A 72,089-nucleotide genomic window follows, 5' to 3' on the forward strand; every position below is an offset into this window, starting at 1 on the left:
ATAATAACTTAATACCACTAGAACACTATTTTTAATAATTTTGATCATTCCACCCCCTGAAAACTGGAAACTATTAGCCCTGTAGAAAAGAATGAATGGAAACTTTTTTGTAGGAAATTTAATGTAGTTTAATTTTGTACTGAGAAAAGTTTCATCTAGAAACTGCGGATTTTGTGTTGTTCACGAAGAACATGAAGTTATCTCTCAACGCCTTCCCATCCCCATACTCACAGCTCACCAGTAGGGGTTTTGGAATGTTGTTCACGCCACTCCCTCGTACTACACAAAAATTAGTGACTATATTAGTTTTTTACTTTAACTTCCCTTCGCTAAAGGGACTAAATGAAGAAAATAATAGTGAATGGAATACCGGACAAGCTAGCTGCGCGATTGGACTGAGGAGTTTCTAGCAAACAGAACACAGTATGGAACTCTTCTTGGAGAGAAATCTTCAGAAGTAGAAACGGCTTTGGGCGTACCCTGAAGGACTATTACAGGATGATTATTTTTTTCATTTTTTGGAAATAACCTAGTGGATATCCTTGGACGTTCCACGAAGCATTTCACCTACTGCCTAGTTGTCTGTGGGACATTAAACACTATCTTCCTTCTTTTCTGCGGATGAAATATGCAGAGAAGAGGCAACACTAGAAAATTGTAGAAAAATGTAGAGAGCTCTGCAGAGGATGGACTTTTGGAGAAGAGATTGGCAGTTCTCCCTCAACATTATTGCTCGTCAGCAGTACAGTCATTGCCAGCGGTGCATCCGTGAAATAACTGGGAGTGTGTGTGTGTGGCGTGATTTAAAGCGAAAGAACCACATAAAACTAATCGCAGGTAAGATAGATGGCGAGTGAAATTCCTTGGAAGAATCGGCAGGTATCCTCCAACCACAAAGGAGATAACTTACAAAACATCATTTGACTGATCCTTGAATACCGGTCGTCAAGTTAGGATCTGTACTATATAGAATTGGTAGAGGAAATTGAGATGATGCCAATAACAGCAGCGAATTTCTTTGTAGCATCATTTAGTAAATATGAAAGTTAACAAATGTCACAAGAAGGACGCTGTGCATCACGGTATGGTTGTTTTAAGAATTATGAAACGTACATTACTGAGTCAACCAGTACATTGCAGCCTTCCTCGCATATCTTGCTCATGGAGATTCACCAACAACCTTTCTTCCTGCTATCTATTCACTAACTGAACAGGAAAGTAGGGAAGTGATGGTCATAAACACAGTACCCTCCGCTACATGCCATGAGGTGGCTTGTAGTGTATAAATGTAGAAACGATTATGTGTGACGTAAATGCGAGTAGTATCTGCCTTACACGGTCATAATGCGCACAGGGTGCAGTGCTGGTTAAACAGTGCTCTAACGATAATATTTTCAAATGTGTATGAAATCTTATGGGACTTAACTGCTAAGGTCATCAGTCCCTAAGCTTACACACTACTTAACCTAAATTATCTTAAGGAGAAACACACACGCCCGTGCCCGAAGGAGGACTCGAACCTCCGCCGGGATCAGCCGCACAGTCCATGACTGCAGCGCCCAAGACCGCTCGGCTAATCCCGCGCGGCTCTAACGATAATCGAAATTCAGTACTTATAAAGCCATGCTGTAACTAGATCTCAAGTCGTAAGAGAAAAGAGACCAGTTGGTATAGGGTTTTTCAAGGATCGTTCCAGACTTCATTCTTAATAAGAGTCTACTTCTGTGTTAAAGGTTCCCAAGTAGAACAACGGGAAACTTCTATATTCTCCCTACAAGGCATGCCTTGTAGAGAGGATATAGAAGTAACATGGCATCTGCATCCCTTGTGTGGAAGTATTAGAGAAAGTTCACAACAACGTACCTTTTTGTTATGAAATATGCACTGGAATTTTTTCAGAGTTCCTACAGCGCACTTGTCCTTAGCAAACAAACTAGCGAAGAATCGAGAATCGAACTTTATTTAAATCACAAGCTGTCAAACGTTAATTAATAATCTCATCTTCTAAGCCTATGAAAATGATAAATGAATAACAATGCCTTCAAGTTATCACCTACATGTTTTTGTCCAAAAACAGCGCTCATTTTAATGTCTACGACCACTGTACGCTGATGAATTAGCTGTAGAACGTAAAAGATCAGATCAGAGTTTATTCCTGTCGCTATATGGGATGACCAATAGGAGAAGCAGCGAGCCAACCATTCCGTAATCGTAGCACAGTAGATCAGCAGCAGAGTACGAATTATCCAAGAAAACTAGTTCAAAATCGAAGCACACTATGAGGTTGCCCACAGTGCACTGGTATGAGTTCTTTCAGACAGATTCATATAGCATAATAATCTGCTGTGGCATACAATGCAGTTGCTTGATGCTAGGGGTTTGCCCAGCACGTCTGCCGTCTGTCGCAGCCTATAGTGTAGCATATGACCTCTGACTGGCTCTGTCTCTCAGTGACACGCCCTATGCCGACCACACTGATATCCTCGCCTTGCGGCACATCGAATGTCTCTGCACTTTTTTCACTGACGAATGAGGGTATAAAAGCTTCGTCACAACCAGATTAATGCTGAGGTTTCACTTTGAAATGTTCTGTTTTATACCTCACTTTTGTGATTGATTCTAATGATAGGCACGTTCTTTGCTCCAAATTACGTGCATTCCATTATTTTGTGGTACACTGATGTCAGATTACTGTCTCTAAAACAAATAATATACAATTTACTTGTCTTCCCTAATTTCGAAACAATTTTGAAACAGTGCCACATCCACTCAGCTACAGTGTTCACGAACAACCTCAGATAACTACCAAATGTACCTATCAATTTGTTTGTGTTCATCATGAACAGTTACAGTTCTGTCGCTGTTGTCTACATTTCACGAGCTACTTTGTCCACTAACTGTATCTCCTGATCTCAAGACCATCAAGTAATCATGCATAGGAAGGTTTAAATGTCAGTGCAATATGCCGATCTGTACAAAATAGTTTTGCCACTGAAAGTCTCGTCTGCAGAAAATGGTGGATAGTGCTCCAACACCAGCAGCAGTAGTTTGGCGAGTTTCACATCGAAAACTTCAAGCTGTGCTCAGCAATGGCAATAATAAAATGTAGAGTTTGGGAAACGTTTGGTTAGTCATGGTGGCTCTGTGTCACGCCCAATTTTGTGATCATTTGTGACATCTATACACTTCTTTTTTCGGGTTCACTCGTAGGAAGTATTTTAGTGTCTCCAGTCGGTATCATGAAGGACTTGACAAGTGCTGAATTGGTCCACCAGTGTCTTGGGATGTTAGAGCGTCTGAGACTGTTCAATATACATGCTGTTAGGATGTTGGGCGGGTACTGCAATGGATAATTTTCTGATTTATTTGTAATGTCACTATCCAGTGACAATATATAAACGAAGATTAAAATAGGTTGTAAAGCAGTCATCAAGTCGAATTATGGTTTGAACGCCACGATGCTTTACTAGACTTTGTATTATGGAGTGACAGACCGTTGCTTTCCCCTGACATTTGTAGGAAGACCTATAGGTTGAAATGAAGACCAAACCACATGCAGAGCGTCATTTTCCACATTAAGAAACACTGTCGGCAGTGAAAGGAGTTTTAAGTGATAAATGTAAATACTAATACTGACCAGTGCTGGAACACGATATTTCTGAATCCGTAGCCTGACGCTTTTACACTGAGATGGATCCACAACAGCACAGAAGATAGATCCTATGTTGCAAAGTTTCTGATATTTTGGTAGACTATTGAAAGAACTACAAAGTTTAATGTCTTCTACGCCTACTCTGGTCAAAATGTTAACGATTACAGGATCGAATATAAGGAGCTTAAGAGCATTCAATAGGGAATTACCGCGAAAAATCTGTAGGGCATTGAGAGAAGATGGGTGTTGAAGAGGAAGATAAACTCATGAAATACCAAATATTTTGTGAGGAAAGATGCAAATTCATCTAATGGCGAAAGATAACTGGTTATGACTATTGGAGAAAGTTTCGGATGACGAGATGAACAAATGAATAATGAAACAGAACCTGAATTCCATCAGAATAAAGGGCCGACGAAACGCGAGATAGAAGGAAAATGTGTTGAATGGCCTTGCCAAGATATTAGCGAAGTTGCAGGAAAAAGCGAGGAACAGGGGTGTTTGGAGGCACAGTATTATCTATGTTCATAGTGATTTTAAATATTCCAGGCCCATGTGTTTGGCAAACGGACAAGGTAATCCGTAAATTTTTTCAGCATATTGTCGCCTATTTCCTTTTATTGCTTTTTGCAAATTAATCCCTTGTGGTAGCTTGTCCTAGTATTCACGCAAGAACCAGTCGGCTGCGACAGAAGGTACCGAAAATATATGGAGGATTACTGTAATGTGCTGGCACATGATATTTAAGAATCACAGTTGTAGTAACAATTGTCACAAATAAATATTGAAACCGGCATGAAATGTACAGAAAAGAGAAAAGTGCAGTCAGATTAAAAACCACTGCCGGAAAAAAGTTAGTACACCTGAAATGACGACTTCGATTTTTATCCGATGGCGGTGTATGCCACCTGGGGAAAGTAGATGTACTGATAAAGGTTTCAGTGGGTCCGCCGACAGATAGCGTAGTGTCATAGTTACCAGAGCGTCATCTGTGTCTACCCTTTAATAGGGGGTGGTCACAGCCAGAAGGCTCAATGTGGTGTAGACGTGTGAAGCAAGCAAGCAACCGTGCGACGGAGCCGCACTCATGCTTTCTACAGCCAACCGAGCGAGTTTGAAAAGGGTCAAATTATGGCCTTCCGAATGGCGTGGTGGTCCTTTTGGAAAACTGCCATACAATTTGGATGTGCTGAGTGTCAGGTGGGCGACAACGCTGCTATCGGTGGTCACGTGAACATTCTCACACCTGTAGACGAGGTTCTGGACGTTAACGCAGCACAGATGCCTGCCAGGTTCATCGCATTGTAGCGGCAGCAGTGGCACATCGTACAGCTAGCACAGCACAGAGGGCTTGTGAGCTCAGACGTGTCAACAGGAACTGCTGCGAATCGATTATTAGCAGTGGAATACGGGCACACACACCTCTGGCCCGTCTTCCACTCACGTCACAGCATCGACAAGCACAGCTCGACTGGTGCCGCAAGAGGATCACTCAGAGCATGGAAGCCATGGTCTACAGCGACGAAAGCAGATTCTGCCTACTGCCTACTCTCAAGTGATGGTCGACTGAGCGTACGACGTAGACCTGCGCCTACGACGTAGACCTGGTGAGCGTAGGAAGGTGATCTGTTGCTCCATTAAGATAATATTCGTCCACACCCTGCCCGTAAAAGTCAACGTACTGTGCAAGACGTACAGCAACTTCTCGAGCCAGCACGGCCTCCGGACTTCTCTCCAATCACTAACATGTGGTATATGAAGGGACGCGAAGTGATTCAGGCGACTCGTGGGCCAACAGCTCTGACAGAACTACGTCAATATGTAGAGCAGGCTCGGCACAACGTATTCCAGGACAGTATTCACTGTCTGTACGTTCGACTGGATGCAAGAGTCAGCGCCTGAATTGGCGCCCGTGGAGGTTACACCAGTTACTTACCTGGGTGAGTTAGCACGTGTTGATATCTGGTACCTCAGAACTTCTTACGCTATTAATATGCAAATCTAATAGTATGGTATGTTACAACAATAAATCTTGAGTGGATCGGAAACGTCTAAAGGAGTGTTCTAATTTTTTTCCGGCATTGTATTAGTAAAAGATATTTGAATTACGATGTGTAACGAGAAACATCTACCTAGGCGTCATACAGTGGATTGCAGAGAATGTATCCTGCATAGCGCAGGATATCTTGCGCAATAATTAGTCATTCACTTTTCTGTTCCACTTGCAAATGGTGCGAGAGGAAAATGACTATGTATATGTTTACGTACGAGCCCTTGTCTCTTGTCTTCCCGATCCTTACGCGAAATATATGTTGGCGGCAGCAGAGTCGTACTGCTGTCAGCAGCTAACACTGATTCCTTACACTGTATTAGTAGTGTTGAGCGAAAAGATGTCCGTCATATCTCCAGGGATCCCATTCGAGTTTTCGAAGCGTTTAAGTAACACTCTCTTGTTGATCGAACAAGCTGGTAACAAATCTAGCAGCACGCCTCTGAATTGATTTGATATCTTCTTTTAAGAGATAAAACCACTGCAGAATTTCCAAAAAATCATCTTTTTGACTTAATTCTTCGAAACTTCTAAATTGTGTGACAAAAAATCTAATCTCTGAAAAAAATGTATTCAGTGGAATTCGAGCTCCTCCTATAGCGTTTCGGAGAACTCGAAACAGACTGCCTGCGCCAACTCGACACCCCCCTGTAATGTGTGCGTGTAGTTAGAAGCATTCCAAAACAATAACACATTAGCTTGGCGTTAGCAAGGGTCAGTACTTGCACGCGTACGAAAACGACTGTTCTTTCGCCTCGAATATTGATTTTATTGTATAGTATTAACTTTTGGTAGTTTATTTGTGACCTTGTAGCATACATTTTTGTATGTCAAGTACGAGTGAGTGGTAAGAGAGTATATTCTGACAGGAAAGTTACGAAAACGCCGTATCCAACGCGGCGTCGAAGCTCACAAAGAATAGATATGGGGTCGAGATCAGCTCGGAAACAGTTAGTGCCTCTGCTAAGAAATTGAAAGCCTGTACAGGACTTTGATGAGAAATACAAATCGAGCTATAAGATTATAAATTTTCTCGACGTTTTCTCTGTATTTTCTCAACACGTGAAATGTAAAACGTTCGTACAATGCAGACATCACGTTGCAAGAACGATGTTCTCGAGGCTTAAGCTTCACAAAGATTACTACTTGCCCATACTGCCCATTAGTTGTCATACCACGTAGTAGGCTTATGCGGAAAGCATACGAAATCCAACGTCAAATCGTCCAAGCATACGCCTGCTTCGAGCAGGGCAAAATGGAATTTTAAAGTTCAGTACATTCATGGAATTGCCACAACCGATATTACAATCGTTATATAATAAATTAATGGATATGATTTCGATCACAACAGTACGACAGGCCAGCCCTGGGATAGCATATTAACGGTACGAGTTTTTTAAGAGCAGGATTTTTTCATTTGTTCATGTCTATAACACATTGCAAAACTTTAAACGGGTTTTGTTCATAGTATGGTGTTTCAAAACTGTACGCAACGTAGATCCAGCTTTCAAACTTTTTATTTGAATATTTAAGTACAACTTTGAAATAACTTTTCAAAGTAAACGAAAAAAGGAATTTTCGATCAGCTGATTCAAGCGATACTTATTAACGACGACTATCCTTTTTGGTGAAACGTGAATGACTTTATTAAAACACTCAATAACTACGCAAAAATCAGAATTTATAAAATCCCCTACGTGATTCACTACCTACACTTATGTAAATTACAAAGATTGTTTTTTGCAGATTCAGACTGGGATTAGTTTTATTGCGTGTCACAGATCGCCCCAAGTTCAACATGCCTGGAAGAACTTCTGCAGTGTTGCCATTTTGTAATATTTTCCGACAAACGATTTTTGTATACGTAAATATATTCTCAATCAGTACCTCAGTACTATTTATCGCTCATCTTTCCTTCTAGCAAAAAGAAATATACATATCTGTGTGTGTGTGTCATGAAAATACTTTTTTTTTGCCCTTTACAGTACAGTAGCATTACCCCATACCCCTGTGGAACTCCCAAACACTAGAATATTACTGAAGTATGTATCTGACTAGTGCTCCATACGCGATCTCCTTTACAGATGAATTATATTTTCCTAAGATTCTCCCGCCAGAGTGAAGTCCATAATTTTTCCTAAAACCATAATAATGAAACACAACGCTATACTTAGCGTATTTACTTCCATCCTGTTAAGTAATAACGGTATTCTGAGTGATTACGTCAGGAAAATCTCCAACGTATGAATTATATCAAAGACTTACGCACGCGGTATCAGAAAGTGCCGTGAATAAGAGAGCAATATTTGATAAGCAAAATATTATACAAACGAATGAGTGAAAGTGGAGTAGAAAGACGACAAGGCGTAACGTAAATACGAGATATGATAAATTATTCGAAGTACAGAGCATGAAACAGTTCTCACTTTATTATAAATTAGTGAGAAATATACTTCATTGAGATTAGAAGGAAATATTCTCTCTCTCTATTAATCTGCATTGCGTTGTCAATCCGTTGTTAGTAATGATATTTATCTTTTATCCCCAGTCTGCAAATTTCTAATCTCGGATACTTTCAACAGACATTTGCGGACTCATCTTGTTGTTTCCGTAGGAGATTTGTGCTCATATTTACTTCACAGTTGTGTCGTCACTGTAAAACAAATTGCCACTAACGTGACACGTCTCTATACTTGTTAGCTGTGTATTTAAATAACGTCACCATTAATATTACGGTAATAAGTACAGCTGCTTTTGGATTGTCACTATTAAATCAGTAGTTCCACATCAAACACCAGTTGTAGCAAATTGAGCATTAATAATAAAGAGGAGAAGGAGGAGCTACAAAATTTAGGTTTACACAAGTGATACATAGAAAACTAATTTGTATTCTGTTTGCGTGTGGGGTCCTTGAAAGTACACATTAGCTAGTAAAAGATAGAAGGTTCTCGTCTGACTGCGTTTTCTGCCGAAGTTTGTTGTGCGTGTTTGATTTTCGGGATCATTAATGGTAATAATGATGACACAATGTAGTTTTACTCTCTTGATTAAATATAGGGGCACACCATATTCAAAGAGAAGGGTGCTGCTTGTGATAATTAACAAGCGGAACGTACGTTCCTATGCATAAGTAACGGAATGGGATGCAAAGACAGCACCCATTATAGATGCTTTGCCTGTGCCAGCGAGTTGGATTGCCTTAGTACCATACCCAATCTCGTAGAGACGTAAGAGTACATCCAACAAGTAAGTTCCGGATTGCAGTTATTTCTTCGATACTTAATATTTTCCAACAAAAACAAAAGAGAAACACTCATGTGGACAAGCAGACATCAGTAATTAATATGATAGTTCGAATATTGATTGTACATCGTGCTGTTCAAACATTTTGGCTGAAAAAGCGTGCTGATACATTCCAGTGACTTTTACAATCTTTTGTAAATGCAGTAAAGATTATAAGATACATTCGGTCCTAGAAATAACAATGAATTGGCCTGTTATAGTTGGTCGTCAAGTCGATAATGCAGTTAGGGGCGCAGCACGAGCTATTGACCAAGGATGGGGAAAGAAAATATGGTTCAAATGGCTCTGAGCACCATGGGACTTTAACATCTGAGGTCATCAGTGCCCTAGAACTTAGAACTACTGAAACCTAACTAAGGACATCACACACATCCATGCCCGAGGCAGGATTCGAACCTGCTACCGTAGCGGTCGCGCGGTTCCAGACTGAAGCGCCTAGAACCGCTCGGCCACTCGGCCGGCTAGGGAAATAAATCTCGTTTTCAAAACAATAGAAAACCTACGCCTCGATAACTGGATCGTGTTTTGAATCGCCACGATGCCTCAGTTACCACCTATAACGTCCTACTGTCAATACGTAGTTGGCTGTCAAACACAGAAGAGAACAAGATAAAAATTGCAGCTGTTCTCCCTCATTGACGTTAACCAGGATCATTTTCCCCAGTGTTATTTCATAGAAACTGATTTTATTTCATACCGAAACTGACCTTCCCATCATTTGGTCCTTCCTTCACCTGTGAAAAGGTCTTCCGTTATTCATCCTTACCTCTCATGCAATATTTCGGTTTACTACTTGCTTTTCCTCAGTTTGATAAACAGTTGTTTCTAAACGTTTGTTTTGGTTTATTATTTGCCAGCTTCACAGCTTCGTTGAAGAAAGGCGTCTACAAATTAAACCATTATATGTCAATATATTATGTTGTTTTGTAATGCACCATTGTGTTTTTAATTTCATAATTATAGCTACATTCAAGAAACTAGTTCCGAACAAGTCTATGATTTTCACAGTTCTATCTTTGTTTGTTGCAAGTTCTGCTCTGTACTTAAACGTGTATTGCTTGTTGGCTTTCGTACCGCAACCTTCGACCAAAAACGTTACTGAAAATGATATAATAGACAAATGAGAAACTAATGCAGCATGTTTTAGAAATACTGTATTATATTTGTGAAAATTTTTAACAAACGTTCTCTGCTGCTGACAGTTCTCAAGTCTTCCTTTTCACTATGGCACTATGGTTTGTAGACTTATTGGACAGAGGTAGGTGCAAATAATGAAAACGGTGCAGGCAAGTAATTCATTCTTAAAACCGAGTAATAACATCGTTATTTAAAGCTACATGGGAGGATCGTAACGTATTTGTTGAAGCAGTTGTAAATATACACAGAACAAAAACAAATAAATAGCAACTCAAGTTATAACACTTGCTAGTGCCTTTAACGTGAGGACGGTTTTCTTTCATCTATTTTTTTACATGCCGGCTAGCTTTTACTCAAAACAGAGGTTCTTTTCCGGTAAACAACGGAAAGAAACTGATAATTTTCTAAAAAAAACATTTACTATTTTTTCTGACTTTATTTCATTACAAACAATTGAGTGCTTCTTAATAATACAACCTTTAATTACGTGGTGTTTGTCTAACGTATGAGAAAATATTGAATAATGAGGCTATATTAAATAAATAATTAATTTTCTCGATAGCGGAACTTTTAGATATAATACAAACACTAGGAAGTTACAGCAATTAGCGCTGCGGCATCGAATACAAATACAGCCAGCTTTAAAATACAACTTTTTCCTCTCCAATATTCATCTCGCTGGCAGGTCTAATCTAAGAGTTCTGTAACGGTTTTAAATATATGTGGAGTTCATCGCAAGGCTATTGACATTTTCATGTTTCATAATAATACTATTCTAATTTTCTTCTTGTCGTTCCCAATAACTTAGGTTTTTTTATTATTATCACCTCACTCTCAACAGATTTATTTCATCTCTCTGCAAGTAAACTCCTTATTCAAACACTCGACATAGATACACACACTGTGTTTTCACACGAACCTGCTGTGACTATATATTGACACTTCAAATAAATCAATATCTATAACCAGTCCCTAATATGCTAGAGATATATTAACCAAGACACGAGTCGAACGCTACACTCAATTGTCAGGTGAAAACTTCAGTGCCTAATTTAGTAACACTTTTCACAGGAAAACACTGGCGAGAAAAACTGTAAAAAAGAATATAGGTGTATCTCTGTGATCACAATAGCATTGCGTGAGTTAAGATAACAACACATATTTTAAAGTGGTATCACATACCTGTAGGTTAATTGTACTTTAATTGCTTATTTCCCCTGAGATATCTGAATTTGAGCGCTTCGCTCCACATACTGTTTACAAACTGCTCGAAAAAATGGTTCAAATGGCTCCGAGCACTATGGGACTTAACTGCTGTGGTCATCAGTCCCCTAGAACTTAGAACTACTTAAACCTAACTAACCTAAGGATATCTCACACATCCATGTCCGAGGCAGGATTCGAACCTGCGACCGTAGCGGTCGTGCGGTTCCAGACTGTAGCGCCTAGAACCGCGCGGCCACTCCGGCCGGCACAAACTGCTCGAAATGTGTAATACTTTGCTCTTCATATTCTGTCTTACTAAGGTCTTAAAACCTATTGAAATCACCAAAAGTTGTTTTCTACTATACTAACTCATTTGGATGCGGAAAACTATCTATATAACTATTTAATTCCTAGCGTTGTATGTAGAATGAAAGGATATACTTTATTTCTATTTTTGGACGAAGACAAATCTTAGCAGATCGTAACACTGATATTATAAAAACGTTGCCTATCTTTCATTTAGCATGGGCTCTGGCTGCAGTTTTCGCGATCGTTAGATTTATTTGTGTTGACATAGAGGATATGTGAGATGGGTGGATTACATTGTGATTAGTACATACGGTGTAAAAATGGTGTATTTATTAAGAAAACAAGCAACACAGATGCGAAGAAACTAGACGTGCAACATCATGTATGGAAATTTTGTTGATGCATCCGGAAATATGGGAGGTAAATTAAGATTTAACGTCCCGTTGACGACGAATTCATCAGAAAACGCGGGACAGCCTCCAATAGAGCAAGGATGGGAAAAGAAGTCGGCCAAGTGAACACGTCCTCTCCAAAGAAACCATTTCTGCATTAGGTGTGGTCAATTTAGGAAGACAATGGAGAATCTGAATGTGGGTGACCGTAGATGGGGGGGTTTCTATCGCGCACCTCAGAAACGGGGTTCTGCGTGCTAACCACTGCATCATAACGCTCCGTAGGTATTCGTCGAATACTTCTGCACTGTTTTTAGAAATTTCTGCAGTTTTACTGTCCTGGGATGACTCTGCAACAGCAGTAATCAATGTTTGTCAACTTAGTACCGAGCAAAGTCTTAGAAAAATTTACGCCCGATATATTAAAAAGCCCCCCGCCCCCACATGAACCATGGACCTTGGCGTTGGTGGGGAGGCTTGCGTGACTCGAGAGGCCAGACAAACGTGTGGTTCCTGAAGAGGGCCAGCAGACTTTTCGGTAGTTGCAGGGGCAACAGTCTGGATGATTGACTGATCTGGCCCTGTAACACTAACCAAAACGGCCTTGCTGTTCTGGTACTGCTAACGGCTGAAAGCAAGGGAAAAATACAGCCGTAATTTTTCCCGAGGGCATGCAGCTTTACTGTGTGATCAAATGATGATGGCGTCCTATTGGGTAAAATATTGCGGAGGTAAAATAGTCCCCCATTCGGATCTCCGGGCGGGGACTACTCAAGAGGACGTCGTTATCAAGAGAAAGAAAACTGGCGTTCTATGGATCGGAGCGACGAATGTCAGATCCCTTTATCGGGCAGGTACGTTAGAAAATTTAAAAAGGGAAATGGATAGGTTAAAGTTAGATATAGTGGGAATTAGTGAAGTTCGGTGGCAGGAGGAACAGGACTTTTGGTCAGGTGAATACAGGGTTATAAATACAAAATCAAATAGGGGTAATGCAGGAGTTGGTTTAATAATGAATAAAAAGATTTTAGTGCGGGTAAGCTACTACAAACAGCATAGTGAGCGCATTATTGTGGCCACTATAGACACGAAACCCACACCTACTACAGTAGTACAAGTTTATACGCCAACTAGCTCTGCAGATGATGAAGAAATTGATGAAATGTATGATGAGATAAAAGAAATTATTCAGGTAGTGAAGGGAGACGAAAATTTAATAGTCATGGGTGACTGGAATTCGACATTAGGAAAAAAAAGAGAAGGAAACGTAGTAGGTGAATTTGGATTGGGGCTAAGAAATGAAAGAGGAAGCCGCCTGGTAGAATTTTGCACAGAGCATAACTTAATCATAGCTAACACTTGGTTCAAGAATCATGAAAGAAGGTTGTATACATGGAAGAACTCTGAAGATACTTAAAGGTTTCAGATAGATTATATAATGGTAAGACAGAGATTTAGGAACCAGATTTTAAATTGTAAGAAATTTCCAGGTGCAGATGTGGACTCTGACCACAATCTATTGGTTAGGAACTGTAGATCAAAACTGAAGAAACTGCAAAAAGGTGGAAATTTAAAGAGATGAGACCTGGATAAACTGAAAGAACCAGAAGTTGTACAGCGTTTCAGGGAGAGCATAAGGGAAGAATTGACAGGAATGGGGGAAAGAAATACAGTAGAAGAAGAATTGGTTGCTTTGAGGAATGAAATAGTGAAGGCAGCAGAGGATCAGAGTAGGGCTAGTAGAAATCCTTGGGTAACAGAAGTGATACTGAATTTAATTGATGAAAGGAGAAACACGAAAATGCAGTAAGTGAAGCAGACAAAAAGGAATACAAACGTCTCAAAAATGAGATCGACAGGAAGTGCAAAATGGTTAAGCAGGGCTGGCTAGAGGACAAATGTAAGGTCGTAGAAGCTTATCTCACTAGTGGTATCATAGATAGTGCCTACAGGAAAATTAAAGAGACCTTTGGAGAAAAGAGAACCACTTGTATGAAAATCAAGAGCTCAGATGGAAACCCAGTTCTAAGCAAAGAAGGGAGAGCAGAAAGGTGGAAGGAGTATATAGGGGTCTATACAGGGGCAATATTATGGAAATGGAAGAGGAGGTATATGAAGATTAAATGGGAGATATGATACTGCGTGAAGAGTTTGACAGAGCACTGAAAGACCTAAGAGGAAACAAGGCCCCGGGAGTAGACAACATTCCATTAGAACCACTGACAGCTTTGGGAGAGCCAGGCCTAACAAAACTCTATCATCTGGTGAACAAGATGTATGAGACAGGCGAAATTCCCTCCGACTTCAAGAAGAATATAATAATCCCAATTCCAAAGAAAGCAGATGTTAACAGATGTGAAAATTTCCGAACTATCAGTTTAATAAGTCACAGCTGCAAAATACTAAAGCGAATTCCTTACAGATGAATGGAAAAACTGGTAGAAGATGACCTCGGGGAAGATCAGTTTGAATTCCGTGGAAATGTTGGAACACATGAGACAATACTGACCCTCCGACTGATCTTAGAAGAAAGATTACGGAAAGGCAAACCTACGTTTCTAGCATTTGTAGACTTAAAGAAAGCTTTCGACAATGTTGACTGGAATACTCTTTTTCAAATTCTGAAGGCGGCAGGGGTAAAATACAGGGAGCGAAAGGCTATTTACAATTTGTACAGAAACCAGATGGCAGTTATAAGAGTCGAGGGACATGAAAGGGAAGCAGTGGTTGGGAAGGAAGTGAGACAGGTTTGTAGCCTCTCCCCGATGCTATTCAATCTGCATATTGAGCAAGCAGTAAAGTAAACAAAAGAAAAATTCGGAGTAGGTATTAAAATCCATGGAGAAGAAATAAAAACTTTGAGGTTCGCCGATGACATTGTAATTCTGTCAGAGACACCAAAGGACTTGGAAGAGCAGTTGGTTGGAATGGACAGTGTCTTGAAAGGAGGGTATAAGATGAACATCAACGAAAGCAAAACGAGGATAATGGAATGTAGTCGAATTAAATCGGGTGATGCTGATGGAATTAGATTAGGAAATGAGACGCTTAAAGTAGTAAAGGAGTTTTGCTATTTGGGGAGCAAAATAACTGATGATGGTCGAAGTAGAGAGGATATAAAATGTAGACTGGCAATGGCAAGGAAAGCATTTCTGAAGAAGAGAAATGTGTTAACATCGAGTATAGATTTAAGTGTCAGGAAGTCGTTTCTGAAAGTATTTGTATGGAGTGCAGCCATGTATGGAAGTGAAACATGGACGATAACTAGTTTGGGCAAGAAGAGAATAGAAGCTTTCGAAATGTGGTGCTACAGAAGAATGCTGAGATTAGATGGGTAGATCACATAACTAATGAGGAGGTATTGAATAGAATTGGGGAGAAGAGGAGTTTGTGGCACAACTTGACTGGGAGAAGGGATCGGTTGGTAGGACATGTTCTGAGGCATCAAGGGATCACAAGTTTGGTAGTGGAGGGCAGCGTGGAGGGTAAAAATGGTAGAGGGAGACCAAGAGATGAATACACTAAGCAGATTCAGAAGTATGTAGGCTGCAGTAGGTACTGGGAGAGGAAGAAGATTGTACAGGATAGAGTAGAATGGAGAGCTGCATCAAACCAGTATCAGGACTGAAGACCACCACAACAACAACATATTAAAATGATTCTTATTTGCTTAAGAAAAAGTTTTTGTCGTTCAATGAATAGGGTGCTAATAACAAAATTGAAAAGCTCTGTCTTGTTTTGTTTACGATGAACTATAATCTATTCAATTCAGCAGTAGCAGCACAATTACAGAGACTAACCGCACATGGTATGCAGTATTATTACGTACCTACCTCGTGATGATGGATCAGTGGCTCTACGATTGTTTAACGGAAGAATACGAAGCATTCAACACATTAAAATGCGACTAAAACCACTGGTTACCTTGTTAGAACCCCTAAATGTAACAAATATGAGGGGCTTGTAAAAAAATAAGGAATATTAACAGCCGTACTTTTATAAAATATATGAATTACACGACCATTTACAACACTAGTGTTATCTCCAGGCCTCTATGCAAACTGAGTGGTGACATCCAACTTGTGTAATATCAAAACCGGTCGACTAATCAATACATTTTTTAGCAAGTACGGCTGTTGTTATTCTATACTGCTAGAAAGTTTGTGACTAGCCGCAGTCCCACGACCACTTCGGTGAGGGGTTATCTAAAATATATCAGCTGTTCCAAATAGTCCAGCCATTTAGGCTCGAGGTGCCACCGAATGCCTAAATATTAATCAAACCAGGGATGTGTGCATACAGCCCTGTAAACACGATTGTTGTCATCTTCGTAGAATACGTAGAGGAAAGGGTAAAACTTCTTGGTTCATCTTCATAGATACATGAACGGGTGGACGTAAATCATGGTGTGAAAACCATCATAGCTTGACTACACTTTCACAAACTGCTGGTCAAATACCTCATTAGGCCATTGATGCACTCGACACCCTACAGTGTTTCAAAAGATTCAACTCGTCCGAGCACACAACACGTCTCCAGCTACTAGCCTGTTTCTGTGTCAGAATCAGACAGTTAATCGCTTGAGTTGTAACTAGTCTTATTGGTTCAAAATCACGACCGGTTTCGGGCGATTGTTAGTCCACATTCAAGACAGTCAAAGGTAAGTTAAGGAAATATCATAAGAGACGGTAGCTAAATGAAGGAACTATAATAAGGGACAATAAAACACTTAACACTTCTTCGTTATAATACCAGTGAGGACTCACTGTCTACCAGTAAATATGAAACTGAACGGTCGAGTGAGTCAGAATGAAACACGGATGTCGCAACAGTCAACAAAGTAACGTAAGATATGTGAGCGGCCAAAGAAAGAACAAACGTGGAGAAATACAAAGAGGACACCACGCAACAACATAATACACCTACACCACGAGGTGCGTGGTCGCCGCACACTGAACACCTAGCTGCGGAGAGCCGTGCTAGAAAACTAGCGAAAACTAGCTCAGTTGCGGGTATCCTTTTAACAAAATCTTATGCAGTTTCTGTGCTGTTTGCCACAAAGAAGTTCGGATTTAAATGATATTTCTTTTTATATATATGGATATGGTGTCTGTTCTTTCGGACATGTCCGTCAGCAGCTGGAGGTATTAATACGATTTTAATTTCATTCTAGGCGCCTGCCTGCAGGTCATCAATGGTGTCTGATCTTTCGGACATGTCCGAAAGAACAGACACCATATCCATGTAAGTATGTAGTTCTGGCAATACCGGCCATCTACATCTACATACATAATCCGCAATCCACCATACGGTACGTGGCGGAGGGTACCTCGTACCACAACTAGCATCTTCTCTATTTGTTCCACTCCCAAACAGAACGAGGGAAAAATGACTGCCTATATGCCTCTGTACGAGCCCTAATCTCTCTTATCTTATCTTTGTGATCTTTCCGCGAAATGTAAGTTGGTGGCAGTAAAATTGTACTGCAGTCAGCCTCAAATGCTCGTTCTCTAAATTTCCTTAGTAGCGATTCACGAAAAGTACGCCTCCTTTCCTCTAGAGACTGCCACCCGAGTTTCTGAAGCATTTCCGTAACACTCCCGTGATGATCAAACCTACCAGTAACAAATCTAGCAACCCGCCTCTAAATTACTTCTATGTCCTCCTTCAATCCGACCTGATAGGGATCCCAAACGCTCGAGCAGTACTCAAGAATAGGTCGCACCAGCGTTCTATAAGCGGTCTCCTTTACAGAGGAACCACATCTTCCCAAAATTCTCCCAATGAACCGAAGACGACCATCCTCCTTCCCCACAGCTGCCATTACATGCTTGTTCCGCTTCATATCGCTCTGCAATGTTACGCCCAAATATTTAATCGACGTGACTGTGTCAAGCGCTACAGTACTAATGGAGTATTCAAACATTACAGGATTCTTTTTCCTATTCATCTGCATGAATTTACATTTATCTATATTTAGAGTTAGCTGCCATTCTTTACACCAATCACAAATCCTATCCAAGACATCTTGTATCCTCCTACAGTCACTCAACGACGACACCTTCCCGGACACCACAGCACCATTAGCAAACAGCCGCACATTGGTATCCACCCTATCCAAAAGATCATTTATGTAGATAGAAAACAACAGCAGACCTACCACACTTCCCTGGGGCGCTCTAGTTGATACCCTCACCTCCGATGAACACTCACCATCAAGGACAACGTACTGGGTTTTATTACTTAAGAAGTCTTCGAACCACTCAAATACTTGGGAACCAAATGACCTTCTTCTTCTGTGAAGATGCACACATATTCCCTGAACTCTTACGGGACTTGGTAAGAATGTCTTCCATTAGTAATAAATGTGTTGGGGTGGGACACTACGAATGTAGTGTGTGGACATACAAGGTGAGAATGTGGGAGTCGCGGGAGGCGTGCGCGACTTAGTCCCTGCAGTCGCGCTATCCTCTGTGCCCTCGGTGGCTCAGATGGATGCCGGCACGGTAGCTCAGCGTGTTCGCTCAGAGGGTTTAGCTACTCTCTGTAATATAAAAGCCAAGTGAACGGATCAACGAACAACATGAGCGAGTGTCACCGGACGTACGCTGCGAACAAATTCAATGAACAATATAGAACAAAATGAGATTTAAAAAAAAAAAAAAAAGATGGGTAGAGCGTCTGCCTTGTAAGCAGGAGATCCCGGGTTCGAGACCCGGTCGGGTCATACATTTTCACCTGTCAGCAGCTGGAGGTATTAATATAATTCTAATATAAATTAAAAATGCCTATTGCCTGCAGTTACTTTCGCATTGTCGGGTGTGAATGTATTGCCATTCACAGATATGACACGTTTGCACCACCCTCTGATCAGGATACACCGGGTTACACGTCCGCGAGTGGCAGAATATTCCTTATAGACACGTAGGACAGCCCGCGCTAATAGATCTGGCAATTTCATTCACGTTATGGTCATGTACACTTGTTACGTCTCCACGCCGACTCATGTTACTCACTTGAACTGATTCACCCGAGTGGCACATACACACGACACTTCATTGTCATGACTTACGTATTCAGTGAAGGCTCACGATCGCAAGGTACCAGTTCCGCATCAAATGGAAATACGGTAGTCTTGGTAAGAAATATATGATTTTTATTAACATTTCTTCGTTAATCATTTCGGGATATCCTTATCATCAGCTCTGCATTAGAGACATGCAATACAAGGTAAGATGCATCCTACAAAAACGCAATGAATTTGACAAACGTATATGTTGAAAACCATATACAGTCCAAAGTCACTTCCTAGTACTTTCCGGCGTACCATTAGTGCACAAGCTGACACAGGCATTACAACATGGCACAAAGTAAACAATTTTGCCAGCAATTACAGCATTTATTGATATAAAGAAAATTACAATTATGGATTCAGGCTGTCCTAAAGCCGCTGTTGCTATATTTCAAACTACTAAGTTTTAAACATATGAGGTGCGTGAAAGGCAATGTTATGTGACACAGTAAAATTATAAATAACCGCATGTATAAATATTGCATAAAGACAGTCACATATAACAGTCAAAGTAATAAAAGATCAGAAATGTAATTTTAAAAATCGTGAAGAGGAAGGGAGCAAGGACATTTTATTAAACCATAAACATTTATGGCTAGTAACACGTTACACTCACAGCATCATGGTGACCGGTCATCCCATTAAAAGACAGAAAGCTTCAACCGCCACGTTCTTTAAATTCATTAACTAATAGAATTGCGCATCTGTAGTCTAAATAGCACATAATGACGAAAATCAATAAAAGCTTATTACAGTAAACCATTGGTCAGAATTTAACAACCTATAAATCACTTAAGGCCAACGTCCTTGTCGCAGTCGTAACATTCTTTCTCGTCATATCACTGAAGTTAACTGCTGTCGGACTTGGCTAGCACTTCGATGGATCACCTTCCGGGTCTGATGAGTACTGTTGGCAAAAATTTTGGAAATTTGCGGTAAGTTCCTAAAGGACCAAACTGCTGAGGTCATCGGTCCCTAGGCTTACACACTACTTAATCTAACTTAAACTAACTTATGCTAAGGACAACACACATACCCATGCCCGAGGGAGAATGGTGGCCATGTCGAACACCTACAGTGATATCCTTAAGTTGGACTTTAAGCTACTCTTTCACCAAAAATGAGACAACTCCGTCAATTAGTTTGCAAATTATGGACTTTTTAACAGTGAATACATTTTTTTGGACCCCTCTGTATATTACAATTACAATTAAAAGTATGAAGTTATGGCGTCAAAAGAATAAAAAGAAATAGAAAAACTGGAGACTGTTTACAGTTCTCCAAAGTGACCACCTTGCATTTTTGAGGGTCGACTAGGCTTAAAGTTGAAAAAGCAGTGAAATTATGTAGATAAGGTTCTCTCACACCCTCTTCGCTAACCTATGCAGTCGAATAGAGAGCGACACTCTCCGCGAACCGTGGCAAGGCGCCTTAAACGACGCGGCTACCCCGCGCTGCTACTGTTGGCCAGTTGAGGAGCTACGTGAATGAGAAGTAGCGGCACCGGACACGAAAACTAACAACGGCCGCGAGTACGGATTCCTGACCACATACCCCGCCGTATCCGTATCCGGTGACGCTTAATTGAGGATGACACGGCGGTCGGTCGGTGCCGTTGGGTTTTCACGTTCTACTCAGACGGTGTTTATTTGTTTGTTCATGAGGTAGAAGCAATAAAAGTTAAAAAATAAAATGTGATGAAATATTGAAGGAAGTCGAGAGCATATATTACAATTACAATGAAAAGTATGAAGCTATAGCGTCAAAACAATAAAAAAATAGAAAAATTGCAGACTGTTTACAGTTCTCCAAAGTGACCATCTTGCTTTTTTGAGGGTCGACTAAGCTTAAAGTTGAAAAAGCAGTGAAAGTATGTAGATAAGGTTCTCTGACACCCTCTTCGCTAACCTACGCATTCGAACAGAGAGCGACACTGCAATGCGTTAGCTAAGCCGGCAGAAGACCTCGCTGGGCTTCTGTAGACAAAAGCCCGCTCTCTCGGCAGAATTTTTCGCGGCGCTGGGTGGGGTGTTTTCTCTTCACGGGCCAGAGCCCCGCAGAGGCGGCAAATGAAGCCGCCGCGATGTTTCCCCTGGGTGGCGCGGCACCTCTACACTAAGCCAGCCACGCGAGGCGGCGCCGTTATAAGCGGACCGAGACGACGTGGCGCACGCAACGCCCGCTGCCGCTATATGAGAAGCCCGCGTCCGCCTCTGGGATCACTCGTCCTCCCGACACCACCATGGAGCACACGGTGAGTCGAGCCGCGCTCCAATTCCACATCCTCCGCTTCTCCTATTACTCTACAACACTGCCTACGTTTTCTGCAGTTTTCGCACGGACTTTTCATTCGCAAAATTTTTTCTTTTCATTTTCATTCAAGACAATCTTTTTACTTTCGAGTGATTTCATTCTGTTCCTCCATCTTCTCCTATCTTGTGCTATTTCTTTCATCTCTACAACTACTGTACACAAAAATGCTTTCTAATTTCTTTAGCACGTTTTCATTCTACCTGTAATCCTACTGTCTATCCTACTTTGACCATTCGGAGTAATTACACTAATCCTTTTTTATTTAACTTTAAAAGTACTACAGACTACATTCTTTTCCATATTTATTGTGTATTTTAGTTTGTTTGTGCTCCATTGGAAGAATCATAAGGAAATGCAATCCGAAAACAAAGGAAGTAGGTTACAGTACGCTTGTTCGCCCACTGCTTGAATACTGCTCAGCAGTGTGGGATCCGTACCAGATAGGGTTGATAGAAGAGATAGAGAAGATCCAACGGAGAGCAGCGCCCTTCGTTACAGGATCAATTAGTAATCGCGAAGGCGTTACGGAGATGATAGATAAACTCCAGTGGAAGACCCTGTAGGAGAGACGCTCAGTAGCTCGGTACGGGCTTTTGTTGAAGTTTCGAGAACGTACCTTCACCGAGGTGTCAAGCAGTATATTGCTCCCTCCTACGTATATCTCGCGAAGAGACCATGAGGATAAAATCAGAGAGATTAGAGCCCACACAGAGGCATACCGGCAATCCTTCTTTCCACGAACAATACGAGACTGGAAGGGAGAACCGACATAGGTACTCAAGTTACCCTCCGCCACACACCGTCAGGTGGCTTGCGGAGTATGGATGTAGATGTAGATGTACTGTCTGCCTTCGGCCATCATGTGTAGACTTGTTAATCTTTTATATGTCTAACTTCACAATTACAAAACCATACATCCGCTACAATATGATTTGCACATATTGTAATTATTAGGTGCATTTTCAATTTGATTATTTTTGCTCTTTCCAACTTCTGAGAAGATACTTTTATTTAATTGCACTGTCTGGATTGGTTACATTCTCTCCGCCATCTTTCCTGTCTTGCGGTAATATTTTCATCCCTAGCTTCATGGCTCTAAGCACTATGGGACTTAACACCGGAGGTCATCAGTCCCCTAGACCTAGAACTACTTAAACCTAATTAACCTAAGGAAATCACACACATCCATGCCCGAGGCAGGATTCGAACCTACGACCGTAGCAGCAGCGCAGTTCCGGGCTGAAGCACCTAGAACCGCTCGGTAACAACGGCCGGCCCTAGCTTCGTCTTCAGCTTTAGAGCTGAATCCCCTGCGGTATTTTTGGCATTTTTTAATTCTTTGGTACCCCTACTATCTATATTCCTCCGTCTACGCTGTGTAATCTTGGTAGTCTTTTCGAGTCTAATTTCATAACTACTAGATCTAACTTCCCTACGGAATCAATTTTGCCATATCAGTTTTTGAGTGCCTCTGCTATCCTCTTTGCTTCCACCATTGTGTGTAACATTGCTAATATTTTCATGCATAACTTCATAGCTACACCACATAACATCAGCTTCAATCTACCTTGCAAGTTTAATCTTTGTGTGCCCCTACTGTCTCCTGTACGTCAGCCATCACATCTAATCGTTTCAGTGTTTTATGTTTAACTTCGCAACTACAACACCAGCCATCTCTACAATCTGTTATGAACACGTCAATCTTTGTGTGTCCCTACTTGCTATCGATCCGTTTTATCAGTCTACGTCTTCCTTATATCCAGACAGAAGTTGTTCTCAAGGTCAGCTAGAAAAATTAGCATTGGTTTCTTTACCCCTTGCACTTTCATTCCTCTTCGGAATTTTTATGATTCTTCTGCAATTAAGCATTTAAATGTCAGTAGATTTTAATGTGTGGTTGTCGAGTTATGCGTACTACTCGCTATAGTCTATTACTGTTCCGTAAGTAAATTATTATTTCTGTTTACCTTATACGTTTATATATCATTTTCGCGATTATACTAACGTATGAATACTCACTCGTTATTTTAGTACAACCATTCTTGAGGTAAGTTCAACACTTAGGATATCATCACTTTGTGTCAGGAGAAAAATAGCCTACCAAAGTTGCTTCAATCCAAGATGCTGAAGGTGATACTCAAAAAGCTGAGTCCTATCACTCGGTTCACTTGGCTGCCTGCCTCTTCTTTACATTGATACTATTACGGAACACTCAACACAAATACGACTTCCGTTCAAAGAAGATGCTACATTTTTTTTTATTCCACGGCGACATTTGTTTACTTTGTCCAAAAAGCTATTGTGAGAACAACACTGTTCTCTAGGTAGCTGAACTTTAGCGTAGTGTTGTGAAGCAAAGTGAAAGCTGTTTTCTGGCTTTTTGCTCCATCGACTGAAGTGACTCAAAGCTGCCAGAGCATAAGGACGTTCCTCAAGTATCACAGAGGACGTTGAGATGCTAGAAAACCCCACCAGTCTTATCACAGCTGCTATTAGACACAAGTTACAGCACCAATGAGCAGCGTCGGACAGATGGTGGCCCTGGTTATTTGACGATTCGATGGTACACTTCCGACTGCACACAGAGACCTACTGGAGTCGAACTCTCCCGTCGACAATAGAAAGCTCTTAACAGAATTCGAACATCCCACAGAGTTTGCCAGGGCCTATAGTACAAATGGGTCCAAAGCCCATGTCCTCAGAGTCATTTGCATAGTACTTAATAATGTCACGATCTCTCAGATATACAAAAACTATTCACATAATGTGACTACGTTCCTTTCTGCCAAACAATGGGCTACATTGTGGGTGGCTGCAACATCAGAACGCACCGAGGTCGGCATGAACTGAAGGATGCTGCAGTATACTGGCAGGGTGATTGAGGTAGTAACATTTAATGATTATGCTTGCCGTCCGTCTTCCTTAATCGGCTATAAACTTTTCTAGTGTAAATTTAGTGTTCATTTTATTGTTCTTTTAATATTTAATTTATTTCTCATTCTAATGTTCTTTTTATTGTTGATTTTAATGTTTTTCAGCCGCTTATTTTACTATTCACTTTATTATTCTTTTAATATTCTCTGCTGATTTAAATGCCCAGCGTACCATGTATGTCCAAGTGTTTATGCCAGACGATAAGGAAGTAAATATGGCTTACGGATTCGAATGCCCTTACTTCCTGTCGAACTCCGCTGGCCGAAAATCAACGATGAACACCGGTGAGTTGTCGGTTTGTCGGTGGATCTCTCAGCTGAAACCATACGTTTTAGGAGCGAACAAATTGGCATCTATCTCCTACGACGGCTAATTCAAAAGTTCTGCACACTGTAAGACAGAACTGAAGAAAACTACTTGACTACTAAATACCTTAACAGAGCTTCAATATAATCTCAGTTCTTGCTTATGACGGCTTCCGAACGTTTTGGGAACTTCTGTATTCCGGATAGACCACGTTCAGTATTGAGCTGGCTGAGTGTTTGGGTCACCTCACTGGAAGCTCTATCAAAACGTTCTCCACGGAGTGTTTCCTTCTTGGGAAACCAACATAAGTTTGGTGGACTGACAACAGAACCGTATGGTGGGTGGGGAAGTGTTTCCCAGCCATATTTGTCGAACTTTTCTCTCACTGGTAGGGCAATATGCGGTCTTGCACTATCGTGCCAAATAAGGACACCTGCTACAAGCATGTCAGTCCATCTTCTACGATTTTCAGGTGTGAAACCTTTTAGAGAAACAGCTTGTTACAGATTTCCCCTAGGATACTCTATTTGTAGCTATGAGTCAGCTCGCATCATACATAAAGATCATTATCAGTTCCACCATTGATCTTTCTTTTTTCGGGCGTGGAAAGTCGGAACTTTTCCATTGTGACGTCTGAGGCGTCTGTTCTGGCTGAAAATCTCGTATCAAGGTCTCATCAAGTGCAGCAGTCGCTTGTGTTCCTTCTGTTCGACAACGTTGAAGCAATTCTTCTGTGATTCTTTTGCGACCTGCTTTCTGCCCTTCACTCAGATCATGCGCAACCCATCTGGCAGCAACTTTTCTCGACTTTAACTTTTCAGATATGTTTCTGTAAAATAAAGTCACGGGAATTCTGGCCTCATACGCATTTTCCTCACATGCTTTTCGTCGATTCTATCTCAAAAGGTCATTAGCAATAACCTGACAGATGTAGTCAGTTGCAGTTGACGGCCTTCCACTTCTTGGGTTGTCCTCAGTGCTTACCCGAACTTCACGGAAATGAGTAGACCACCGTGATACAGAGCTACGATCCACAACACTATTTCTATACACTTCTCTCAAAGTGTTGTAAATTTCCGCTTGGTTCTTTCCACGTAGACATCAGACTTTGATATAGGACGCTGGTCACCACGTGTAATCCGACATGATTCGATTTCAGCTTTCATTTTAAAGCTGAATTACTAACGACGCAGACACGCGAATCAGCAGACACATTTACACAACCGTCACGCCGTAAGTCTCGCTCACAACCGACGTGAATTTCAGCTTTATCACTCCACCGTAACGGCCGTGCATGCTCAGTGTGCAGGACTTTTGAAATGACTCTAGTGTTACCAGCTGGGCACCTGTCTGAGCTCTGCTGTCATCCTACAGCAGTTCCCAAAACAGTTTCAGAGTGTTCAAAGAACGGCAGCGCCAGCAGTCATATGCTTGTTTGATTAACACGAGAATTTTTTTTCGCTCAAGAACACTCAAATATCCTTCAGTCCGCTGCAGATTGCTCCCAAGCTGAAGGGAACGGTAGATATATCAACTTTTGATAGTGTAAGAAGCAGGGTATGATATCTATTTTCTTATGCAAGGTGTAGATGTAACTGCAGAAATAAAGGGGCATCTTCCTCGTAGCACAGTCTGCGTGTATAAAACTGAGCTAATCATTGGCTTCAAAGCTATCTGAAATGGCACGAATGGTGGGCGCAACATCCGTCATCAGTACACGATGAGGCCGAAAAACGTAATGCGTAGAAGTAGTGTATCGTTTTCTCCCAGGGAAGTGTAACAATCCATTAACATAAAGTTGGATTCAATTGGAATCTTTGTGTACAATGACAGTAATGCAATTAAAACAGGAAGTAAGTCAGTAGTCAGTTGCGATCAAATCTGTACTTCACTGCAGATCTATATTTCAGCTACAGTATAGCTACCCGTCTCATCAGTGCGTATGAAGTGTTCCATGTAAACTGGACAGGGTTATAAATGCACATGTTATTACAGGAACTTACCATAGAGGTAAAATCAATTTGGAGTAAGCTATGTACCTTCACAAGTGCGTATTATAGCTGAAATCTAGATCTGCAATAAAGTGTAGATTCAATCGCGGGCGATTTCTGTCTTCTTTCCTGGTTCAGTCTTGGCGGGTAGTGTTAGCTGTTGTCTTATGTGTTAATGCACTTGGCACATGATGGAATTATCTCTAACGAAGTTTTATCTCTTAAAACTTTTTATAATAATCATCAGTTATATCTTGAAAAACTATTAGTCTTGAACAGAGACATCTACCAGATTCTGATGCATAGAAGTGTGCGCTACAGGTAAAGATGTAGCAGTCTTACACTGGAAAGTTATACGAAAGCCTAGAAATAACAATGCACAACTATATGATGTGGAATCCTTCGATTTACTGGCACAGCACTATGCAATTTATCTACGAAAGATATTGCTTATAAAACACTTGTGCTTCCGTAACTGGAATATTGCTCAAGTACGTGGGTATTATAGCAGGTCGACTGGAGAACGTTGAACGCATATTGCATGTGAAATAACGTAACAAGAAAGAGAAATTACGAGACGTAGAATGTACACAAAGACAGACATTGTGTTCGGCGGAAACTGGTTTCGAAGCGGAAATTAGGAATTTCCTTCAATTTCCTATGAATCCGTCACACGGATACTCTGAAAGACAAACACTAGTACACTCATACAGGAACGTATGTGCTGTCATTCTCTCCACGATCCGTATGGAAATAAAACGGAAAGGAAATGTGATACAAAAAACGGTAAACAATCAGCTTGATAGTGGTTTGTAACGCGGAAAAGTAAATTTCGTCGTAGAGATCAGTGAACCTCTTTCCAGATTTACCTTCTAGGTATTTAGATGCCCTGTGATAGGTTGTACTTCTCGTCAGGTGTGTTACTTACACTTCCCTCTGCATCATAGACATGCAAAAATACTATCGGAGGCTTATTTTATTTCCTCCTGTGTTTTTTCTCAATTGTTGTGGCATGTCTATCCACTTTTAGTTTTAAGAGTTAACACAAATCTCTTGTTATTACTACGTTCTTTGATGTAATCCAATGACTGTTCCATTTTTCAAAGGACAACCGCAAGCAGCACCCTATCCCACATAGCAGCCATCCCCATAACACCTTTAAAATCTTGCCGAGAGCATTTAAGGTGACGAGGCAGTGAGAATACGGAAAAATTTTGGATCTAGGTAATGAAGTCTGTCATCACTATATCAACTATACTCAAATGGGAGGAGTTAATCTTTGGTACGCTTACAAGCTGTACTCCAGATAAAGTTCTCGATTTATGCTTCATTTAGTTTCTCTAAGCACCCCTTTTACTTTCTGTTTACAGTTTTGGAGATTTACTATTCCATTCCAGTATCCATAATATTAGATATTACCATTTCAGTTTGCTGCTTAGAGTTAGTCCTCGCTCTAGCACCATGTCCAATATGAGGTGGCAGTGGTTAAGGAAAACGTTCATCAAATTGACTGAAAATGACAATTTTCAATTTATTTTGTATTTGTTGGTAAAACTGGACCATACATTTCCAAAGTTAAAATAATTAAATCGCGCCTCAAATGACAAAAAAATAATTGAATGTGTGACGCGACCTTGCTGCCACGCCCACTTTTTGAAGCAACTCTTCAATACCAGATCGTTGAGCAACGATTCCGTGGATTGTTTTCAAGCGAACTTGTACGAGATACACCTAGAAGGCCGTCATATACAGGGTGAGTCACCTAACATTACCGCTGGATATATTTCGTAAACCACACCAAATACTGACGAATCGATTCCACAGACCGAACGTGAGAAGAGGGGCTAGTGTAACTGGTTAATACAAACCATAAAAAAATGCAGTGAAGTATGTTTTTTAACACAAACCTACGTTTTTTTTAAATGGACCCCGTTATTTTGTTAGCACATCTGAACATATAAACAAATACGTAATCAGTGCCGTTTGTTGCATTGTAAAATGTTAATCACATCCGGAGATATTGTAACCTAAAGTTGACGCTTGAGTACCACTCCTCCGCTGTTCGATCGTGTGTATCGGAGAGCACTGCAACATACATCGCGTTTCTACAAAATGATCTGCCAACGTTGCTCGAAAATGTCCCACTTAGAAACGCGTCGACGTATGTGGTATCAGCATGATGGTGCACGATGCACATTTGGCAATTAACACTAGCCTGACCCTTGACAGGATGTTCGACGGGCGTTTCATAGGACGTGGAGGACGCATAAATTGGCCAGCCCTTTCCTGCTGATCTTAGACCTCTGGACTTCTTTCTGTGGGGTACGTTAAAGGAGAATGTGTACCGTGATGTGCCTACAACCCCAGAGGATATGAAACAACGTATTGTGGCAGCCTGTGGCGACATTGCACCAGGTGTACTGCGGCGTGTACGACATTCATCACGACACAGATTGCAATTGTGTGCAGCAAATGATGGCAATCACATTGAACATCTATTTGCCTGACATGTCGGGACACACTCTACTCCACTCCGTAATTGAAAACGGAAACCACGTGTGTACGTGTACCTCACCCTTCATGGTAATGTACATATGCGTCAGTGAAAAAGACCAATAAAAAGGTGTTAGCATGTGGACGTAATGTGCTGTTCCAGTCTCTTCTGTACCTAAGGTCCATCACCGTTCCCTTTGGATCCCTACGTAATTCGGTGCTCTCCGATACATACGATCGAACAGCGGAGGAGTGGTACTCAAGCGTCAACTTCAGGTTACAATATCTCCGGATGTAATTAACATTTTACAATGCAACAAACGGCATTGTTTATATGTTCAGATGTGCTAACAAAACTAACGGGGTTCCATTTAAAAAAAAACGTAGTTTTGTGTTAAAAAACATACTTCAGTGCATTATTTTATGGTTTGTATTAACCAATTACACTAGCCCCTCTCCTCACGTTCGGTCTGTGGAATCGATTCGTCAGTATTTGATGTGGTTTACGAAATATATCTAGCGGTAACGTTAGGTGAATCACCCTGTATACTCTTTTACTTTACAGATCATCAGCGACTCCGTTTCGTCTATTAGAATCAATAATAAACCAGCTGCTTTGTTTACGAAAAAGCAATTCTTGGTTTGCCTTGTGCCACTGACGGAGATTTACGCATAAGTGAGTCTCTTTCATCTTTCGGTAATTCCAGAACATGTCCTTGACATGACAAATGCAGCTTGGGCTGGTGTAGATATCTGCAGACTCAGAAGGATAAGAAACACTGCTTTAACAAGAAGATGCTTTCACATTCCATCCTGGATGCTGTCAAACCCACATACAGGTTCTTGATTTACTCATATGCAGACGAAGACCTAAAACCAAATTGTCATCAGCTAAAATTGTCAGAATTGCAACTTATGATGCAATTCTTATATTTGATGATGGGAAAGTAGGTAATATGAGGATAATAGGGATCATGGGCTTTATGACAGGAAATTTCATTCAAGACATCTTGAGTGAAATAGAGTTATAGCGCCCCTCTGCAGCAAAAAAATAGTTGAGGACCTGGTAAAGCAAAGAAGGTAGAAGAAAAGCCCTGAAGGGAAGGACGGCCTGAGTTCGAACCTGGGGCCTTCTGAGTAGTTGAACGTTAAATTGGATTTCCTGAAAATCATGTTTTTTTTTAAGTTTATGTGCCTTTTTCTCAGACTCTATGAAGTCAAGAATTTTGAAATTTTGTACGCTTCTTTCTATAAACCCAAAAAAATATAGCCCAAGTGTAATTCTTGAAATTCTGAGTGTAAGCTATGGGGCCACCTGCTTTGAAATTTGCATGAGCTTTGTATTTGCTATTGTTGTTGTGGTCCTCAGTCCAGATACTGGTTTGATGCAGCTCTCCATTCTACTGTATCCTGTGCTAGCTTCTTCAAGTCGCAGTACCTGCTGCAACCTACATCCTTCTGAATCTGCTTAGTGTATTCATTTCTTGGTCTCCCTCTACGATTTTTACCCTCCACGCTGCCGTCCAATACTAAATTGGTGATCCCTTGATGCCTCAGCACATGTCCTACCAGCCGATCCCTTCTTCTAGTCAAGTTGTGTCACAAATTTCTCTTCTCTTTCTCTTCTCCCCTATCCTATTCAGTACCTTCTCATTAGTTATGTGACCTACCCATCTAATCTTCAGCATTCTTCTGTAGAACCACATTTCGAAAGTTTCTATTCTTTTCTTGTCCAAACTATTAATCGCCCATGTTTCATTTCCATACATGGCTACACTCCATATAAATACTTCCAGAAACGACTTCCTGACACTTAAATCTATACTCGATGTTAATGTTTATTTTTAATTATAATTCTGTAAGTATAATAATTTTGTATTATACTTACAGAATTATAATTTAAAATTAATAAATTTCTCTTATGCCACATATTCAAAAATACTCAAAGAAGCTTACTATAGACAAAGAGATTAGACGAATTTGTTTTTAAATCTCTTCAATAGTTTCTTAGAAAGAGGTACGTGTGTTATATATTCAAAATAAAATTTTTTATTGTACGAAAAAATTTAAATACATATAAGCCAGTGAACTTACGAATAAATGTGTTAATTCACGTAAAGTATGGTATAAAATTTCGTTGTCATACCCTCAGATTTGTGGATTTGGGATATCTTTTAAACAGAGTGTTTTTCGCATGACGTACCCCCCCCCCCCCCCCCTGCCCTCCTAAATTGAGTAGTACTGTTTTCGTCGCACGCCCTTACACTCCAACGTTCACTGAAGGACATAATAAACTCTCTTCAGCTTCACCATGTTCTCCGGTGTTAATAAAATTAATTATTAGGGATGACATTCTGGGAACTGCTGTGAAATTTAAAAACAGTGGTCTCTTTGTGGTGCGTGCTTTGTACCGCACAGTAACAGACGTGGCCGGACGAGCATCACAGAAAGCGGCGAAACGGGGACGTATCCATCTCTGCCTCTCTATTGTCTCGCCGGCAGGCAATTAATTACGGCGGCGGTTATTTGTTTAATTGCGTTCCGGCCGCGCCGTTCCCGCGCGCTGACCGTGGAGAGAGATACAGGGACGCGCTGCAAAATCTCTGCTCTGTCGGCCAAGGACGGAGATCCGGCGCTCTCCCGTACTGCGCAGTTTCCCGTGACAAGTTACTGCTGGAAAGTTACGTTGTTGTACAAGGCAGCTTCACACTGGACCAGTAACATAATTCTGTGATGTATGGTTTCGGAAGCCTCCTAAAAGTTAGTGCGTGTGTTTCCGCTATCCAAAACCATATTTCAATGAGAGGCAGGGAGATAATCTATTGCTATTGGGTGCAGTAATCAGAGAACCTGATGATGGTAACGTGGTCGATTGCTGCAATATTGTGTCCTATGCACACTCATACCAGGCTGTTCACCCGAGATTTATTTCGTCAGGACAGTAACACATACTAGATGAGGAAATTAAAGTGTTATACAACATATTAAACACATGTTTTGTAAGGTTCTACCAACCGAAATCACAGTATTCTCACTGTCAGCTCAAGCTCATTGATTACAACTTACTTGGTAACAAGGGAAATTTGACGCTTCACAGACCCTGTTGTTCCCATTAACAGCACTTAAACTGACCGTCGCAATTTCACTACAATGTTCAGTGTTGGCGGTCACAAAGCTAAACGAATGATTGGCAACAGAGGGCTCTGGTAGACAGACGGAAACCAGATCGTCCCAGTCGCCACCCAACGATAGATAGGTTTGAGTGCGGGTGTTGACTGTGTGCTTCCCATTTTAATGGACTGGACTGGCTGCTCTTTTAAGTGACGCTGTTAGGTTTAGTTTCTAAATAACGCAACTTGACTAAACTGCTAATCCAACGTGAGTGAAGCCTACAACTTGTCCGGAACTATTTCCTCAAATGTCAAATCTTAAATCTCAAATGAATGAGGCTCTATGCTTCTCTGAAAGTCAAATTTCTCTCTAGTATCTGCTGCGTATTTTTATTTCAAAAAATGTAGATTTTTGTGTAAATTACTAGAAAGTAAAAGTAAATTCGTAGCTCAATGTGTTGGTTGTGATGAGCGAGAGTGAGTGTTTCATCTACCGTACCCCCATTCGGAAGCATCTATGTTGAAATACTCTTAAACAGCTCAAGGTAAATAATCCTTCCTAAATGAGACCAGAGAGTTTCTTCATCAACTTTCCGGTTGAATCAGTGCTCTAGATTAGATAACCTGTTTATCGGGACTTTACATCCTTCCTTCCTTCCCTCCATTCTCGATTTCTTTGGGCATGACGAAAAGAAATATTAAACAGATGACAGAGAGTTAACACAATTTCAGAATTCAGTTCCAGGGAAACAAATTGGCTGAAACTACGAACGTGGTTCAAATGTACAAACTGGACTTGTCAGTCTGTTACAGAATAAGAAATATCAGTACCGCGCAATTTCACGTAACTCACATGTCGCGCAAGGGATGCAGATCGTTACAACGGCTTGCTCCTGCGAGCCATATAGCCATCACCAATGCGGCAGTATTACTTTAACGCTTCTTTGGGCTACGACTGGCCGCCGGCACCCAGCATTAGTTACTTGAGGGAAAACACAGGCTGAACATCCCAGAAGAAAAACAAGGCCGGTGGAATTTAGTTGACGTAAATCACATGATTCTGAGTGAATTATATTAGGAAATGCGATACTAAAAGTAGTCGATGAGCTTTGCTATTTTGGCAGATAAATAACGTAGATAGCCGAAGTAGAGGGAATGTAAAATGCAGGCTCAGTAGGAACGAAAGCATTTCTGACAAAGGGAAATCTGTTAACAGTTGATACATATGTAAACATTAGGATGTCTTTTCTGTAGGTACTAGTCTCGAATATGACCTTGTACAGAAATTCAAACAAGAAAAAAATAGAGGCTTTTTAAACGTTCTGATGTTGAATAATGTTGAAGATTAGATGGTAGATTGAGTACCATATGAAGAGGTCCTGACCCGATTTGAGAAAAAAACGAATTTATGGCAGAGCCTGACTAAGAGATGAGGTCGGTTACTAGAACGCATCCTGCGCCATCAAATAGCCGTCAGTTTGGTAATGGAGGGAAGTGAGGGGGCCAGGGGAGAGAGGAGGAGGCTTGAAAAGTTACAAATGGAGATCCAGGCTAGAATACAGTAAACAGATTGAAGTGGATCTAGGTTCCAGTAGCAACAGAGATGAGAGAGTAGCATGGAAATCTGCGTCAAACCAGCCTTCGCACAAGCACAACAACAGCATCAACAAAAACTTTAAGCTGGTTATTCGCTAAGTAAACCACGTAAAGTGCGGATCAGACGACTGCAGGAGGAAACACTAGAGGCGTAAAACACGCAAAGACTCCGACAACAAGGAAGCACGTCCCGAATTTCAAGAAGTGGAACTGCCCTTAGACCACAGCAGCAGTCCGACTGCCAAGTGCTCGCACCAACCTTACAACTACAGTGAAATGGACTCTGTCTCTCTGTCTCTCTCTCTCTCCCTCTATCACTCTCTCTCCATCACATTATCTACATTTTTCTATCGCGTCGCTCGTCCTGAGAAGGTCCTTGACGATAGGGAGCACGGAAGAAAGCCAAAACTGTGTAATACGTATTAACAAAAGAACTGAAATCCTGTTGTTCCATTTGCAGGTTTTAGTCGAAATGGAAAGAATCCTGAATGTCGTGAAATCTCAAGAACGTGAAAATAGTAAAATATTTTTAAATTTATTTCATTTAAAAATCAATACGAAACTTTTTACAAACACGTAAATGTACATAGGTTGAATCTTACACAGATAATTACAGCAACCAACAACTTTTTACAAAGCTATTTATTTATTTAAACGGCGCCGTTACCGGTTTCGAACCGATTGGTTCATCTTCAGATGGCTAGTTCCAGTTTTACTTTACATTTCGTGTTTGGTTTCCCCACCTGACGAAACTTCCTTGGGCTTGTGATGCCCTACAACCAAAATAAGATGTGATACAAAGTCTTTTTAATTGTAATAGTGCCTCACGAGAATTTTAAGCGGTGTAAACAAATTATTATTATTAAACTGAAGATGTTTCGGTTACTTACAATGAAGAATCCGCGCCATTACTATCCAGTGCAGCATGCAACATCGAAAAGTGTATAATGCACGTTTTTGCGTATATATATGCACGTATTGTAACGCACCAGACACACACACTTAGAAGTGTCATCACATGGAGGTATGAATACCAATTTGTTTACATAGCTTAATATCGTCGTGGGGCACAATAACAAAAAACCTTGTCTCACATCTTGTTTTGGTTGTTGGGCATCACCACCCCCAGAAATTTTCTTGAGGTGGGGAAATAAAACACGAAAACGACGTGAACTAGCCGTCTGAAGATGAACCTATCGGCTCGAAACCGAAAACGGCGCTGTTTAAGTAAATAAATAGAACTGTAAAAAGTGGCTGGTTGCTGTAATCTTCCGTGTATCTTTACACAGTCACGAGCTCAATATGTCAGTTTTTGCAAAATAACAGACGGAAATGTATAATGCTAAGGTGCATCAGGTAATTCCAAGGCTACTGTAGCAAAGTTTCGTCAAATGAATAAGGTCCACAGTGCTTGGCCCACACAGATCGAATTACTATTCTGGACATGTGCTGAAGTTTGATATTACACAGCATTGATATAAAGTGACAATGTTAATCGTTCATATAGCCATGACAAGTTGAAATTTTGAGCCAGAGCATGAAACTTGCTTGGATGCTGCAAATAGTTGTGGACTATCTTTGAAAAGTATAGATCCAGATTCGAATCCGTATTTGACTCACTGTTTTAAATTGTCACATATAACCAATCTGTTAATCAGTTGGTTCTCCAGTGTAGACGGGGAAGGAGTTGCTTATCATTACATCCCTTACGCTCATCTAAAGAGATAATTTGGTAGTAATTAAGGTCGCAGTGGTTGCGCTAAAGAGATTGATACAGTGTATTCCTGAATAACGAACGTATTTCAGGACCAAAAATGTGACTTAATGTCTGCATATTGGCAGTTCTTGTTCCTGGTATTGTTACCTTGGTTTTAAAAAGAGATGTATTATTACGACAAGATGTGGATATACAAAGGAGTAACGCTTGGTATTGCTTGAGCTAGACTTCCTTTACTTCACACTACAAATACATCGTAGATTACCTAATACGCGTTTCCGATTTTTTTCAATGAATTTCATTTAGTGAACCAGCCTTGTATGACTATCTCTAAGGTCTATCCCACAAATGTAATGTATCAATAGACTGTTTCATAAGCTCTATTACATGATAAATGAGACTGCAGTTGAAACTCATTAACAAACATTTTAATGCAAGAAAATACTCCAGAAGTTCTGTGTTTCCATGTTGACAAAAGCATTATTTCACCTTGAGAACTGATACTGGGTTTGTAGTAATCGGTCACAATATTATTGTATCTGAGCTGAAGGCACTTTGTTCGGCTTATCGCGAGTTTATATCGTGACATCTCACGGGGACACGCTGAAACTCTTGATAATATATGCACCACTGTCTCTAAATCATTCACAATGTGATGTCTTTCCCCTTGTCACCACTGTGCTCGTTCACTGTAGCATCACCGCTTGTTTCTGATAAAGGTTAAGGGAGGCAAAGTGCAGTAATATCGTGGTTAGTTATTGTGTGCAGTGCAGTGCCTCCATGTGCTTATTTTCTGTGCAGCGAGTTGGTAACGTGCAGCTGTTGACCTCGGTGATGGCAGTGCTGGCTGCAGTGCACGCTGTCACTGCCGGCATTGGTGATCTAGCTCTGCTGGGTAACCAGGCCTATGGCGGTAGCGGCGACTACGCAGGAGACGCATTCAAGCCCATCCACCAGCAGGTGACCGTATTACACAACTTAGGAGCCGGGCCCAAGGTAAACAGCGCGCACAGCCTCCATTCATTTCACGATTTTCTCACTCTAAGTAATGTTAGAGTAAAGGTAATTGACGGAGACGACAAGTACGTGCTTTTCACACGATATCTTCGACTAGGCTTACAATATCTAGGTTGTTAAATCCAGCTAAACAAAAGTTCAGAATCGTTCCTGTTTCTCGAACCATGTTCCATCTCCAAATTTTTTATTGGTTTGCTGCCGTCACTGTAATTATGCTAGGGATAGGAAAGGACTTTGCAGACCAGTTGTTCGGGCTGGACAGTGCCCTGAAAGTAGAATATAAGGTAAACATTAACAAAAGCAAAACATGAGTAACGGAACGTAGTCGAATGAAATGAGGCGATGCTGAGCGAATTAGATTAGGAAATGAGACACTAAAATTGCTAGATGAGTTTTGCTTTTTGGGCAATAAAAGAACTGATGATATCCAAAGCAGAGAGGATAGAAAATATTAACTGGCAACATCGAATATAGACCGAAGGGTTAGGACGTCTTTTCGGAGGAAATTTGTGTGGAGTATAGCCTTGTATGGAAACGAAACGTAGACAGTAAGTAGTTCAGATGAGAACTGCCGCGCGGGTTAGCCGCGCGGTGTTAGGCGTCTTGTCACGGTCCGCACGGCTCCTCCCGTTGAAGGTTCGAGTCATCCCTCGGGCATGGGGCTGTGTGTGTCGTCCTTAGCGTAAGTTAGTTTACGTTGGATTAAGTAGTGCATAAGCTTAGGGACCGATGACCTCAGCAGTTTGGTCCTATAAGATCTGACCACAAATTTCGAAATTTGAGAAGAGAATTGAAAATTTTGTAATGTGGTTTGAGGAATGTTCAAGATTAGATAGGCAGATCATGCCGAGGTATTGAATGTTACTTGGGAGAAAATAAATTTGAGGCATAACTTGACAAAAAGAAGAGATCGGGTGATAGGACACATTCTGAGATACTAGTGAATCGTCGATTTATTATTGGGGAGATGTGTGGGGAGGAAAATTGTCAGAGGGAGACCGTGAGACGAATGCAGTAAGCAGGTTGAAATGGATGTCGCTTACAGTAGTTATTTGGAGATATTGAAGTTAGCACAGGGTAGAATAGCGTAGTGAGCCGCATCAAACGAGTCTTCGAAATGAACATGACGACAACAACAACAACAACAAGCAGTTAAGCGTATTACGCCATGTCTCTGGCGTCGTGAGTGGGAAAGTTAACTGTTGACATTGTCTCGGGTTCTTCTGCCGACGTTTAATGATTTTTCTGACGTTTTTCCAGCATGAGTGGACGATATTGTCAAATGTTCACCCTCCTTTGCTAGTGGTACAAGGTCAGGTTTTGACAATGTCAGCCACTCGTGCTGGCGAAAGGTCAGAAAATCATCAAATAAACTCGGCCGAAGAACCGGAGACAGAGGCCAACAGGCAGTTTATCAACAAGTCGCCACGAAAGTCTTAGTTTTGTGCCGTGATCGGGGCTTTACTACTTCGTGTCTAAGAAGGCTGAAGGGGAGGGGGGCAGGGGTGTCAGTATCTCGCTGTACTGTCACAGTTGTCAGCAAGGGCTTGCAAAACTGAGACCTAAATCTAACTCTAAACTTAACCCAAGTCAGCGTTTGTGGAATCAACTTCGTATCGCGTTCCTCTACCACACATCATTCATCTGCTACTGGGATCACTACAAAAAGTACACCTGAGGATAAATATTTTAGATATTACATAAATAACACAAGACGTGATATCACTTCAGTGCGGACCCTCACACTACAGAGTTGTCTACAAGATGTCTTATTGGTATTCAGGGTTTCACAAAGTATGGAACTTTTATTTTTGGCTGCAAATGGCCTGAGTTATGATGCAATCGGTTACTGGGTTAGATTTTAATCGTTATCGACTATTACTAAGTAACAATAAAAATAAAATTTTGGCATCTGAGCTACATTCACTACATTGACCCACTATGAGTGCCGCGTCGGTACTTACCATGGATGCTAGGGTTACTCTATTTGTGCAGATGGCTGTTACTAGAATGTTAACTGAAGCTAAAGAGTTTCAGTATTTCTTTTGAAGATGCTTGTCTGTACGTATCTCTTGAACAGCTAAAAATCATAGACAGATGATTCCACGGAAGATTGTTATATTTTCTGATATTTGTTCTGGGAAATAGATATTTATTCTCGTACTTACTAAAGAAGTAACTCCAATCTCTTATGTATGCATATATCTTCTCCAGCATGTTGTAGCAAAAATACAGTGAGTCACCAATTTAATGTGAGTCATCAAACTGAACAATGTTTCTTTCATTCATAAAGTTAATGGTTACAGCTGTATAATAGTTCATTAAGTTTTCATTGGGATTTCTTCCATATAGAACGTAGCTACAAAGGTCACGTTAAATAATCTAGTAGTATCGATATATATTATAAAAATTGATGTATGTATGTGAGATTATGTGAATGTTCCTCATCCGCTCCTAAGCCACTTGACCGATTTCAGCAAAACTTCGTATGCACTGTCAGGCAACATTCGCTGTGAGGGTAAGAACTGTCTGCGTATCATAGTACCATAGATACATAGTCCTAAACGCTGAGATGCGTGAAAACCACCGCATCGTGTATGACGTTAAAATTTATTGTTTCTTTGCTACAAACAATTTGCATCGTAACTGCTGGGAATGTAACTAAAAATGTTGTTTATAATCAAGTTCTGAGTTAAAAAGAATCATTAGAGAGAATTTATGTTTTACGAACTATGTTTCTTAATTTGGTTAATAAATTTATACTTTGTACATACGCATATTTCTTTATACGAATGTTTCATAATTTCGAAGGTGTTTTCATACATAGATGGAAGTGAATTTTTTCCCGTATCACATTACAAATGCAATTCATTTCTTTGTTTTCGTTTCTAATAGAAAATGGGTGAAATGAATACCCGGGAAATACGGTGTTTGTCAGATACTTTCTCTATTTAAGAAGAACCTGATGTCATCACAATAAATTATTCAGTATATTAATGCTGTTTAACGAAGTATTCAGCATGAGAACATTACTGTATACTAAACCACAATTTGTCTGATGCTCTTTACCTTTTTACAATGTATTAGTTATCACTCATGACTAGTCTTAGCACGCCTTATGACAGTTCTGCATGAACTGCAGCACTAGATGATCTGCCCTAACGTACTGGGTGCTACAAATACGACGCAAACACTTGGTTCGGTGTTGCATGGGAAGCCATATCCTCTGTAGGCGTGTCGATTAGAATAAACTTAAAGAGACAATAGCGGCACTAGGTAAAAAGTCTGGAGAAAATTCGCGAAGCCATTTAGCAATTGGTGTGTCCATAGTGACTGCTCATAGAGTTACCCATAAACTCATCAATCTGATTAATTCAAATACTGTAGCTCGACATCAGTACTGCAACAGGCTATTGCAGTCTGAGGGCGACAGAGAGACTGATCGTTTTTTTTTTTTATGACTGGTTACATTTATCAAGGTAAGTCAACCCGCAAAGAAATTTATGTTGTAGCGCTGAAACTCCTAATCAGTTGCATTAAAAGTCTCTGCACGGTTTGAAAACAGGTGTTGGACTGCAACTGGACGTGTTTTTCAATCAAACCTGAACATGAACAACAAACTGTAAACTTATTATTTACGGTTATTTCACGCATTAGATTAAAAAAAACACAATGCCAATGAATCTGAGACTATATTGGTGATAATCTTAAAGACAAAATAGTTATTCACTCGCTTAAGGATTTTCGAGGGTCCCTGTGCACGGTCGACTAAATCCGACACATCACCTTCCACAGTCTGCTCAACAAGATGATGCGTCAGACAGGCTGCCTGCGACATTATTGTCTACCACGTAATGATGGACGCAGCGCTTGCGTCATGTGTGAAACGCTACGTATTACATTGCCGGAAAATAATTTACCCATAAAGATTTCCGAAAACAATACAGCGTGATCTTAACTTCCTTTCTTAGCAAAGTATACATATGCAGTTCAAAAATAGAACACCTCTAAAAACACGACGCTGGAACACCATATTTTCTTTGAGTACTGGGAGACGGCTGTGAAGTCGATGAATGAAACGTAGTACAAACTAGCAAACTGCAGGCGCAGTCTTCACTCGACTGCAGTACGTGAGAACTTCGCATAGCTCGGCGGAAGTTGCCGAAGACGGCGGATACTACTTCGATTAATTATTGTGTGGCTCAATGCCCGGGGCCGTTTCAGCCAGTTGTGTGTCCCTAATTTCACACTAGTTATCAAACAGGGGTAAGGGGACCTACAGTTCAACGTCGAATCCGAAACGTGGGTGGTTGCTGTGGACTGCTCACATCGTTGAAACGTGCAGTCTATATTAAAATTAGATTGAAAGTTTCCGTGATACCGTGACGTTTCAGTTTCCGGACACGAATTTTACCACGATCCCACCAGACCCGATCTTCGTGTAAAGACGCAACTCTTTCTCGGGCTCTATAGTCAAACCGATTTCACATGACTGTACCAGGTTGCGCATTGGTTGGTGCTTCCTTGTAAAACCACTATAGCTGTGTTGTATTGTAGATAGCTGTCACGTTTCCCTTTCCTGGTATCTCGAACTCTGCCAGTGTTCCTTCACAACAATGAGTGAATGAACTGTAGGCGAAGTGAAGACCCCATTGCGGATAGCGAATGTTGGACAATGAGTGACAATCATGTGTCTCCGCCATGCGGGTGTTGTACTCTGGTAGAAAACGCGTACTGAACGTGAACAGGCTGATTCGACCGCAAGTGTTATTTGATATCTAGTAGAGCACCATACGTGGCTAATATTGTACATACGTCAGAATTGCTTCGTTGGACAAGATTCTTAACTTGAGCTCAGATGCATTGTGAGCTTGTACTATAATGATTGGTTCTTCTGTAGAAAGTTGCATATTGTATATTAAATGACTTTGCAGGTTATCTGAGAAAGGCACACATGTTCATCTTCCTGGTTAGTAGGAGAGTTTTAGTTACTGTAATCTTAAATTCAGGCAGATTGTAGCGCAGTCGTTAAGCATTTGTACAGGTTAGTTCATACATTCTTTGCGTGTTCCCCTTGCGTTATCTAGGCATGGATTCGTGTTTCAGTAACTGTTTTTCAACGTCGATTAGAATGGACATGGACTGTGATTGCTGTGTTCGGTTGAGGGCTGAGTTGGCATCCCTTCGCTCACAGCTGCAGGGGGCGCTGACTTCGGTCGCGCAGCTTGAGGCTGTTGCCAATGGGCACCACTGTGGGGAGCCGGACTTGGGTATCACGGGGATATCAACCTCGTCCCGTCTGTCCCCAGATCTGTCTGCCGCTACGGTTGCCACAGTTGCAGCCGCAGTGGGGCTGAGCCCTCGCCTGTGGTTGATTGGGAGGTCGTTCCAAGGCGTGGCAGGCAGCGAAATACGTCCCCAGAGGCTGATCAGAAAGCCTCCCCGGTGCGTCTGACAAACAGGTCTCAGGTACTGTCTCTGGCTGAACCAGATGCAGCTGCCTGCCCTGTTTCAGAAGAAGATTCTCAGCCTTCAAGGTCTGGGCAATCGCAGAGGGTGGTAGTTGGGAGCTCCAATGTTAGGCGCGTAATGGGGCTCCTTAGGAATATGGCGGCTAAGGAGGGGAAGAAATCCAGTGTGCACTCCGTGTGCATTCCGGGTGGAGGCATTCCTGATGTGGAAAGGGTCCTTCCGGATGCCATGAAGAGCACTGGGTGCAACCAGCTGCAGGTGGTGGCACATGTCGGCACTAATGACGTGTGTCGCTTTGGATCTGAGGTAATTCTCTCTGCATTCCAGCGGCTATCTGATTTGGTGAACGCTGCCGGTCTTGCTTACGAGATGAAGACAGAGCTCACCATCTGCAGCATCGTTGAACCGACTGCGGACTTTTGGTGCAGAGCCGGATGGAGGGTCTGAATCAGAGGCTCAGACGGTTTTGCGACCGTGTTGGCTGCAGATTCCTTGACTTGCGCCATAGGGTGGTGGGGTTTGGGGTTCCGCTGAATAGGTCAGGAGTTCACTACACTCAGCTGGCGGCTACACGGGTAGCGGAGGCTGTGTGGCGTGGGCTGGGCGGTTTTTTAGGTTAGAAGGCCTCGGGAAAGTACGGGATGGGCTGCAATCTCAAAGGGTGCATGGCAAATACAGAACGTGCTTGGATCAAGGAACAGTCGGAATTGTAGTTGTAAATTGTTGTAGTTGTGCTGGGAAAGTCCTTGAGCTTCAAGCACTAATAAAAAGCACAGAAGCTGAAATCTTTATAGGTACAGAATGCTGGCTAAAGCCTCATATAAGTTCTGCAGAAATTTTTACGAAGTCTCAGCCGGTGTTCAGGAAAGATAGATTAGGCAGAATTGGTGGTGGAGTGTTTGTGTCTGTCAGTAGTGGTTTATCTTGTAGTGAAGTCGAAGTAGATACTCCATGCGAATGGGTATGGGTGGAGATATACTTAACAGCCGAACTTAGTTAATAATTGGCTCCTTCTACCGACCCCCAGACTCCGATGATATAGTTGCTGAACAGTTCAGAGAAAATTTGAGTCTCGTAACAAATAAATACCCCACTCATACGGTTATAGTTGGTGGGGACTTCAACCTTCCCTCGATATGTTGGCAAAAATACTTGTTCAAAACCGGTGGTAGGCAGAAAACATCTTCCGAGATTGTCCTAAATGCTTTATCCGAAAATTATTTCGAGCAGTTAGTCCACGAACCCACGCGAATTGTAAATGGTTGCGAAAACACACTTGACCTCTCAGCCAGAAACAATCCAGAGCTAATAGAGAGCATCATGACTGATACAGGGATCACAAGGGTCGTTGTAGCTAGGCTCAATACCGTTTCTTCCAAATCCACCAGAAACAAACGCAAAATAATTTTATTTAAAAAAGCGGATAAAGTGTCACTAGAAGCCTTCCTAAGAGACAATCTCCATTCCTTCCGAACTGGCTATGCAAATGTAGACGAGATGTGGCTCAAATTCAAAGATAGAGTAGCAACAGCAATTGAGTGATTCATACCTCATAAATTGGTAAGAGATGGAACTAATCGCCCATGGTACACAAAACAGGTCCGAACGCTGTTGCAGAGGCAACGAAAAAAGCATGCGAAGTTCAGAAGAGCGCGAAATCCCGAAGATTGGCTAAAATTTACAGACGTGCGAAATTTGGCACGGACTTCAATGCAAGATCCCTTAATAGGTCCGACAACGAAACATTGTCTCGAAATTTGGTAGAAAATCCGAAGAAATTCTGGTCGTATGTAAAGTACACAAGCGGCAAGACGCAGTCTATACCTTCGCTGCGCAGTGCCGATGGTACTGTTACCGACGACTGTGCCGCTAAAGCTGAGTTATTGAACGCAGTTTTCCGAAATTCCTTCACAAGAGAAGACGAATATTCCAGAATTTGAAACACGAACAGCTGCTAACATGAGTTTCTTAGAAGTAGATACCTTAGGGGTTGCGAAGCACCTGAAATCGCTTGATACGGGCATTGTATACCGATTAGGTTCCTTTCAGATTACGCTGAGACAATAGCTCCCTACTTAGCAATCATATACAACCGCTCGCTCACCGATAGATCTGTAGCCCGCATCTCGTGGTCATGCGGTAGCGTTCTCGCTTCCCACGCCCGGGTTCCCGGGTTCGATTCCCGGCGGGGTTAGGGATTTTCTCTGCCTCGTGATGGCTGGGTGTTGTGTGATGTCCTTAGGTTAGTTAGGTTTAAGTAGTTCTAAGTCCTAGGGGACTGATGACCATAGATGTTAAGTCCCATAGTGCTCAGAGCCATTTGAACCATTTTTTTTTTGATAGATCTGTTACTACAGATTTGAAAATTGCGCAGGTCGCACCAGTGTTTAAGAAGGGTAGTAGGAGTAATCCATCGAACTACAGACCTATATCATTGACGTCGGTTTGCAGTAGGGTTTTGGAGCATATACTGTATTCAAACATTATGAATGACCTCGAAGGGAACGATCTATTGATACGTAATCAGCATGGTTTCAGAAAACATCGTTCTTGTGCAACGCAGCTAGCTCTTTATTCACACGAAGTAATGGCCGCTATCGGCAGGGGATCTCAAGTTGATTCCGTATTTCTAGATTTCCGGAAAGCTTTTGACACCGTTCCTCACAAGCGACTTCTAATCAAGCTGCGGGCCTATGGGGTATGGTCTCAGTTGTGCGACTGGATTCGTGATTTTCTGTCAGGAAGGTCGCAGTTCGTAGTAATAGACGGCAAATCATCGAGTAAAACTGAAGTGATATCAGGTTTTCCCCAGGGAAGCGTCCAGGAAACTCTGCTGTTCCTGATCTATATAAATGACCTGGGTGACAATCTGAGCAGTTCTCTTAGGTTGTTCGCAGATGATGCTGTAATTTACCGTTTAGTAAGGTCATCCGAAGACCAGTATCAGTTGCAAAGCGATTTAGAAAAGATTGCTGTATGGTGTGGCAGGTGGCAGTTGACGCTAAATAAAGAAAAGTGTGAGGTGATCCACATGAGTTCCAAAAGAAATCCGTTGGAATTCGGCTACTCGATAAATAGTACAATTCTAAAAGCTGTCAATTGAACTGGGTGTTTTAATTACGAACAACTTCAGTTGGAAAGAACACATAGATAATATTGTGGGGAAGGCGAGCCAAAGGTTGCGTTTCATTGGCAGGACACTTAGAAGATGCAACAAGTCCACTAAAGAGACAGCTTACACTACACTCATTCGTCCCCTGTTAGAATATTGCTGCGAGGTGTGGGATCCTTACCAGGTAGGATTGACGGAGGACATCGAAAGGGTGAAAAAAAGGGCAGCTCGTTTTGTATTATCACGTAATAGGGGAGACAGTGTGTCAGATATGATACGCGAGTTGGGATGGAAGTCATTAAAGCAAAGACGTTTTTCGTCGCGGCGAGATCTATTTACGAAATTTCAGTCACCAACTTTCTCTTCCGAATGCGAAAATATTTTGTTGAGCCCAACCTACATAGGTAGGAATGATCATAAAAATAAAATAAGGGAAATCAGAGCTCGAACAGAAAGGTTTAGGTGTTCGTTTTTCCCGCGCGCTGTTCGGGAGTGGAATGGTAGAGAGATAGTATGATTGTGGTTCGATGAACCCTCTGCCAAGCACTTAAATGTGAATTGCACAGTAATCATGTAGATGTAGAGTGATAACCAGATTCACACACAGGTTTCCATAAACTAAACGAGCAGCCATTACGCACATGAAACTCATTACAAATTATGGCCAATTCCCAAGCTACTACGTAAGACGATTGTGGATCTTGTACTTGAAGCTGAGATGCAATTTAGGGTACTGACAACCAGCTTTTCTCTCCCAAACAGCAGAGTGCAGACTTGCATTCGATAGTATACCGAAAGACGCAACTGGCGGAATGAAATGCGCAGAGCTGTGTTTTGGTGACGACAGATGTACCCTGGCACCAGTGGTGGCGCTCGGCAGGGAATACTGAGCTTGCTGGTATCACAAGTCTGCTTTGACTATTGAATTCACCAAAGTGATTAGCACAGACCACTCAGGAAAAAAACGATGTGTGGGAATACGGTCGGTATCAAGTATTACCCTCATGAAATCACACTCGATGGAAACGTTCAGGTGGATTGAAAGTATATGATGGACCAAAACTGAAACCAGAACCTTTTCCTTTCATGGGAAAATGCATTAGAAACTTCTCAAATGGTTGAAATGGCTCTGAGCACTATGGGACTTATTATCTGAGGCCATCACTCCCAGAAACTTCTCAGCGTACCCTCTATGCCTGGTGGAGTTTCGTTCTGGAACATTCGATGCGTCCGCTATGTAATAAGGACGCTATGACGTTTCACCCTAACCTACTCCTCATGGTAGTTTCGTAGTACATTAGAATAAAATATGGTATACAGATTGACTGGCTTGGACAATTCTAGACCTTATTGTCGCTTACCAACCAAATTTAGACTTCAGGCTACGCTATATGTTGTATTCTGCAAAGTAATATAAAAGAAATTAAATATTATGCCCCGTAGCACATTAAAACAGATCAAGTAAGTGTGAGCGCGCGTCGTGAGTCGGACTTCGATACCACGTCCGGTAGAACACATGCTCGCAACAGCCAAAGCCCATGTTCGAGTCCTCGTACTGCGGAATGGAAGTTCATACCGAAAATAAAAGTTTACAGTGCTTTCTTCAGTTTCTGTTTGTGCACGTGCAATGTTACAAGCAACAACATCATTACTCCACCGCTTAGCAACGACGTCGGCAAACGACAGGTTAAATCCACCGACACTGCAGAGCGATATCACTTAGGTGATCTCCAACTAACAGATTATGCTAGTCAGTGACACATAGAAAGGTCTCTGGCTTTAGTTTTCTCTAGCGTAATGCAATGAGTTCCATCGTATCATGATGCAGGTGTACGATGTGCCTTGAGGAGTTAGGTATGTGAATGGCAGCTAGGCTGAACCGACACGCAGCCAGTGGGGTGCTGTGCGGCTCACCGAGAGGTTCGCTGCAGCTTTGCTTCTGTTTCCAGGTGCAAGTGGTGCGCGTACCGGTGCCCCAAGAGGTTCCGGTTCCGGTGGCGGAGCTGGTGGGGGTCCCCGTTCCTCACCCGTACCCGGTCTACGTTCAAGACGTCCAGCGCGTCGAAGTTCCCGTCACGAGAACGATACACGTCCCAGTTGAAAAGCCGTACGCAGTGGAAGTAGAGAAGAAGGTGCCTTACCCTATAGAGAAGCCGTACCACGTCGAGGTAGAGAAGCCCATTGAGGTGCCCGTGCCGAAGCCGTACGCCGTCAAGGTGCCCGTCTACAAACACGTGTACCACATCATCAGGCAGAAGAAGACCGACGACTGGCGATAGAAAAGTGTTCGTAACGCTGTCAACAGTTACTGTTACTCAGTATTTATTTCTGAAGGATTTTATCCATGATTTGAGTAATACTTGTTTTGTTATTGACACTTGTTTTGTTATGTAGTTATATTATTATTTTGTTGTTTAGTTGTTGTTTAGTGCAGATTCATCCTAGTTACTGGCATTTTTGTTCTATTATGTTATATAATTCGTTAAATAAAATGATTTACAAGACAGACTCTCAGACTTGAATCATCCTGCAATGACTGTAATAGCAGAAATTTGCTTATGTTCTACAGTTAGTTTCGTCCTGAAGATTTTGCTGACAATACATTTGCGTGCTGGTAGTACACAGTCACCAACATTTTTATGATTTGCACTGATACAAGAATGATACACTAAGCTGGCTCACTAACTATTAATACCTTGGAATTTATTTCTGGTACCCTGCTGAAAGCTCCCTTATCAGCTACGATATAGGTGTTAATCTTGAACTCGATCATTGACTACTTGCATATTCCTCTTACTACAGGAAAATATGACTGTACGACGTACAATAGATTCAGTACCGTGACCATTTTGGATACAATGATGAGGATAATGCAACCTACAACATAATATAAATGTTTAAATGTGTGTGAAATCTTATGGGACTTAACTGAAAGGTCATCAGTCCCTAACCTTACACACTACTGAACCTAAATTATCCTAAGGACAAACACACACACCCATGCCCGAGGGAGGACTCGAACCTCCGCCGGGACCAGCCGCACAGTCCATGACTGCAGTGCCTCAGACCGCTCAGCTAATCCCGTGCGGCTACAACATTATATACAGAAAAAGTATTGTTTCTAGCACGAATAAAAGATAAAAGGAAAATTTTTATGCGCATGTATACCATGTATGTTACTACGGACATTCCCGGAACCCGGAAACCACTACCACTAGCAGGTTGCCTAACTAAAGTATTTGAATCCCAATAATTTGCATAATTATTAATCGATTTAAAAACTGAAAATGCTGTCATATTGTTCAAATGGCTCTGAGCACTATGGGACTTAACATCTATGGTCATCAGTCCCCTAGAACTTAGAACTACTTAAACCTAACTAACCTAAGGACAGCACACAACACCCAGTCATCACGAGGCAGAGAAAATCCCTGATCCCGCCGGGAATCGAACCCGGGCGTGGGAAGCGAGAACGCTACCGCACGACCACGAGCTGCGGACAAATGCTGTCATAGTTAATCACAAACGCCTGTAATCTTACGGTGAAAGATAACACTACAAGACAAGTGTTAGAGTTAGAAACTGTGTGATTGTGTTGAGGCAACTTAACTGACGGCGAGCAACTACTCGGACTCTACTCATTCAGTAACAAACAATGAGAGCACTGCTAGCAACTTGGAACATACTTTGCACATAATATCAATTCTTTACTAAATTTGTTCTTGCTGTCACACCCCACAAGGTGACAACAGGACAAAAAGTTTATCGCGTACTACATTCTCATAGAGTAAAACTTCAGCATCGCCGGCCGCGGTGGTCTAGCGGTTCTGGCGCTGCAGTCCGGAACCGCGGGACTGCTACGGTCGCAGGTTCGAATCCTGCCTCGGGCATGGGTGTGTGTGATGTCCTTAGGTTAGTTAGGTTTAAGTAGTTCTAAGTTCTCGGGGACTTATGACCTAAGATGTTGAGTACCATAGTTCTCAGAGCCATTTTGAACTTCAGCATCACACATGACATTTTCATTTATTGCTTATTTGCTAATAACACTTTCCAGACAATTTCTACATATAACACTGACTGTACTTTCAAAATAATAACACTGTACGACCCATTGTCCCCGGGACTTTTTTTGAGCCATCAGTCTTCTGACTTGTTTGCTGCAGCCCGCCACCAATTCCTCCCCTGTGCGAACCACTTCATAGAGTAGCAACTACAACCTACGTCTTCTATTATTTGCTGGATGTATTCCAGTCTCTGTCTTCCTCTACACTTCTTGTCCTCTACAGTTCCCTCTAGTACCATGGACGTCATTACCTGATATCTTAATAGATGTCCTAACATTCTGACCCTTCTCCTTGTCAGTGTTTTCCACATATTTCCTTCCTCTACGCTTCTGCGCAGAAACTCCCCATTCCTTATCTTAACAGTCCACCTAATTTTCAACATTTCTCTGTGGCACCATATCTCAAATGCTTCGATTCCTATCTGTCTGGTTTCCCCACAGTCTACGTTTCATAACCATACAATGATGTGCTCCAAACGTTCATTCTCAGAAATTTCTTCCTCATATTAAGACCAGTGTTAGATGCCACGAGACTTCTCTTGTTCAGGAAACCCCTTTCTTACGATTGCTGGTCTGCTATTGATTTCCTCCTAGCACCGCTCGTCATAATTTATTTGTTGCCTGTGTGGCAGAATGGCTTAACCTCGTGACCATCAATCCTGATGTTAAGATCCTCGTTATTCTCATTTCTGCTACATTTCATACTTTCGTCTTTCTTCGATTTACTCTCAGTCCTTATTCTTCTCTTATTATACTGTTCATTCCATTCAGCAGATCATGTAAATCTTCTTCACTTTCATTCAAAATAGCAATGTCATTAGCGAATCGTATCATTGAATCCTTTCACCATGAATTTTAATTCCACTTCTGAACCTTTCCTTTATTTCTATCATTCCGTCTTCGATGTACAGATTGAAAACTAGTGGCGAAAGACTACATCCCTGTCTGACACCATTTTTAATACGAGGACTTCGTTCTTGGCCGTCTAATCCTCTTATTCCCTCTTGGCTCTTACACATATTGCATATTACCCGTCTCTCCCTGTAGCTCACCCCTATTTCTCTCAGAATTTAGAACATCTTGCACCTTTTACACTGTCGAGCGCTTTTCCCAGGTCGACTAAGCCTATGAGCATGTCTTGATTTTTCCTTAGTCTTGCTTCCATTATCAACCGCAACGCCGGAGTGGTCTCTCTGTTGCCTTTACATTTCCTAAAGTGAATCTGATGTCATCCAGCACATTCTTTTCTTCTGTACATTGTTCTTGGAAGCAACTTGGCTGCATGGACTGTTAAACTGATTGTGCGATACTTCTCGCACTTGTCAGCTCTTGCAGTCTTTGGAAATGTGTAGATTATATTTTCCCAAAAGTCAGATGGTCGGTCACCGGAGTCATACATCGTACACACGAACGTGAACAGCAGATTTTTTGCTACTTCCCCCAATGATTTTAAAAATTCTGATGGAATTTTATCTATCCCTTCTGTCTTATTTGATCTTATGTCCTCATAAGCTCTCTTAAATTCGGATTCAAATACTGGATCCACTGTCTCTTTTAAATCGACTAGTGTTTCTTCTTCTATCACATCAGACAGCTCTTCCCCCTCATTGAGGCCTCAAATATACTCTTTCCGTCTATCCGCTCTCTCCTCTGAATTTAATGACGAAAATCTTCGGCCGCTTTTAGTGATGATTTTTATTAAAAATTTGAGCAATTGGGGGGTCGAAACCGAGACCGAGAAAGTTTTGACCACTGATCAAAGACGCTACCATGCTTTTTAGCACTATTTTTTTTTGGAGGGCGGCTTATCTCCTTATGTAAGTAAGTTTAATCTCCAAAATTAAAATAAAAGGAAATCAGATCTATACCTAGTTGCATCAACGCTTTACCCCTATCATAAAATAATGTGCTATCCCCCTTCAGACAGAAATTGTCCGAAAGGGATGGGCTCCACGGGTCTACATTTTGTTTTTATTTACGAGTTTATTTATTTATTTTAATTAAGTCATTGTAATCACTCAACGTGAACAACTGAAAATTCCATCAAATCTTATGTTACAGTAAAAATGTGATTCGAAGTATAATCTAAAATACCTTGTATATGGCTCTCATAGCTTCAACTAAAGTGATCTTTCTACAAGAAATCGTGCAACCGAAGTTTCTTGTCAGCTACCATCGGCGTTATCTTTTTCCAACAAAGCTGTCTAAAATATCTGAAACATAATCATACTTCATTGCTAATGCTTCAATGAATGCAGCGGTCATTCAGTTAACCATCCTCCTTCCTTTCTCACTGCTTGCAGTTGAGGTCATTTTGTCTTCAATATGATGCTGGGCGGTGCGTTTTACTGATCCTGGCACTCTACAAGGTGGTTACGAAATTACTGCATAAATAATTTGCAAAGAATCTAAGGTACATCGGTGTGAGCGGTTTGCAAGAACTACTACCAACAAAGCTTCACTCCCTCCCCTTCGACGAAGATACAGTCTACAGTCGATTGTCATTTCCTTCAGATGATATTTGGCAAAGGGAATGTAATAGTCATCTGGTCACAGAATGGACGAAAGTTAATCACGTCAGGTGTGGCACGGAGGTAACAAGTTAAGATTTTCTGACGACGACACGCAGTTGAAGCGATGCTCATCGGTGTCGAGGAGACGACAGTCGGAGCAGATTCGGGAGTTCTTAAATCCGACAGCGCGGGGCCGGCGTCTCCTCAATTTTTTTTTTGATGACTTGGTACCACGTCGCTTGCACGGTTCTTGGCATAAAGTGGTGGTGCATCGTTTTCCACACTCGAGGACAGTTGATAGTTGGGTACTTGATTTCTAGCGCATTACGCGGGACTGCCCGCAGAAGGATAGTGTAAAAATGGAGAGATCATAGACCACATAACAGCATTCCAGAATGAATGTCGAAGTGTGGGAGAGCTGCGTCGCGACGAGCGCCACTGACACCAGCGGGACGTGAGAGACCGGCATGAGGACGTGCAATAGTCGACCCGTGAGGGAGGCTTGTTGGCTGGCCCATCGTTTCTACATATTGCCCACAAAAAGGGCCGCCGCCTTTGCTGGGATGTTACCGAGCCCGAGCCCTCCGTCGCCTAGGATGGTGCTGAGAGTGGCATAATGTAGTTCTAATATGTGTCCTGTGGATAGGAAAGAACCGAAGGTCGCCTGAAGTCTTTCACCTATCGCCGCCGGTAGGGGAGGACCTGTGCAACGCGGTTGAGTTTAGATGCTACATAAGAGGTACATGTATCCACACGTTGCGACTGGTTCAAGTCCCAGAGCGGGCGCTGGCGCACCATCAGGCGTACAATCTGTAGTAACCGTCCGACAGTGTCCCGCAGCCGTTCCGCACACATCCATCGTAAGCGTGACACCCAACGACCTCTGTTCAGTAACTCGCGGGAGGAAGGCGACAGCGCCCGGCTCGAGACTGCGTCCGATATCCAGCGCTGCCGACTTGTCGACGTTCAGAAGACTGCCCGCAGCCTATCCATATCACTCTATCCAGTTTAGTGCGCTGCGTGCTTCCTCGGCGGAACGAACCAGCAAAGGAGGTCGCCGGTGTACGCCCTTTAGCGGAAGGTGATATCCCGCAGGTCACACCAGGTAGCTTGTGGTTGAGATCCCCGAAGAGTTGCTCCTGGACGATTACATAAAAACAGGTAGAAAGGGGAAAATATTGTCGAAGAGACAATTATCGGATCCACTGTCCGTCCTTTGACCTGTACCCGAGAGTTCGTTGGCGCCAGGTAGGCGCCGAAAGGTGTCTTTGTGCACGAGGGGAAATTCCGTATAGTTCATCACTTGTAGAGGAAGTCGTGGTGCACTCTATCGAAGGACAGGTTGAAATCGATGGAGACGATCACTTAAGTCCCTGCTGTCGTCGGTGGTCATATGTACCTTGGCGTCTCTGGCCTAAAACGTTTGTTCAGGAGCGACAATCATTAGTAAAGTCCTTTGCATAGTGGCTGCCAAAACCACGAGGAAGATCTTGGCATTCAACATTGTATGTGGCCGATAGGTCTCGACCAATTGCTCACCTGCTGGCTTGCTTAACTGTAATCCTTCGGCAAAGGTAGGCGGTACTGGGCAGGCCGGGGACAAGAATTCTCGGAAAATTGTGACGTAGTAGGACATCACGATGTCACGTAAAGTACGGTATGATTCGAATGGTAATCTGCCGGGGTCTGGAAACATACTGACAGCATCTGCGTCCAACGCATTCCCCAACCCCTCAGAGATATTGTTCATGATTGCTGTCGCCTGTTCCCTGGCGGATTGTGCGTGTCATCTATTGTAATCCTTCCGCAGCGGTCTCGTCGTTTACGTCTCTTTCCTGGTAAAGATGACGAAACGATCCTCCGTGTCATTCACTAGGTTGCTTGGATCGTACTGGAGCGACATTTTTCCGTTGTAAGGGGTGTAATTAACTATCGGCGATGTCGGTATATATCCGCCACGATGTGGGCATGGTGGGAACCAAAGCAGCCATTCGGTCGTGTCGTCGCGAGCAGTCTACGGCGACTTATAAGCGGAGCTTCATCAACGATGACATGTAGTCTTTAATTTGGTGTGTTCTCCTTGACTGTCCGGCGATGCGGTTAGAGCATAGAAGTGCCTGAGCGCCGCATAGTAAAATTCCAGGTTCTGCCAGTGCCAGGCAACAATATCCTTGCCAGACACCGCATAAATGTCTTGTGGATTGCCGGTTTGGCGCTGAGGAGGCAGCAAGCCAAAGACGAGTGATATCGGTAGGAACGTATTTCACAGTTGGTCCACGTTGCGGCGACTTGCCGATGGCAGTGAAGATCCTGGAGGTGAGTTACATCCAAAGGCTGTTACTATGTCAGACATGCTGAGGGTGGAGATGCATAGGGCAGACGTAGCCAATGTCATTAGAGAAGGCCAGAGCGCGTCGTTCGGGGCCCACCATTCCTTGCTAAGATCTTGAAACACATATACGCTATATAGTCGGCTATCCGAATAACTGGTAAGACGCCTGTGTCAAAAGATTTCGCCGTGTGTCTTTCCCCACGTGTGCAAAAGTGTAAATCGTGAACCACCATGCCCAGTTCTGGACAAGGCGCGTAGTGCGGGATTTGGTTCTAGGGATGAAGGACGCAAACAAAATCGCCAGCGAAGTCGCTGCTTTCGTACCGACCTAGAAAATGGGAGGCGATGTCAATTGAGGGTAGTCTGACCCGGTCACTACGTCTAATGTTGCCCGACGGTGCGTGAACATGAATTAATAGAGTTTCAAGTGCTGTGACCGCAAATCCTCGTGCGGAGTAGAGACACGTGATTTCGACGGCTTCGATACCGTCACTCACTAAAATCGCGACCCCGGTGTCTGTGGGACCACCAGGCACCACGTATGTTGCGCATGTTCGCACTTGTTGCAGGAGTGCAAAGTCGACTGCTATGGCTCGTATTGTTTCTCTCCGGAGTTAGATCATTGCATGCACATAACCATATTGATATTCATCGTTGCCAGACGGTAAGCATGGCAGTGCGGTAATTGGGTTGCATTGTTCGTGGTAATGGTGGAAGAAGCGGACGTCGCGAGAGACGTCGTACACCGCCGACCGCGGCCCTCTGGTGTTTCTCATATCTCTTTTCAGTGGGCGCCAGATCGGGATGCTGCTCAATCTCGACTTCCTCATCCCACGATGTGGTCACGGAAGTCTGCTCATGCGCCATAAGATCGTGGCGGTTGATAGTGAGCGAGCAGCTTCGCAGCGTGCACTGGAAACTTTTGCTGATAATTGTTCACCGCAGAAGACTGGCAGACGGTCTCCGCCCTCCCAGCTGTTAGTTCCGCAGAGGAGGAGTCTGTGGCAATGGTGTCAGCCTCGTGGTCGGCACGTTGGCTAAGCGAGCCTAGCATAGGCATTCGCCAGCGAAACGCTAGAGTGAATACACTGCATGTACTAGGAGTGTCTGTTTCGAAACGTCGTCGAGAAATAGGTACGTCCAAAATGCAGCACCTCTTGGAGCTGCGGTGTTCAATCAAATTTTATGTAAAACTGAACAAAAACGGAACGGAAAAGTTCGAAATGATTCAAGAGGCCTATAAAGAATATGCCATGTCACATGCCATGGTTTTCGTGTGGCATAGGAGGTTCAAAAATGACCACAAAGACCTGGAGGACAATGAACGCTCTGGAAGACCTTCAAGGAGCAAAAGTGACTAAAATCTGGCTAAAGTGCATCAAGTTATAAACAGTGACTGATGTCTCAACACCATAATGATTACAGATGAAGTGGGTTTGAATTACCAAACAGTGTTTCAGCTAGTGACAGAAGATCTAATGACAAGAAAACTTGTCTGTAAAGTGCTCTCGAATGAGTAGAAGGAGCGGCGTCTGGCTTTTTCGCAGGAAATGCTTGAACGTTTACAAACCCAACCAGGTGTTTTGGACGGAGTGGTCATTGGTGATGAGACCTGGGTCTTCGAATACGATCCAGAGTCGAGGAGGCAAAGCTTGGAGTAGCACATCTCCGCATCATCAAAGCCGAAGAAATCCCGCATGAGCAAGTCACGTGTGAAAAGCATGATCATTGCTTAATTGACACAAAACGGATGATCCACAAAGAGTTTGTGCCTGCCGGACAGACTCTCAATAGTCAGTATTATACTGGAGTGGTCCGTCGTTTGAGGGATCGAGTCCGCGGAGTCTGCCCGGAGAAGAAAGGTGACTGGGTGCTCCACCATGACAATGTGACAGGTCACACCTGATTCACCATCACTGAAGTTTTGACCTGGTTCAATGTGGCAACGCTGCCGCCGCCAACCTATAGCCCCGCCCTCGCCTTCAGTGACTTCTTTTTGTATCCCTGTGTGAAGAGAGACAGGAAAAAGAAGAGGTTTGACAAGATCGCAGTGGTCCAAAAGGCTTCGAAGAGGGTTTTGAACAACATAACAGCTGAAGAAATCTTCTTGGCAGAGGTGTGTGGATTCTCAAGGCACCTCTTTCGAAGAATTTTAGCCCGATGTATGAAAGTACTCAATTAATTCTGTGTTCTGAGACCAGTCTTGAAACTTTATTTACACATTCTGTACTTACGTGAATGAATGGTTAAAAATAGGCAAAGAAAAACATATAGCCATATGGGTAAACCAGCATAACTTCCCAACACAGTCCACTGTCAGTCCAAAAAGTTCTTAGACTATATTAGTAAAAACGAGTCATACACTTAACAATATGTGCCTTGCAGCCACAAACAAACTACAGTAACAATGAGGCTGACAAGAGCAGCACAGGGTAACAATACTATGCAATAATAAAATATTTGATAGCAAAAAGATCAATAATACACCGACATCGCCAATATATGAATGAAGTGTGTATTATTTTTTAGTTACACTATTACTACTACAGCTACTGCTGCTGTTGGCACTCCTGTTGCTGGAAATACCACTACAGTTATTATTGAATTAATAATTGCTCCCAAACAAATGTTGAAGACAATATAGATTAAAGGACATTTACAAATGTGTGAGGGATTCTGAAGCCCTGCTTATGCATTCACTGTGTATGGGTAAACGTATTGAATTATACAAAAAACTTAAAAAGGTATCTCGTTCAGACTTGACAGGAGGAATGTCACAGTGTTAGTGAAAGAGTACTGGAAAGCAGTTTGAAATCAAACAAAAAATTACAGAATTTTTTTAAAAATGAAGGCCTACAAGGGCCTCGGAAACCCTGTATATGCATCCTAGGGTTAAACGTTCCTCTTAAACCTATAGCAGGCTAGTTTGTGGAATATAAAACACAAATGAAAGAAATTGAAACAAAATGTTTTTACGTAGACAAAAGCATGGGGAGCATCCAGCTGCCCCCGAAAATATTTCCAAATAGTGAATAGCAACCAAAACTGTGTTTTTGAGAGTGAAATAACTTACTTTGTAATTCACATTAAAATGTGCTGGTAACACAAAACAAGTAGTCATGGAGAAGCCCTCGACTATCTTAAATATTCTACGTTGAATTAGTCTTTGCAGCTTCGGTCGCAGTGATGAATTGCTTGCCTGGTCACTGAACGATTAATTAAGATTTTCGCAGACTAGTCATTCATCAATTTGCGGGCGCGTAAATTTGTGCAGCTCGGAAAGTGACGTAAGGATTAATAATGAGCGACAATCTTGGTTTTGTCGCAGCTGATACGCCGCTGGAGCCATTACTTTCAATCAGCCGTTTCATTTCGCCGACTAATAACCTTGAAACGTGGATGGAAAAAACTAGCTACTAGGGTAACAAATGGCTTCGGCTAGCTGTCAGACTTTAATAACGTTTTCATAATACGAGACATAGCGAAAGAGAGAGAGAGAGAGAGAGAGAGAGAGAGAGTGAGAAAGAGAAAGAGAGCAAGAGAGAGAGAGTGGGATTGCGAAAACTGCTGCTTTCCGACTCCAGGCTCTCGTGTAATGCGTACCTACGTCAGAAATATAACGGATGACTGCGAATGTTTCCATTTCAAATCTCTTAATTTCACGAATATACTGTATTACTGAGATTTTATTTGTTCATTACATAAGAATTATAAAGGAAAGAAAGACATTGTGGATGTCATTGGTCAGAGGAAGGTTCAAAGTTTTGACACAGATGTGCAGTTATTTGTTTCTAACAAAATGACGCCTACACCACAGAAGAAATACTTTTGTGTGTTGGAATTTGTGCGAAGTAAATCCATTGTTCAACTGGAACGTCCATTCCGCCGTCGACATAGCATGACGCCGCTTCTACAAAAGTAGATTTATGACTGGCACATAATTTTTTTTGAAGTTGGTTGTATGCGCGAAAAGAAGAGCACTGGTCGGCGAAGCACGTCTGATGAAAATGCCGAGCGTATCCGAGAAGCGTCCACACAGAGCTCTCGGATGCCTACAAGACTGGCGGACCAGAGAATTCAACTTCCTCAAGCAACTGTGTAGCGTGGCACGACACGACGCCTGCATATGAAGTGGCAGTTACTGCAGCAATTTCGTCACGGCGACCATAACAGAAGGTACAAATTTTGCATTTCGTTTCTCCAGGATAAGACAGAGGATACTTTTTCCGAACGACTCACCCTTTCGGACGAATCGACGTGTCATCTATCGGGTAAAGTTAACCGCCATAATGTGAAAGCTTCGCGGTCAGAGAATCGTGGCGTCGTCATCAAACATGAAAGACATTTACGGAAACTGAATGTGTTTTGTGACGATTCTGTTCACACAGTTCACGGATCTTTCTTTTTTGCGGAGGAAACTATGACAGGAATGTAATACCTGAACATGCTGCAAAACTGTTTGTTTCCTGTACTTCACACGAAGATACCAATAATTTCATTTGTATTTATGACGTCGCCCCGCCTCTTTATCATCTTGAGGTTCGGCCTTATTTTAATAACACCATCCCACAAATTTGGGATCGATGGGGTGATCAACCAGATCTTGAAACTTCCTGGCAGATTAAAACTGTGTGCCGGGCCGAGACTCGAACTCTGCCAAGGAAGTTTCATATCAGCGCACACTTCGCTGCAGAGTGAAAATCTCATTCAGGAAACATCCCCCAGGCAGTGGCTAAGCCATGTCTCCGCAATATCCTTTGTTTCAGGAGTGCTAGTTCGGCAAGGTTCGCAAGAGAGCTTCTGAAAAGTTTGGAAGGTAGGAGACGAGGTACTGGCAGAAGTAAAGCTGGAAGAACGGGGCGTGAGTCGTGCTTGGGTAGCTCAGTTGGTAGAGCACTTGCCCGCGAAAGGAAAAGGTCCCGAGTTCGAGTCTCGGCCTGGCACACAGTTTTAATCTGCCAGGAAGTTTCATATCAGCGCACGCTCCGCTGAAAATCTCATTCCAGAACTAGACCTTGTTCATTGCTTTGAGCTCCCGTGTCACCAGACGTCATGCCTTGCGATTTTTTCTGTGAGGATACATAAAAGACAGTCTTTTTCCCATATATGGCGGCTACTCTTGAACTGAGAAAGCAGATTCTTGACGCTGTCGATTCAGCAAATATGAGCTAGTTGATTCGTGTGTGGAATGAAATGCACCATTGTTTCGATGTTTCTCGAGTCTGTTGAATGTATGGTATAGTGTTTGTTTGAACTTATAACTTTGAACCTTCCTCTATCCTGTGACATGCGTAATGTGTTTCTATCTTCCTTTTTGAATCACACTGTACTTATCTTGTAAATTATGCTGGATAAGAGATGGAAACCATCCGAGAGTAGTGTCATGGGATGTGAGTGTTTAATGTCTGCTGCACTCGTCGCACCGAGAGGGGCACACATTTACTCGCATTCGGGAGAGTTAAGATCGTATCTATCTTATCAGCCCAAAAAGTTTCCAGACTGTATTAATAAAGAGTAACGTTAGGATGGTGGTTTTAATGTTTCACAGGTTGGAAATTTGAAAATTTGTGATGAGGTCTTACGGGACATAACTGCTAAGGTCACCGGTCCCTACCCACTACTTAATCTAACCTAAACTAACTTACACTATGGTCAAAATACACATACCCATGCCCGAGGGAGTACTCGAATCTCCGATGGGGCGAACCGCACGGACCATGACAAGGCCCCACAGACCTCGCGGCTACCCCGCACGGCGCTTCACTTGTGTTCTACACATTCCCCACCCCACTTGAATACAACACAGAGATCGTTCTTACAACAACAGGGACTGTAAGAAAAGTCCTTCTTTGGGACGTTGTTCAACTCGCACGTCAGATTGGATTGAATGTCGGTTATGTGGTCAAAGTGTCGACCCGGGCAGGCTTCCTCGCGTCACTCATTTTGTGCGACGATCAAAGTGTGCGGAACTAACTTTGCCCACACTTTTCTGTTCTTCAAAATATTCTAGAGACTTTCTTGAACACTTGGTTTAGAGTTGTGCTCCACTGTGATTAGCAGAGTAACAACGTTGGCACAATATTGGCGCACATCCACTTCTTCACATTGCCTGCTCACAACCGTATGGTGGAACGCAGACATGTTGTTTACTGTTGTGTCTTTCAGCTGTCACCGTAGTTACTGCGCTGACTTTGCGTATACTCCAGGAATAAACGCAGGCTCGGTGCTTTTCGGATGGCCGGTACATATCCGATCATTGTGATTTACGTTACACTTAGTCTCAATACTCTTTGCTGGAGAAAACATGAGTGGTTCCTTAGGTAAGATAACCCCTCTTCCTTCCTCTTTTTATTTGCAGCCTGACCCACCATCGACGAATATTAAACATATTCGCATCCAAAATTGTCCACATTTCCTTATGTCCCCGCTGTAGAGTGTAAATGGTATTAGAATCCTTAGCACTGTTGTCTTTTTAACATCATCTTTTTAATGCTTCTGTATTGTAGTGGCACTACCCAGTATTTTAGGTAAAAGTATTACATCTATAAGTAACAATAACAGCACGGAGGCCGCTGAGGAATATTGCAGTAACAGCGCTGGCCGTCACCCACGCTATGTCGACATGTAGGGGATAATAAGAGATGCACAAGAGAGTTGCGAAGCGAGGATAGATGAACGCAGCAGTAAACTGTCCCGTGCAGCAAAGAACGATGCAGTAAGTGGGTCGTTGCCACCGCACTTGATGTACGTGGAGTTTAGGATAATGATATATGATCATTGGGATCACTAGTAGTTAATTTTTCGGTTGGGACAACCAAGTTTAGGCAGTGTGTGGACGTAGTGTCTCTTGTAGGCGAAGGGTACAACATGTTTCTAGGGCTAGCTTTTCTGCATCAACGTCATGCCATAACTGACCTTCGACGATGTATAGTGGAATTGAGGGGGAAGACATTCCGACTAGGGAATACTGTTGTCAATGTTATCTGTCGTGAGTAGTGAGGAGTGACATACAGTCCAGTTAAACTGCAGGCAATAACATTAAAGCTTGATTCACTTGATTGTGTGTCGAAAGGCACTGGACAATTCACTATGAGTGAATGTGGAAGCGAACTTACCAGAAGGTGTGATATGCGTAATAGAACCATTGGAGGTTAGTGGAGTATTAGACACAGCATGTTATTCGGTAGTAAAGGAAAGGGACGGACGGAAAGTGCTACCTCTCAATGTGGATAATTTTGGCACCGAAGATGTAAACTTGTTGAAGAGGACGTTATTAGCTATACTTGATATTGCGGATGAGGAAGATGGCCACACTGGAGGTATGAGCTATAAGGGAGTGCACGGCGCTGCTAGAACTACATTTCGCGAGAAGTTGAACATTTCAAAGGAGCAGAAAGAGCACAGTTTGAGGATCTGATGCTAGAATTCCACGATCTGTGGTTTTCCAAGAGGCCGTTGCCTGACAAGCCAGTAACACAACACACGATTCCAACAGGAAATGAAGCACTGGTATACCGAAGACCACATACAATATCACTGCCGTTGCAGCCAGTTTTAGAAGGGTTCGTGGATGAACAATGAACTGACGGAATAATAGAAGTAATTGTGCATGGTGGCAAGAATTGTAATCGTATCTAAGAAGTCTGTGGATGGTTCACAGAAGTGCCGGTTTTGCTGCCATTATCGCTGTTTGAATGACAAGACTACAACAGATTCATACCCTATTTCGAATATCACTCAGACCATAGATAACCTAGGCAAAAGCAAGTATTTCTTGACGCAAGGTTTAAAGAGCAGATACCATCACTTATTAGTGGCTCCTGAAGATAGACCACAACAACTTTTTCGGCAAATGGCGACACTACCAATACAGGAGGTTGGTTTTTGGGTTGAAAAATACATCAGTGACATTTCAACGGTTGTTGGACGAGGTACTGAGAGAACTGAAACCACACTAGTCTTCAGTATATTTTGATGACGCTATCGTTCATTCAAGGGATGTGCAGGAATATCGACGTTTTCGCCACATTGGCGGCAGTACGTCTCGCTCTGATCTCTGAAAAATGTTACTTTGCGCTGGAGGAAGTTAAAAGTTTGGGACATGTCATATGTAAGGATGGTGTAACAACTGATCTAAGACTGGTGCAAGCAATGTAAGATTTTCCAGTACCACAAACTGCTAGGGAGTACAAGTCTCCTCGGTCTTGGGAATTATTATAGGAGGTTTGTGAAGGCATTTGCAGATATTACAAGATTACTTTCGGAATTGTTAAACAAAGGTATTAAGTTTAATTGTTGAACAAAGGTATTAAGTTTGTGTGGTCGGAGGAGCATCTGACTTGTTAAAGAAGTTGTTGACGTCCAGTCCAGTTTCGGTGTTTCCAGACTTTCGGAAAAAATTATATTTTACGCGATGCACCAAACAGTGCGCTTGTGTGTGTTTTGAGCCAGGAAGTCAATGGTCAAGAACACCCTGTTGCCTTTTCATCAGGGCAATTGAAAGACACACAAAGAAATCACTTTACAGTGGAGAAAGTTGCTTAGTCTTTACAGAATAAAGTATCTTTGAAGTTATTTGAATGGGAGAATGTTTAACGTGATAACGGATCATGCCTCTTTAAAGCGGTTGCTAGGCTTGAAGGACATGTCTAGGAGCTTAATAAGAGAGGCACTGAAACTCGGTGAGGTTGAGTACAAAGTAATCCACAAGTCAGGAAAGAGACGTGGAAACGCGGAGGGACTAAGGAGAAAGATAGCTGTAATACACACACTGGGTCATGATTTTGCCGAATGGTGAGCAGCACGGAACATAATGAAGAAGTTGGAAAGTATAGGAAACAGGAACAATTTTTTTATGCATGATGGATTATTGTGCACAGAGATCAAATTAGGACTACGAGTGGCGGTGCCAGCCAAGTTAAATTTGGAAGCGTTACGTTTGATACATGATCACATTTTGTCAGGCCATGGTGGATGCTGGGCAACGAATAGAAGGATGGCAGATAAGTATTGGTGGAAAAGAAGGAAGAATGGTGTGGATTATGCACAGAGGCCCAGTTGTAGTTGGAAGTAGGTATTGTTGCAAAGACTGCCAGACGCAACAGAACTTTTAGTTTCATTGGGGTGGGCGTACTAGGACTATTCAACCAACCATCAGCAAGTAACCATTTTGGCAGAAAGGGAGAAACAGTCCACGATTTTGCAAGAAAATTAAATGAGGTGTGAAACAGCGTACAAAGAACAAACACGAAGGCGTTGGAGAAATAGAAGGAGGCATTGAGGCATGTTGGGACGTCATTGCGGTATAAGGTGAGCCAGTGGGTCATGTGCAGAGTCCATATACGCCGAATGGAAAAAACAAACAAGTTTTTAACAAGGTACCAGGACCCTTACCAAGCATGAAATTACAATGAAATCCAGACTATTAGCTGATTACAGGCTTGATAAATATCAGATACCTTAAAAGTAGTCGAAACTATGTCACCGGTGAACAAGGACAACGATTGTGCGTGTGGGACGTCTGCGACCATTCAAGGGTGTGCCAGAGGCGATTCCACGAAAAGTGCTAGTAGAGATAAGGAAGGATATTAAAAAGAAGAAAACGAAACCATGAACAACGGGAGAGGAAAGTCCGGATACCTCAGGCTCGTTGTATATTGTCAAGAGAGTAGTTACGTGTATCTATTTTGTGCAGTTTATTTGTATGTGTAGTATATGACATAATGTTGGTAGTAGTAGGGGTAGACCAGTGTATTTATTTGTGGTAGTCTTGTCAGTAGGACAATAAAATGATCACTGTTCATAGACAGCAGGGTTTTTGAGAGAGAGGATGTGATATGGATCCCTGTCTTCAGGTTCCCAGGCGAAGGAGAAGAAGAGTGTAGTTTCGGGAGTACCGCACCTCTCTGCAGAGTTAGGGGTCTGCATCACCTGCATGGTGGAGTTTTGTTTTCCAGACAGCCAGATGTGGTATTTTCCTGGCACAAATGGTCTTTTAGTATTTAATGGGTGGGAAGAAGTATTTTCATGGGTGCAAGAATTGGCGATTTGTAGCGGAAAGCAGAGAGAGGTCTCAGAGGAACTCAGGAATTTACTCCGAGAATATGCACCATTAAAGAAGCAGTTGTAAGAGGTGTTGAAGTATTTCTGCACGAGCTTATGAAACTATTGACGTCAATCTTCGGAACTAGGTGCAATATAGTAAGACCTATGATTCATTTACCGGCGTCTATGACACAGCCGCCGCTGTACCGACCAGTTGAACTACTAGAGCTTCTGTACAAACAGAATCTCAACTTTCGGCATGATATTTGGAAACACGTCTGGAGCACTCCTTAAGCCTAACGATAGCAGCACAAGAAGTGCGCATAACTGTGGAGTGATCCTACTACGTGACGGCATCCTCGATGATCCACTTGCCTATCTCCCTGATGCCATAGGTATGGTTCTCACGTTTAGTGGCATTAGGATAGACAATGTCTATGCGCCATCTGGTTTGGGTCACCGCTGTGAACGTTCCAATTTCTTCTCTGAGACAATAACGCCACTTTTCCTGTGTCGGCAGGATGCATTACCATGGGAGGCGATTGCACCTGCGCCCTGCTACCCAAAGACCAACTACCACATCATTCTCCGTGCGCGGAGCAAGCGATAATTCCCCAGCACTTCACCCATGTTGATTCTTGGGAGCATGTTCATCACGATCCGTCTGTGGTTTACGCATTTCACTAGCAATTCTTCAGACCGCCTCGATAAGGTTTACATCTCTCACGATATTTTCAGTGGGGTGCAGGCTGCTGAAAACTGGCCCGTTGCGTTCTATCACCATGATGCGTATATCTGCCACAATCTCTGTCGTCAAAAGGTGTGGGCGCGGCCATCGAAAACTAAACACGATCCACATCTCGCGTCCGTCGGCTGTCGTAATTTAATATATTATTATTATTATTATTTTGATTGTTGCCGACTTACGTGGTGGGCCTTAATAAAAAGGATATATCATTCAATTTTGATTGACGGTTAAATGCTTTTGTGAAGTTCTCCTTTTTAACAATATTAATCTTAAATTATTTGTTACGTTAATGAATGTTAGACTCGCTGAATCTTAAAAACATGAGCATACAAGTTGAACATTGGAATAAACTTTTCATATTAATTTCCTCAGGTAGTCAGTTCACTTTAAAGCAAAAGATCTTTAGTTATTAATTACAATTGCGGCTCACACTCGCGCGAGAGTATTTTTTCTTATCTCTGTTGACCATTGCATTATAGTCGGAGTCCTGGCTCTGGCTCTCGGCTATGGTACTGAAAATAAGAACCTTAAAGCTCCGTATTTTCTGCAACGTCAGGCGGCTGTGGAGAAAAATTAATATTATGTTAATAGCGGGCGAGTTTTTTGCTTCCGCTAATTTTTCATAAGTTAATATCGCCACGTAATGGCGTCGTTGGCTGCATCGGCCGCTGCGATTGTTGAACTGTAAATTATTTGAATGCAGGTTAATTCAAGGAAGGCGGACATGAAATCGGGATCATCTCTTACAAATGAAAAGTGCACAATAGTATTAAATCAATAAATTATCTGCTTAACTCATACAAATAAGCTTACATTTGCCAACACTCGCAAGATGTCCGTCTACACACAACCAAGACAAGAGAAGAAGTGAAGACGACTAAAAAGAGCGTATCTTGTCGTCTCTTTAGATCACTTTGTTGTATTTCTTTGCATTCCAAACTTAGACAGAGAAATTATTGTTTTACGGCTACATGATGGTAAAAACATATTATTCAATTTTAAATGTCTCTTCTTTATAAATACTGTTTTTTAAGTCTTTTCGTAATATAGCACTGGGGACGCTATATTGCCCCGCGAAATGTTTATGTCATAAAAAAATGTTCGTGTTTTTTGACATAAATATTTCCTACTTGATGTCCATAGTGTCCACACGCAGATTTTTCTTTCACAGTTTACATCTGTCACATCGTATGTTTTAGTCATTGTACTTAATGTTTGTTGCACAGAAAGTGTAATACAGATGAAGTTATTTACATAACAATGTAATATACAATTGGTTACGAATATAGTCGTGTACAAATGAAAAGGACGTAGAATACAATTAGTTTCATTTTGGCTGCTTCTTTTTAGCGTTGCAACTTTTGCAGTGTTCAAAGGTATACAATCACGAGTTAGTCCGTAATACTTGAAGTCCCAGGGGTGTCAACCGTTCGCTCCCCATTTGGCGCGGCCGTAGGGAAACCCTGGGGAAAACCTCGGCGGAGCGACAGACTAACTGCTTTGGTTACTTTCACTTAAGTGTTTGTGGGATGTCATTGGAGTACAGGATGTGCATACATTACAAATAATTTTTTGTTGCACTATGCAAAAAATGAGGTAATCATAACAATATATCGCCGTTATTGAATACGATGTCGTTGATGGTCTACGCCGCGACGTTTAGCTCGCGACGGCGCCGGGTGGTGTGTTCGGTGCTCGGCGTTCGCGGCGGCTGCGGAGAGGTCAAAACCCGCTCGACGCCAGCATGTCTCTCACCGTCGTGGAACGTCAGAATTAGTTGATCGGTTGCACGGTTGGCGATGCGCTTCTGTCTCGCCCGGGCGTGGCGGAGTGGGATGATATTCGTTCTCCCCCCGCGCTTGTTGGCAGGAGTCAGCTCTGCTACGCATCTCCGACGTAGTACATGAAACATACACACAACCAACGTAATATTTGTTTCCCGCTGCAGATGGTTACGCTAGTGGGAAGGAAGCATTTATTAGTGCGGCAGTTGTTAAGCTTTCGCCAGATTCCGAGTGACAAGCTAGCACTGTCTTGCAGAATACGTGACATGGATGTTCTCCCGTGAATGAAGTTTTGATGCGCCATTGTTTTCATTACACGTCAGTTTTTGTCTTGATAAAATTATTTATGTTTTCGCCGCACTCGTAGGCACTGGTGAGTGTCCCAATACGAGCTTAGCACAAACATTCACCGTTTCTGCGGTCGCTGTTTTGTAACAGTCCACGCATCGCATTCTAATCTCGCATTATTGTTCAAATGGTTCAAATGTCTCTGAGCACTATGGGACTCAACATCTTAGGTCATAAGTCCTCTAGAACTTAGAACTACTTAAACCTAACTAACCTAAGGACATCACACACACCTATGCCCGAGGCAGGATTCGAACCTGCGACCGTAGCAGTCCCGCGGCTCCGGACTGCAGTGCCAGAACCGCACGGCCACCGCGGCCGGCTCGCCTTATTGTACTCACTGAAATTACAGTCTGTCGCAAAAATATTGACTTTGGGTTCACTTCACGTTAACAGTTGACATTTATAAGCAAATTCACAGTATTTCGTGCGTAATATTGGCGTTTGGCGTCGTTACCGCAGTTGAACGTTCAATACCAGCACTTCACTGTCCGTGTCACAGTTTCACTTTCACAGTTTCTCACACTGTTTAAAGTAAATGTTTCGATTAGTTCACAAACACTTATGTATTTCATTCAGTCTGAACTGGATTTTGGCTCGTCCTGGATTTTACCAGTCTCTCGTACTAATTATCTCTTTTCATTTTCCACTTAGAGTCGTACTTGCCTTCAGATTTTTTGATTATACAATTGTATTTCCGTCTCATTTGAGGTAAGTCCCCATGTCATGTCTGCCTACTCATTGCGAACTTGCCCTCCAGAGCCAGGCTCGACTTTACAAAACTTTGCCTCTCCCATTATTGTACACATTTTATAATCTAGGCCTAGCGTGCAAGTTCCTAGATTAGTGTTAGATTCGTGACTTTTGTTTACACGATAAATTCCTGCAAATTTCTGCCTTATCAGATGGCAATATATTTTAACAGTGCTTAGCGGTAGTCGCGTATACTGATTTGCTTTGTGCCTTGTCCACAACACATGAGGTACCTTGGGTGATGTACACCCTGCACTCATGTTGTTTAGTAAATTATGATTGAACATATTTCAAGATCGGTATAGACATAAATACATGGAACAACATATACACTATAATATTGAATTTCATAAGTTTCATTACTACTACAGTTCAAAAATATTCAAGACACACTAATGAAAAATTCCTTCATCATTACATGCTGTTGAATTTTTTTTTAATATTTTTAAAGCAGTTTTAAAAATGAAATTTGTAAATTATTCTTAAAGGTATGTTCATTTTTCTTTCAAAATACAATTACTTAAAAATACTGTTATTCCTTAACATCTACAAAATTGAATCACACTAATCTTGTAGGCCTCACTGTCTTTAAATGTTACACTAAAATCTGAACATTTACACACAGGAAAAAATACAAACTTCACCTATTATTCACATATGTAAAAGGTTCTCTACTGAGCGAACTTCTTTAAGTCTTTGTAAGTATTTTTCTTGTTTCCTTCGTAAGTGCCTCCTTCTTTGACCACGGGATGGTGTAGTTTGCGTGACAGAAAGTATCGTGAGGTACCACTTCGATGTTATAGGTGTAGCCCTTGATAGCACCGGGTTTTTCCGAAAACACATTCTCATAATCTGTAAGTAGCTGAGTCAATTCGTTTTGTTGTGCTTCAGTCAAATGTTCTGACTCCCTGACTTTCACGGCTATCAGTTTCCTTTTTTCCTCTTTGTCTTCAGTAATAAATTCTTTATAATATACTTGTCTTGTACTTAAGTCAGAATATAAATTCATTACCTGTATTCCTTCGAATCTAGACTGAAAGTTCCGGCAATATTTACCGTGCACGTCCCGTGTCCTCAACAATGGCAAAATTACGCGTCTACCGTCATTCATAAGGCTTACTTCCCCGTGGTCGATTTTTGCGTCCCTCTGGCGTAAAAATTCCATCCCCAGGATGCAAGCAACACCTAATCCCTTAACTACTAGGAAAGAGCTTTTCTTTGCTTTTTTTCCTACCGTAAACTCAACTTGCACCTGGTGCTTTATGATATGAGATTGTGCACCTATTGTACCTGTTATACGACAATTCTTCACTGGCAATACGGGTACTTGTAAAAATTAGCACTCATGACATTGGTTGACGCACCGGTATCGACTATTATCTGTATTGGTGCTCCGTACATATCTGCTTGCAATATAGCCTGCACAACACTTTTGTCGGTTCGGTTACATTTCTGCGGTATGTCTACAAGTTCCTTTTCTATTTTTATTCCTTCATTGTATCTCAGCATACAAAGTTTATGGCTGTCATCCGTGAATGTGTCCTCACTACAGCATCATGCAGCCAACAACGGAGAGCGTATTGTGGCTGTCTTTAGTTTGACGGATGAGCATTAGTGAGTTGACAGTTGTCTGTCACTTCCACTAACCTCACATCGTGGTTCTGGTTGTTGTTGTTGCTATTGTTGGCTGGCCGCCCTGCCTCCCCGATGGCGTTTTTTGATACTGTGTATAGCCATGGTTTTGCGGTGGTCGGTTGTAACTTCCTGCCATGTTCTGTGATGGACCTGGGTTGGCGTTCCATTGTGGCGCTGTGTTTTGTTGCCACTGTGGTGTCGGTTCATTACTACCACGACACTGGTTTCGGTTGTTCCGCCATTGCGGATTGCCGTTACCATTATATCCATTAGTCATGGGTCCATCATGATGTCTCTTTCGATTTTGACGATTATAACCGTTGCCGTTACAACTAGACCACGGATTTTTAGGTCGTAAAAAAGTGTGTTTTAGGCACCTAAAATAGGCTCCTTCAGTAGTTCGTTTAGGCTATATAAAACCTAAAATAGGCTCTAATAAAATGATGAAGAGAAAATAAAAATAAATTAAAACACACAGTGTTGACAGTATGAACATCTTGTTAGTCATTAAATGAAGGATAATGAATATTTACACAATTACAGAGCACAGCAATCTACAACATTAATGTTGAACATAGCTCCAAATATTTTTGAGTTCCTGCAAGATAAATATCTCCGTAAAAAAGATGTGGCAATGGTTTAATTAATACATTCGTAGTTTCACATATTCTGACCATAGTTGGCTTCACAATAAATAACCAAAATCTTTTCTAGGTTTTCTAGTGAAAAACTGTGGCGCTTCTCAGTCAGAATCAATTTATACGCTGAAATAGAACGTTCTACATCAACAGATGTGACAGGGGCGTACTTCATTTTCGGCACATGTTGGACAGGAATGCTGAAGTCAGGAGTGCTGGACTTTCCACAAAGTATGTCGGCAGCTGCACACAACTCCTTCAGGCCAGTGTTCTGCAAAACCGTTTGCAGTTTTGCCCGTTCTTTTTCCCCTACTTCACCTGGCGCTTCATTAATTTTAATTTTGACTTCTTCAAGGAAACAAATATCGTTGCAGATAGGTCTCCCTGAGCCTTCTAATTGTGAAATTATTTTTGCCATAAGGTTGTAGTGGGCCCTAATGTAAGATAAGTCCCGTTTTAAAGAAGAATCTTTGAGTAACTCCATTGCTGCAGTTACGGATGCAGCATCCTCCGGTATATTTTCAACTACCTTCTGGACAGCAGAGAGATGCGTACTATAGTATTCTGCTGATATCAGCCACGTGCCCCAGCGGGTGACAACAGGCTCTGGCGGCAATGGGACATCTGGAAGCTTTTCTTTGAATGCCTGTATTCTTGATGGTGCCTTAACAAAAATTTTCTTCACCATAGATATTACTTTATTTACTTTAGGAAATTGTAGCCTTACTTTCTCTGCTATGCGGTTGATCCCATGTACTACACAAGTTACGTGCAGCATCAATGGGTAGAATACTTTTAATAGTTGAAACACTGCTATAATATACGCAGCAGCATCAGTGACGGCCAGAAGCACCTTATTCTCATCCAATCCGTTTGGGTATAGCACCTTAAGCCCATTGTTCACAAACTGTGCTATTGCTTGCTGGTTAGTTTTTGCAAGCTGTTTTGAGTAAATCAAATGAGCCCTGGATGGAGCATCTGGATCTAGCTTGCCAATAATCAAGTTTGCAATTTAACGGCCAAGACCGTCAGTAGTTTCATCCACAAAAATCCATATACAAGATTCTCCAACATCTTCTCGGATTCTGTGCAATGCAGCATTGTAAGCTGAATCCACATAATTCTTACGTAAAGTTGACTCGTGCAGGAATAGACTGATGGCAGTACTTCTCAAGAAAATCTCCGAAAATAGGGTTTTCTAGTTTCCGAAAGGGGATGTTTGCTGCCCCAAGTGCATGACACAAATCACTGCAGAACTTGTTGTTTTCGGAGAATTCACCAGATTTATTGGTTAAAAGAGTTTGCTTCAATTTTGACTTTCGTTCAACATTAGCTTTATGTGCTATTCCATCTGCATGCTGAGTTAATTGAGATTTCTTAACACTCGAAACCTAATACGAGAGAAAAGGGAAATTCAGTTTGGATAAAGAGTATTTCGTGTTACTATAGTATAGCGATAAAAAAGAATCCTAAGTGACAGGAAAAAAAGAAGTCTCAGAAAAACATCAACTAACCTTTTGTATAATGCGGAAAATCTTGCAGCCACTGCGTTATATGAGTAGACTTTGAACTAGCTATTTTCTGCAAGGCGTAGTATTCTCACACAGAAACTAGAATTTATTTTGCACTTCGAACGTCAGTAACATTTAACACGTCGGTCGCTACACAATGTACTGATTCGTTTTCGCTGGGAAAAAGTGAACGATGACCTGTTTTTTTTTTTTCCTTTTACTGCGGTGCGTGGGAGCGATAGGGAAGGTACCGTGCTCGTTGCTGGACATATGGCACCTAACAGATGGCCGCCCATTCTGAACAAGCGAATGGAATGTACCGGTGCTTCAGATGAAAACATCTCACTACTGGCAAATTATTTTTCGAACCGGAAAATTCACGTATAATACCTTTCAGGAAACAGAGTAGTTTGATAGGACTGCCTGTAGACAGCGGCGAGAAAATGCGCGAAGGGCAGTAATTTAGCTACAGAGGGCGTCGACGATTAGCATTGTGATTTTTTAATGCGTGCTCAGCTTAAGGCCTATGAAACAATTT

The 72,089-nt window shown here is 42.1% G+C and overlaps 1 protein-coding gene across 1 annotated transcript; it reads left to right on the forward strand.

The window, feature by feature from the left end:
• The first annotated feature begins 21,311 nt into the window (after positions 1-21,311).
• Positions 21,312-47,653, forward strand: LOC126161772 (MAGE-like protein 2). Its single transcript, XM_049917841.1, has 3 exons — positions 21,312-21,375; positions 36,383-36,577; positions 47,132-47,653. Exons 1-3 carry the CDS (start codon positions 21,364-21,366, stop codon positions 47,459-47,461), a joined length of 537 nt encoding a protein of 178 aa, XP_049773798.1. The 5' UTR covers positions 21,312-21,363; the 3' UTR covers positions 47,462-47,653.
• The last annotated feature ends 24,436 nt before the right edge of the window (positions 47,654-72,089 follow it).

Source organism: Schistocerca cancellata, chromosome 2 (assembly GCF_023864275.1).
Source record: "Schistocerca cancellata isolate TAMUIC-IGC-003103 chromosome 2, iqSchCanc2.1, whole genome shotgun sequence".
NCBI classification, from domain to species: Eukaryota; Metazoa; Arthropoda; class Insecta; order Orthoptera; family Acrididae; genus Schistocerca; species Schistocerca cancellata.

Excerpts from the sequence above, each read along its gene's own strand:
- LOC126161772 (XM_049917841.1), top strand. Across the intron at positions 36,578-47,131 it reads ACTTAGGAGCCGGGCCCAAG|GTGCAAGTGGTGCGCGTACC; the intron begins GTAAACAGCGCG and ends TTCTGTTTCCAG.